Source organism: Lynx canadensis, chromosome B1 (genome assembly GCF_007474595.2).
Source record: "Lynx canadensis isolate LIC74 chromosome B1, mLynCan4.pri.v2, whole genome shotgun sequence".
Taxonomy (NCBI): domain Eukaryota; kingdom Metazoa; phylum Chordata; class Mammalia; order Carnivora; family Felidae; genus Lynx; species Lynx canadensis.
The window spans coordinates 25937652-26007824 of record NC_044306.2 but is presented as its reverse complement, the minus strand read 5'-3'; the positions used below and the strand labels follow the sequence as shown (position 1 = coordinate 26007824).

General features: G+C 45.2%; 4 protein-coding genes and 1 long non-coding RNA gene across 6 annotated transcripts in view; 4 read left to right on the top strand and 1 right to left on the bottom strand.

Moving 5' to 3' along the window:
- LOC116738050 (low-density lipoprotein receptor-related protein 8-like) overlaps window positions 1-9625 on the top strand; it is a 9720-nt gene extending 95 nt beyond the window's left edge. The window contains exons 1-10 of the mRNA XM_032593060.1: window positions 1-64; window positions 1746-1865; window positions 2310-2549; window positions 3374-3487; window positions 4730-4849; window positions 5976-6101; window positions 6679-6882; window positions 7577-7745; window positions 8043-8211; window positions 9377-9625. The exon at window positions 1-64 is cut by the window's left edge and continues 95 nt beyond it. Of these exons, the coding sequence (XP_032448951.1) occupies window positions 1-64; window positions 1746-1865; window positions 2310-2549; window positions 3374-3487; window positions 4730-4849; window positions 5976-6101; window positions 6679-6882; window positions 7577-7745; window positions 8043-8211; window positions 9377-9625 (1575 nt within the window). The remainder of the gene's footprint in view (window positions 65-1745; window positions 1866-2309; window positions 2550-3373; window positions 3488-4729; window positions 4850-5975; window positions 6102-6678; window positions 6883-7576; window positions 7746-8042; window positions 8212-9376) is intronic.
- Window positions 9626-19886: 10261 nt separating this feature from the next.
- LOC115511836 (low-density lipoprotein receptor-related protein 2-like) lies at window positions 19887-40859 on the top strand. Its single transcript, XM_032593058.1, has 18 exons — window positions 19887-20579; window positions 21366-21581; window positions 23340-23632; window positions 25080-25239; window positions 25456-25640; window positions 26890-27076; window positions 27653-27871; window positions 28266-28449; window positions 29879-30080; window positions 30167-30331; window positions 30508-30708; window positions 32166-32715; window positions 33138-33263; window positions 34370-34480; window positions 35771-36007; window positions 37870-38347; window positions 39953-40061; window positions 40782-40859. Exons 1-18 carry the CDS (start codon window positions 20264-20266, stop codon window positions 40806-40808), a joined length of 3966 nt encoding a protein of 1321 aa, XP_032448949.1. The 5' UTR covers window positions 19887-20263; the 3' UTR covers window positions 40809-40859.
- Window positions 40860-48125: 7266 nt separating this feature from the next.
- Window positions 48126-50150, bottom strand: CLDN23 (claudin 23). The gene has a single exon (XM_030312259.1). It carries the CDS (start codon window positions 49845-49847, stop codon window positions 48972-48974), a length of 876 nt encoding a protein of 291 aa, XP_030168119.1. The 5' UTR covers window positions 49848-50150; the 3' UTR covers window positions 48126-48971.
- A 116-nt stretch (window positions 50151-50266) lies between these two features.
- LOC115511838 lies at window positions 50267-63560 on the top strand. Of its 2 annotated transcripts, XR_004343571.1 has the most exons (4): window positions 50267-50534; window positions 50748-50848; window positions 63089-63189; window positions 63326-63560. It is a non-coding gene; the product is annotated as an uncharacterized LOC115511838 (long non-coding RNA). The 2 variants fall into 2 exon arrangements; XR_003968197.1 differs by lacking the exons at window positions 63089-63189; window positions 63326-63560 and adding an exon at window positions 51228-51266.
- Window positions 63561-67652: 4092 nt separating this feature from the next.
- On the top strand, window positions 67653-68942 carry LOC115512924 (V-type proton ATPase subunit E 1-like). Its single transcript, XM_032593057.1, is given in 6 exon segments — window positions 67653-67922; window positions 68043-68211; window positions 68214-68396; window positions 68399-68514; window positions 68516-68653; window positions 68655-68942. Coding segments are annotated over 6 exon segments (1164 nt in total).
- The last annotated feature ends 1231 nt before the right edge of the window (window positions 68943-70173 follow it).

Genomic DNA, 70173 nt, shown 5'->3' with positions numbered 1-70173 from the left:
ATTCCCGTGGCCTGGCTCTGCAACGGAGAGCGAGAGTGCCCCGACGGAACTGATGAGCAGTGTGGTGAGCGGCCTCCCCGTGTCTGGACTCCTAGATGGCCCCTCGGGCTGTGTGCCTGGCTGACGGTGCCAGGTTTGGTGGTTTTCCCTCTTGGGGGTATCCGGAAATGTTGGGCCTTCTGGATTGTTGCGGGCTTTCAGTCGGTAAACCTAGGGATGTAGGTGTTGGTAGCATTATTATCAAAATGAGTGTGGAGGGCCGGTTGGGATAGAAAAACCAGCAAAGGTCTGGCTTCTCGCCTTAAATTCTGGCTGAAGCATGTGGCAGTTCCTGAAACTGCAATCATACAGATTCCTGTATAGGAAACCTTGGCAGACCTCAGCGCACACAATTACTTGTAAATATATACAGTAAGTTAGTTCAGCTTTGCTTAGGGATTTTGTTCAACTAAAAGATATCTTTACAAATTGAGTATAAAGAAAACTACAAAACCAATAGAAGCCAAGTTAGCTACTTGGTAAATGTCTTCCTGAAATAAAGCTCAAACGGCTCCGTGCTAAGAGTGCTCCCAGCCCCAGAAGGGACACCTGAACACCTATAGATGAGGAGAGCCTCTTAACAGATGCCTCTCGTCCTTGTGCGGTAAATATGGAGGGAAAAAATTCCTCATTAAAAGAGGAACTCCCCCCCCCACCCCCCGCAAAGAACTTGGAGAGCACTGTATTCCTTTTCTGTACCCCACATGCACATTCCTGGACTGGTCACTTACTGAAACTAATTTAATGTGAAACCTTTGGTGTGAAAACCTGTAATAGGGCAGGTTAGAATTAAATTTCATACTTGCATCAATGCCTTGTGCTCTGCTCCCCCATATACTTCACCCCACTTCTCCAGGTTTACTTGCCCAAAGGCATACTTCGAAGTATTTGAAGATCTAATTAACCCCCAAACTAACAGTCTCCAGGTTGTCTGAGTTCTTAATATAGTCTCAAACACCAAAGGGGTTTGAAGAAGCAAACTTGTAAAACTGTACTGTCCACTACAGTGGCCATTAGCCACATGTGAAGATTTTTTTTAAGTTTGTTTATTTTGAGAGCGAGAGAGAGCATGAGACAGTGAGTGAGTGCAGGAGGGGAAAAGGGAGAGAGAGAGAGAGAGAGAGAAAGAGAGAGAGAGAGAGAGAGAGAGAGAGAGAGAGAATCCCAAGCAGGTTCCACACTGTCAGTGTGGAGCCCGATGCAGGGCTTGAACTCACGAACTACAAGATCAGGACCTGAGCCAAAATCAAGAGTCGGATGCTTAACTGACTGAGCCACCCAGGTGTCCCCCACATGTGAAGATTTAAATTTATTTAAATAAATACAGTTCCTTTATCATACAAGTCACATTACAGTTGCTCCACAGCTACAGGAGACTGGTGACTACCATTTTGGGCAGCATAGGTCCAAAACACTCTTCTGTAGTCACAACAGGCTTTACCGGACAACTGTGTTCTAGAAGCATGTTGGGGAGCATAAGCTTTATCGGGCTGCTAGGTGATTACCCCTGAGGCCGGGGTACAATGTGTTCTTAAGGATAACCTGAAAAGGACAGGCAAGTTCAGGATTGACTCAGTGGCGAATCAGGAATTAATTATTCTTTTGCCAATGACAAGACTTAATATGAAACCCAAATTTAAAAGCTGCGTGTGCCCTGACAAACCCCTCTTCATTTCTGCCCCCCGGATACCGCCCCTGGCCTGCAGAGGAAGTATGCGGTGGACATCCTCAGGCCTGGCAGTGTGATGACGGGAAATGTATTTCTATTAGCTGGCTCTGTGACGGTACCAGAGACTGCTTGGATGGCTCCGATGAGGTTAACTGTGGTACGTACAACTTCGTGTATCTTCACACGTATTCTCTGTGTCTGCGGCATCGAGGAACCTCCACAGGATTGAGTGTAACACACAAGTCACTAAACAGCCTTATGCCACACGGGCTCACTCCAGATATGGTCTCCGTTATTAGAGGGGACGTTTTATCCACTTCTGCATTTTTGCAAAATTACCTAAAAGATTCTTGCCTCCGTTGCCTTTTTAAGCTCCTCTGGGATGAAATTGAGTATACAAAGTTGGGGCCACACTGCTAATCGCTACCATCCCTTTCAGTTCTGGGTTTTCTATAGACCAAATCCACAAGCAGACCATAAATACCTGAATAAACAAGCAATACCTATGGTCTGTAAGCAGACCATAAATACCTGAATAAACCTGAATGAACAAGCAAGTTCAGGGGCGCTGCCCCCCTGAGCCCACTCCTGCCTTTGACAGAGATACCAATAGCATGTCCTGGCCGAAAAATCCAGTGTCCGGGAAATTCTCGGTGTCGTGATGCTTGGGAGCTCTGTGACGTGCATAAGGACTGCGGCGACGGGCTTGACGAAGCACCGTGCTCCCCGATCCGTTGCCTGGCCGGGCAGTGGCAGTGCAGGAACAAGGTGTGTGTCATGGATAGTTGGAAGTGCAACGGCGTCAATGACTGCGGTGACTCCTCCGATGAGGAAGCCTGTGGTGAGTCCCCTGCCCCGCCCACCTCCCCGCTTTCTGCACGCTGCGTTTCATTCCTGTGACCGAGACTTCCATCCTATATCTAAAAACAGGATGTTTCCTAGCAATAACCGAGATTTAGTTATCCATGGAAACCTAAAGCAGTGCTCAAATAATAGCTCTGTGGTGGACGCTCTGAGCGTTGCCTCAAATGTTTCCACTACTCAACGTGGCCAATGCACAGAACACCCGAGCACCGGCTTATGAAGGCAGTCTCCTAACAGGTGCCTCCCGTCCTGGTGTAGTGAAGACGGGAGAGGAAAATTTCTCATTAAAAGGGGATTCGCCCCCCACTGCCCTGCCTTACGAAGCACTTGATGAGTATTACGTTCCTTTTCTCTACACCCTCCCCCCCACCCCCAACAATGTGGTAGAAACTCCAAATTCTCAGTAAATCCCAATCCTACTTCAATCTTTCCAGAATTAAATCTGCAGTATTGAATATATTCAGATTCTAACATTTTTGTAATGTTTAAACTGGCTTAAGAAGAGTCTTCTTTAGGGCGCGTGTTAACTCACTGTAACACCATTTCAATTGGAACTACTTAATGCTAATTGAATTCAAATTCAATATTCTTTCAGTCCAGTGCCCAAGTGGCAAAACATCCTTGTTATCAAGTCTTAGGTCCCAGTTCCCTGAAAACCCTGCTTCAAATGACACAACGTCCTTTCCTACCTAGACTTGCTTTGGGTTCTAGAAATACTGCGGCCACCTTACTGTAATAAGTGTTTCTATCACCCCTTCCCCCCAAGTGCTGTCAGAAAAGAATGCTTTCCTGCCTCCACAGCTTCCTGTCCAGAAGGCACTGTGAGGTGTGACGAAGGGAAATGCATCCTGGAATCCCTGATGTGTGACGGGGAAGCAGACTGCGCAGATGGTACCGATGAGCCCGCCACATGCGGTGAGGACCCCGTTGCTGGGTTGGCCCGATGCAGGGGTGGGGAGAACTGGACCAAGTAAGCCAATGCTGCTTGGTAGTCATGAGGGTCTACACTCTGGGAACGCGTGGACTAAAACACCTATTAATCCTTCAGTGACGGCTCCATCCCAGGTGACAGGTTCCAAGCCTTGGTTTTGGTCTCCCGAGTTTGAGCCAATGTTACTTGCGCCATGAAACTTTGAGAGTTCTTCTCCTGTTATGGCTTTAGGGAAATAGACTAGCTAAATACCCCAAACCACATGGCTCCTAAAATTCTGGAGTAACGTATACTTTGCTACTGAGAAGCACATCGTGTGTTCAGGACCATATGGTGAATTCTCTAAGGATTTAACTGAAGAAAGACTTAGGAAGACTGTTTCCTGGTGAGGATGGAAAGAACTGAGGGAAGCAACTCAAACTTTTTTTTTTTTTTTTTTGAATGTCTACTTGTTTTTGAAAGAGCAAGAGCGGGGCAGGGGCAAGGAGAGGGGGACAGAGGATCAAAACGGGTTCTACACGGACAGCAGAGAACCTGATGTGGGGCTCAGACTCATGAACTGTGAGATCGTGACCTGAAGTCAGATGCTTAACCGACTGAGCTATTCAGGCGCCTCTCAAACTTTAATACCTTGCAGTTCTCACTATAAAAATCACTGTTGATTCAAGTTGTTGTGGAGGGAGAGGGGGCACCTGACCCCAGGCACTTTGTCATCTGTCTTATTTCCTCCTCAAATCTGGTATTAGATGTGTACAATGAAACCTCTTTAGTGCTGCTAAAGGCTGTGAAAGCAGCTTTCTACTAAAGGAACAAGTAAGATCGTAAAAGCATAAACAGTGGGACAAAGCACAGGCTTCTGGTCCTGTGTAGATAATTCACTGAAATTAATAAATTGCTATAAAGCTTCCTGAGGCAAGGGTCCTGACCACCCACATTTCTGGAGAAATTAAGGAAGAGGTTGCTGGCCGCTCTGTGGGCGGAACAATATGCCAACATTTGAAATTGTCCGGACTGTCCACCTAAAAATTCCTTTCCCCTGCTCCAAGATTCCTAACTTTCCCTGTCTTCTGGTCTTTTCCCAAAGCCTCCACATTCCTAGGTCAGGGAGCAGGGTCAAAACAGTCATATGGCCCTTACACAGTGTGGGGGTTTGTAACACAACGGTTTATGAAATGTTTGATCTGCACCGTGTTAAGCCGTCCTGACCGCTGCCCTGTCTCTACCAGGTAAAAACTGCTCTCTGGCCAACGGGGGCTGTGAGGGGCAGTGCAGGGACACATACTGGGGAGTCCAGTGTTCGTGTGGAGCCGGGTGGCAATTACAGCCGGACGCTCAGAGCTGTGCAGGTCAGCGTTCATTTGGCTCATCTTCAAAGTTTTTATTGCAGGATGATGGATATGATATAAAATACACCATCTTAATCATTAAATGTATACTCCAGTGGCCTCAGCATGTGCAAACATCACCACTGTCCATCTCCAGAACTTTGTCATCCTCCCAACAGCAACTCTCCATACCTGTGACATAATAACTCTGTCCCCAATCCCTGGAAACCTCTATCGACTTCCTGTCTCTATGAATTGGCCTGTTCTAGTCCTGCATCTAAATACGATCATGTGGTAAATGTCCTTGTGTGTCTGGCTTATTTCACTTAGCATGTTGTTAGGGTTCATCCATGTCCTAGCATGTGTCAGAATCTCTTTTTTTTTTAAGTTTATTTTGAGAGCGAACATGAGTGGGGGAGGGGTAGAGAGCGAGAGAGAGAGTAGGGGAGAGAGAGAATCCCAAGCAGGCTCTGTGCTGTCCATGCAGAGCCCGATGTGGGGCCTGATCTCACAAATGGTGAGATCATGACATGAGCTAAAACCAAGAGTCGGGCACTTAACTGAGCCACTCAGGCCCCCCAAAATCTTAAGTCCAAATAATATTTCATTGTGTGTATATGTCTCACTGTGTTTATCCATCTGTTGATGGACACTGCCACGGTTTCTACCTTTTGGCGATTGTGGACAATGCTAAGGACATTGGTGTGCAGATGTCTGAATCCCTGCTTTCAATACTCTTGGGTATATGTCAGAAGTGGAATCGTTGTATCATGTGGTCAAGTCTGTTTAACTTGAGGAACCATCCAACTATTTCCCACAGGGGTGGCCCATTTGATTTTTCCCACCAGCAGTGCACAAGTCTTTGTTTTTCCACATCTTACCATTCATTCTGAATCAGCAACACCCCCAAGAATGTTGTTAGGGCAACCTAGATCCATCTTCTGGGGTCTCTATATTGATGTTTCTGCTGAATTACACTTACGTGGATGGCAGTTCAACAGAGGCAGGGACTGTCTGTCCCAGCACCCAGTGCAGTGGTTTCCACATAATACATGTCCAGTGAGCGTCTGAAAAGTAGCTCAAAGGAACAAAAATACTCAAGGGATTGCTCCTTGGTCATCTCTGACTTACGACTGTCTATCATTAGATCTAGATGAGTGCTCCAAGGCCTACAGTCCTTGTGGCCAGCTGTGTCACAACACACCAGGCTCTTACTCCTGTGAATGTATTCAAGGTCACCAGCTCTACAATGGTACCAGTTGCCGAGTTACAGGTGAGCTCTGAGACCCTAAGTAAAGCCTAGCTCTTGCTGTGCCCTTAGCAGTAATTATAGATAGAAATACTATGGGTGATTCCCTTTAGGGTCTAGTATTAGAGAAGACTTTATTCTTTCCATAAAGAAGCTGCTATGACAACATTCCTTGGCCAATTTGAGTTTCAGTTGCTATTAAGTGTCTTTAAAATGACGTATTCTCTAGGCTATACACCTAGGGGCTCCAGAGACCCCACTGATAAAATCTTAACTGGGCCTGTGTTTCTTTAAGGATGGGACAGTTCATTTATTTGGCTTCTGTGTATGAGGCATAGAGAGGACGTCCGTTTAGGGTTGGGGGAAGGGCTGAATCTGAAATCAAATGGGCCAAGAGATTCCAAAGATTAGTTTGAATGTGTTGGAGTTTAGAGGAGGAATTAAGACTTAAGATGGTCCCCGAGATCTCCTCTGGACACTCCTGAGTCCAGACTTCAGGGTAAGTGCATTTCAGCAGGGACAGCTTCTTTGGTTAAAGAGAATGGCATGAAAGAAAGTTTCAAAGGAATGTGTCACTACTCCTTTTCCAATTCTATTACAGATGATGCTGTTAAAATTCTTATAGCAGCAGATAGAGAACTTGGTGTCCTGGATCAAAGAACAGGCATCTACGAACCTCTTGTACCTATAAAATCGAGGCCTACTTCCGTTGCATATGATCTTGAGAGAAGCATGTACTTTTGGGTGGATGGAATCTTAAATGTGTTTGTCCTTGGGAAGCCAAATTCGGTTCTTCTCTATCCAGGTATATTTCTTGACGTGAAGAACCCTATAGCTTCTTAAAGCCACATCAACAGAGTATAAGCAGCCTGTGTTACTCATCTGGACATCTTCTGTGACTTCCTTGGGAATCATGAGAGTTTATACAGTCCCAATTTGAGATAAGACTGTCTAATTTGGCTCCATGGGAGCTTTGGTAGAGTCTACCTGGAGAATGAAGTCACTATTAAGTAGTCCAGAAAGTTTGGGGATGTGGGCTCAGGCCAAGGTTTGTCTCCACTCTATTACTAGGTATGTAACTTTGAGCAAGTTGCTAACTCCTTTGAACCACCGTCTGTAAGATGAAGGGAATAGCACTTGCTTGATTGGGTAAGTGTGGGGGTTAAACCAGAGTTGGTACATGTGCGGAAGTGCTTAGCATTGTCCCGGGTGCCCAGAAATCCTCTGCGAGCGGTTAAGAGGTACAGTTCCTAACAATGCACCTGAGACTTCCGTAATAGATAGTGCCCTAAACTGAGGTTGCATTCTCTTCGATTTCTTGGTTATGTTTCTGCTAAGATCTTTCTCTTTCCCTGCTGCACACTGCATATTGGACATAGCACATCTCTGGCCCTCCTTCCCTGTGTCCTATTTGCCTCATTGTGCAGCTTGAAATCAAAACATGTAGACAAGTTCGGTCCAAATCTGTGGGAACAGAACACTGTCTCCTGTATCCCCAGAACTTAAAACGGTGAACAGTGTCTCTTTGGACTGGTTCACGGGACAGTTGTATTGGGCGAGCAGCTTCGCAAGGGTCATCTGTGCTGGTTTAAGTGATGGCAGAGGCTACGTCAAAATCTTGGAAAAGGATCTGGTGCCAGAGCAGCTCATCGTGTTTCCCACAAAGAAGTAAGTAGTGTTTCTTTGAGACTATATCCCAAATCATTGGTTATCTTAGAAGTTTAAGTCGATAAGAGAACACTTCAACTTTTTCAACCTATTTGCTCCAAAAAAAAAAAAAAATCTTGAGTTTAAAGCCTAAATCGAATGTTCTGAGGCCCAACTTTTCAGTCTATTGAGTCTGAGGGCAGAAATCTCCTGCATTCTTAGCAGTGTGGTGATCTGGGACCTATACAAGAGAGCTAAGGGGACCTGGCTGTTCAGTGGAGGAGACTGTTAACATCTTGCCCCTTTTACTTTTCTCAGGTCCTTGTATTGGGTAAATCGTGGTGAGAAAGGCATGAGAACTATTGAGACTGCAGGGATGGATGGCTCAGATAGGAAGGTGCTCGCAGCTGTAAACATGGAGGAGCCTGTAGGACTGACACTCGACCGCGTGACCGGCAGGCTCTACTGGATCAGTGACTATAAAGAGGTACTGGAAATGGGTCTGGGAGAGAAGATAAACTGTTAAACCTGGGTCTTGGTATGACTGTGGGTAACTGCGAAGTTCTCTTTGGTCTTGCATCAACACTGTGAAATATTTCTGGCTGTGAAAACGGAGAGAAGCAAGCTAGGATTGCACAGTGTCTTTAGGTAGAGTCTGACGATATCAACATAGGTTGGGAGACTTGGCGTGACTTCCCTTTTTTTTTTTTTTTTTTCCTTAGGTTTATTGAAAAGAGAGAGAGGGAATGGGGAGGGGCAGAGAGAGTGGGGGAGAGAATCCCAAGCAGGCTCCATGCTCAGTGCGGTGTCTGATGCAGGGCTTGGTCCCATGACCGTGAGATCACGATCTGAGCTGAAATCAAGAGTCACTTAACCAACTGAGCCACCCAGGTGCCCCTATTGTGACTTTCTTAAATACTACAGTCAAAATTGGCACTGGTAGTATAGGGCATATTCTATGTCATGCCTAGGATGTAAAACCTTTTAAGATGGCAGACCACCTCCTTGAAATAACATAGTTAAGTACTTAATACTTACTTATATTCCTATTTCGAGGTCTTAATATTACAGTTTGTGTAATCTCATTTTTGGAAGCATCAAACTGACAGACCAATATGACACGGTGGCCAAAAGCATAGGCTTAGGAGTCATTTTTTTTAAAGACATCAATTTTTTTTTTTTTTTAAGTAATCTCAACACCCAGTGTGTGGCCCAATCCTGAGATCAAGAGTTTCATGCTGTACCAACAGAGCCAGCCAGGTGCCCTGGGGAATCATATTTTTAAGCCTATCACATCAGCTGTGATTTTGGCAATTTATGGAACCTCTTTGGGCTCCCGTTGACCTCTCTGAAAACAGCTAAAATGTTTTTCTTCAAAAGACAATTGGAAAATGTAGGGAAAGAACTTGGCACAATGTTTGGATGCAGACAATGTGTTGTACAAGTAACTATTGTAACTTATCTGTGACCCGGTTTGTGCAAGATGCAGTTGCACCACTGGGTTTGGCGTTACCTTCCGTGAATCCTAAGATGATTTCATCTCTGTCAAGTTGATAGCTCATGAAGATGTTAATCAGTGTGCATGAAAGAGGTGCACTGACCTCGGCATCTCTTGCTAACGGTACACTGCTCTCATGACTCTAACCCTTTAGTCCATAGAGACGGTAAACGTGGACGGCAGTGGGAGGCACACCTTTCCTGAGATCTTCTTGGAAGGTGACAATCCAATAGGACTAGCTGTATTTGAGAACTCTTTCTTCTGGGCAAATAAAATACGGCTGTTTCGCACTTCACCCCACACCCCAAAGGAGAGAGTGGTGCTGCTGAATGCTTCCATATCTGCTTTCTCTGTCCTGCACAAATCCCAGCAGCCCAAGGGTATGTCAAGGACTTGCTTTTGAAATGCTAATGCATCAGAATGTACACTAAACAGAAATGGCCTAAATTACTACCTTGGTCTGCTCTTGGAACTTGCTACTTTTTTAGGCAGGGAAAATGTTCTGGGTATTATTCCAGAATTCTATAGGACTTCTAAATAAGAGAAAATGAACAAAATCCTTTTCTGGGAAACTCCTTCCAAGCATGTACCTTGTGCTTTGTCCAAGTCCAATGTAGTAACCAGATTCTTGAAGTCTGAAATACGTGAAACGGGGTAATAAGCTATTCACATAAGGGCTACAATAGCTTACTCACAGACACGTTAATTGTCGTTGACCTTAAAGTTTTATGCTCTTGATAGAAAGTTGAAGAAAGCCCAGTATCCCATTTATAGAAGAGTAGGAGTTAAAAACTTTCATCAATCAGCAATTATATGTCAGATTCAACTCAGATAATGGTTCTTACTGTGTCTGAGAGACTAAGCAAAGTAGAGAACTTAGACTACTATTTACTTCTAAAGGAGTCTTCCTATAAGCGAACTAGGCAGCATTTTGCCTTAACTCTGGGGGGAGAAGATGCTGGTGGTTGAAACTTTATTGGCTTGAGCTCAACATGGATAAGTAATTGCCAATATCTGAAAGGGGATCGTGGGAGTTTAAAGGTCAGCATGCCTAACCTAGAAGGAAACGAGGATACTGGGATTCCTCTTAAGGCAAAACTAATTTAATTCCCTTGAGTCTTCAGTTTTGAACTAGTATATGGAGAATTCTGAAATTGTATCTAACCTATTTCTCTTTTACAACAGGCAGATACCCAGAATGTGCTCCAGGCTCTTGTAGCCACTTATGTCTCCTGTCCCCCATCCATCCCAAGGGCTATAAGTGTGTTTGTCCAGAGGGAATGTTTCTTTTACCTTCTGGTACATGTAGTGGTAAGTCTGCTGGGTGAAATGGGTTTGGCTCTGGGAGTCACATTCCATGGTAGGCCTGGAAATAACGTGGCTTCCATTTTGGGATCAATCACTTTTGCAATGACAACCTTACTTTGGTTAAGTTTCGCTCTCAAAGATCTTGATTAGTTTTTTCAGTTGTGTTAAAAGTCCATAACCTAGAACTTCCTATTTTAACCACTTCTAAGTGTACAGTTCAGTAGCATTAGGCACGTTCATATTTTTGTGCAGCCATCACCACCATCCATTTCCAGAACGTCTTCATCTTCCTACACTGAAATTTTGTACCCATTTAACAATAACTCCCCCTTCCTCTCCTCCTCTGCCTGCCCCTGGACGACCATTCTACCTTCGGTCCATATGAATTTGACTACTTGAGGAACCTCATTAAGTGGAATCATACAGTATTTTCCCTTTCGTTGCTGGCTTATTTCACTTAGCATAATACCTTTGAGGTTCATACATGTTGTAATAGGTGTTAGAATTTAAAAAAAATTTTTTTTAGTGTTTGTTTATTTTTGAAGGAGAAAGCATGAGCAGGGTAGGGGCAGAGAGAGAGATAGAGAGAGAAAGAGTGCGTGAGAGAGGGAGACACAAAATCCCAAGCGGGTTCCAGGCTCGGAGCTGTTAGCACAAAGCCTGATGAGGGCTCAAACTCACGAGCCACGAGATCATGACCTGAACCGAAGTCGGACACTTAGCCACCCAGGTGCCCCCAGAATTTCTTTTTAAGGCTGGATAACAATCCATTTTATCTGTACTACATTTGGTTTATCCATTCATCCATCCGTGGGTATTTGGGTTTGATTGATTTTAAACTAGAAAAACATAGCTTACACCACTCAGTTTTACCAGAAAATTTAAGTTGTATAAGAAAAGTAATCCTCCATAGTCTTATAACTATTATGTGTTCTGGCTTCTGTTTGTGAGCAGAGAGTCTATGTCAATATTGTTAACGTAAAGTCTTCCTGCTGGTTTTTGTCTTTGAAATATTAAGGCTACATGCTCCATTGAACCCCTCTATCCAAGTTACTTTTTCCTAAAGAACATTGAGGCTTTAAGAACACATGGTGGGGGCGCCTGGGTGGCTCAATCGGTTGAGCATCCGACTTCAGCTCCAGGTTATGATCTCACGGTCCGTGAGTTCAGGCCCTGCATCGGGCTCTGTGCTGACAGCTCAGAGCCTGGAGCCTGCTTCGGATTCTGTGTCTCCCTCTCTCCCTGCCCTTCCCCCACTCGCGATCTCTCTCTCTCTCTCTGCCTCTCAAAAATAAAGAAAACTAATAAAAAAAATTAAAAAAAAATGCTATGAGTATGTTCACGTTCTAACTACCTTTAAAGAACACAATTCTCAGGGGTAGCCACTGAATGCACTCGTGGTGTATATAATACACTATTGTGCCAGACTCAGGACTTGAGCTTAAATCGTACCTTGAACATTATATATCCAGTTAAGTTCCCAAGTAACTTTTCTTTAAGTGGGCAATTTAAAATTCTTTCTACTGAGACTTGAGTGCCACGAGCAAGGATTCGAGGACATTACTGAATGAAATGGGGCACCACCCCAGCCCTAATCCTCCTGCTTCTGTGTGGACCTTTCAGCAGAAAATCCAAAGGGTTTGTGCCTTGGGAAAGCTGATCAGCACTTCATTTGCCCAAATGGCTCCCTTCTCTAAGGAAGCTAGGGCATTTGGGTTGTATGTGTGCCTCAGAAGCGAATTTGATAAGACCCCTTTCTAGGTGTACCTCAGCTGGAGGGATTGCTCAAGAAGGGAGCATCTGGGCTTACCTAGCAAATGGCCAAACAGTAAATCTCCTCTTTCCCTTGATAGAGTTAAAGGTGGTGTTTTCTTCTGGCAAACGTCTCTACTTGTTGAAAGTTGGTTTTATGGGAACTGCTATAGAGCGAACCCTGGTTCAAGAGCATCCTAGGAACATCTATTTACTGGATATTGACTGGAAAAGAAACCTCATCTACTGGACAAATGCCCAGGGACGTCTGTTCTTCTCAACTGGCTATTCGGGAGAAAAGCGAGAGATTTGGACAGAGCGTACAGGTAAGTTGGGTGGCTATTTTGGCTTTTTCCCTTTATTTTCTGGCTCTAAAATTAAGTAGAGCCAAAAAAAAAAAAAAAAAAAAAAAGGTACCTATTCCTGATCTGAATCCGTCTTAATGCCAAAGAATTTTTTTATTTTTATTTTTTGTGTTTGTTTTTGAGAGACAGAGCAAGAGCAGGGGAGGGGCAGAGAGAGAGAGGGAGACACAGAATCTGAAGCAGCCTCCAGTCTCTGAGCTGCCAGCACAGAGCCCGATGCGGGGCTCGAACCCACAAACCGTGAGATCATGACCTGAGCAAGTCAACGCTCAACCAACTGAGCCACCCAGGCACCTCTGAAAGAATGGTTTTAAACTAACTTACATATGAAGTATCAGAGTTACCCTTATGCTTAGGCGAGCTGTGCAGACTGTTAAAAGGCTACCATGATTTGGCAAATCCTGGGGTCAGTGGTAAGTTTTTTGAGATTCTATTTTCCTGGCCTTAAGTTTGGGTAGGACAGAAATAGACCTCAAATCCTTCAGTTTTGCAATGCAGATTTTTTTCTTGCACTAATTTAGAAGTGATTTGCAATGCAGATTTCTGAGAGAACTAGCAAGATATTTTCTTACCGTGGTAATATATACTTTCTCTTCTCTCCCACTCCTGGGTGCTACACCCCAAGCTTAGTGCCCTGTGCTCTGCCTAACGGCAAACATCTACTTTATAAAAAGGAACTGAGGCTAGAGCTCTAGGGTGAGTAATTTGATTTCCGGATGTTCCCTGTGTACTGTAAGTACCAACAATAAGCTTTACTACAAGCAGTGCTGTCATGAAAGACGTGCTCCTGGGACGTCCTATAGAGCAGTGGACTCTGCTGAGTCCTGAGGGCAAGCACAGTGCCTGGTGCCTTGCAACTTCCGGTATCTGCCCTGGAGAACTTTCAGGAAAAAGTGAAGCGGGCAGTGATCTTGCAATACAGCTGATGGCTGTCTGAGGAAACTTGTAGCCTTAAATTTCTTCCCATTTAATTAAAAATGCCACCTTTGCTCCACTGGCTAATCTTAGCTAATAGGTTTCAGTGTTATCAATGATTATATCAAGGAATTTTAGGAGACTGGCAGTTTCACTTGAGCTGGGTTCTCGTGTGGAATACTGAGTCCTTGGGGTAGGTGGCTCTGAAATAATAGGAAAAAAATACACATATCTGACCCTGGTTACTGGCACAGAGCTTTGTAACTTCCTGAGTGATAGCTCTGACACAGAGCTCCTAGGTCCTTTGGGGTTTCCTGGGCGAGAGGAATAGCTTTGGCTTGAATGAGCCAAGAATGCAAAATTGAATTTAAGGTCCATTTCCACGACTTAGGGCCAGAAAAACTTTAAAACCCTTATCACTGACCCTGGGAGGCTGTTAACCAGAAAGACCAAGCCATGACCAGAAGCTTAGAACTCTCAGCCCTACTCCCCATTCTCCAGAGAGGGGAGGGGGGGCTGGAAATGGAATCGGTGCTCAGTCATGTCTATGTGATGAAGCCTCCACCTGGTGTGCCGGAAGGGAGGCAAACCTCAGGTCCATGGGAACAGAAGCTCCTGCTTGTGGGCCCTTCGGATGTGGCCCTGTGAATCTCTTCACCTAGCTGTTCATTTGTATCCTGTATGCGCTAAACCAGTAAGTATGTTTCCCTCAGTTCTGTGAGCCATTTGGCAAATGATCAAATTCGAGGGGGTTGTGGGAACCCCGATTTAGGGCCATTGGCTCAGAGTCCGGGGACAACCTGTACTTACGGTTGGCATCAGAAGTGGGGGCAGTATTGGGACGGAACCCTTACCCTGTGGGGTCTGATGCCAACTGCAGGTAGATGGTGTCAGAACTGAATTAAAAACATTTTTTAAGAATGTCCTACAATTTAAGTTTATTTGTATTTTGAGAGAATATGGGTGGGGGAGAGGCAGAGAAAGAGGGAGAGAAAGAGAATCTCAAGCAGGCTTCTCAACACTGTCAGCGCAGAGCCCGACGCAGGACCCGAATCCACAAAACTGTGAGATCATGACCTGAGCCGAAACCGAGAGTCGGACACTCAACCGACTGAGACACCCCCAAGCGCCCCTGAATTGTAGGACGTTCTCGTGTTGCAGATTGCTTGGCGTAGGGAAACCCCACATGTATCTGGAGAACAGGGGTGTGTTTTTCGTGTATGATGGCTGAAAGCTTGACAAAGCCAGGCAGGCCATTCACAGCAGGGAAAGGGCTGGTTACTACATCTCAAGGCCTGTTTACAGATCTCCAGGACTCCTCACGACCCAGCTTCTAGCTTATCCTCACATCAAAGTATACTAACATCAGTATTTTCTCTTGAATGTGTTAATCCTGTCCTACTGAGAAGCGAAGCTGGTAAATACAGTTGAGATTGCTAATAAAAAAATGGGAGGGCTTCAATATCCTCTTTTAGGAAAGAGTGTGTCTTTAAGAACCTATGTAGAATCGCTCAAAGAACATTCCGTGGTCCTGGCAACTGGACACTCAACCTTGAATCTGCACGGCACCACTTGAATCTCATGCCAGAGAGAGCGCATCTTCTGTGCAGACGTCAGAGCCCGATAGAGAAGAGCGAAGCTGAACCGGGTGTGGCCAGTCTGTTCTTGCTAACTGGCCAACCTTAAGTCCCTTCTTTCCTGGAGTGAGACTTAAGGAACATGGGGACAATTCTATGCCAGTTTCTCCTCATGAAAACATGAGGAATAAGGGTGCCTGGGTAGCTTAGTCAGTTAAGTGTCCAACTCTTGATTTTGGCTTAGGTCTTGATCTCACAGTTTGTGACTGGGAGCCCTGAGTCAGACTCTGTGCCGACAGCACAGAGCCTCCTTGGGATATTCTCTCTCTCTCTCTCTCTCTCTGCCCCCTCTCCCTCCCCCCTCTAAATATAAATAAATGAACTTAAGAAAAGAAAATGTGAGGGATATTAAGATATGCTCCTACCCTAACACCCAGGAAGTGGGAAAAACTAACACACGTTAAGCCTGTGGGTACTGGCTTCACCATTCTGGTACCACGCCCCAGTTCCATGCCTTGTCTGTTTCTCAACCTTCTTGGTAGTTAACATTTGAGTTCTTTTTTAAAAAAAATTTTTTAACGTTTGTTCATTTTTGAGAGACAGTGGGTGAGCAGGGAGGGGGAGAGAGAGAGAGGGAGACACAGCATCTGAAGCAGGTTCCAGGCTCTGAACTGTCAGCACAGAGCCTGACGTGGGGCTTGAACTCACGAACCTTGAGATCATGACCAGAGCCAAAGCTGGACGCTTAACTGACTGAGCCACCCAGGAGTCCTAACAATTGAGTTCTTAAATATATCCCAGCATACCACTGGATATTATATTAAGAACCAGCTTTCTGGAGGTTGGGGGATATGTTCATATATACATTATATATGTTTCTAATAAAGCTGGCATAAAGGATGTGACATTATTTACAAATAATAAAATAGACGACATTCTTTACTGTAAATTTCATATAGCCACACAATTTTCAGATTGGCTACAGATTCAAGAACTCAGAAATAAAAAAAGCAGTTTATAGTTGCAATTCAATCAGGATTTAACACAACCCAACTGTGAATAAATGCTTGATTGCTATCTGATTTGGCAAAGATGTCGATGCCATCGTTGAGTGAATATAGTCCTACTGAAGTGTTGTTTGCTATGTGTTTCTGTAAACAAGTGAAAAGTGTAGCAGTGGAGACTAACTGGAATTAGTTTATTGACACAAAGGACTTATGTGTGGAATTGGATAATAGTTTTCAAGGACTAGAAAAATATCTTCCCAATTTTTGTGGTATTTAAAAGGTAATGGCTGTAGATGTGACACATGTAAGTTTAATTTGCAATATTAGCATCTTTCTCCGCTACTTCAGCCCAGACCAGGGGTTTTCAACCTCTTCCTCTGAAAGGACAGTTGTATCTGAAAAGATACAACAGTAGAATGCCCAACCAGCCGAAAACATGTACTGTAGAATGACCATGGTGTGCTCCACCAGATTTTATGAAAACAGATTGCAGGCTGGAATCCGCCCAAGGGCCGTTGTTTGTCAGTCCCTGGACTAGAAAACAAAACCTAACACAAAGTCCTGATGTGCAGCGTTTGCCAATTTATCTGCTTGAAAATACTCCCACGGTGCCAGATTTCAAGCTACCAATGTGATGTCCCTTAACGCCGGTGTGCAGTAACAAAACGCGGGAAAGTAAGTGATGAGTGTTTTAGTTTTGTTTCAAATACAAGTAGGCTTACGTAATTTAGTTTCAATAATGACCGTACGGGACAGCAAATTTGCAGCATCCCTGAATTTAACAACTGGCCGTTACAGGCTCGTGCAAACTAGCTCCGGCACAGCGCTAGAAAATACCCGACACAGTGGGGCACCTGCATGGTCCGGTTGGTTGAGTGTCTGACTTCAACTCAGGTCACGATCTCGCTGTTCTTGGGTTCGAGCCCCACATTTGTCTTGCTGCTGTCAGCCTGTCAGTGCAGAGCCCGCTTCCGATCCTCTGTCTTCCTCTCTCTGCCCCTCACCTGCTTGCCCTCTCCCAAAAATAAATACCTTAAAAAAATAATAAAATACTGGACACTGTCCTAAGCTTTATGCATACTAACTCTAATCCTCAACACTGAGAGAAGCAGTGTCCCTACCATGCATTTGTGGAAACTGAGGCACAAAAATTAACGGGCACCTTATTTTGGAACGTGTTTCAAACAAGGCGATCTGACTCGCGAGCCTGATACTGCTCCTAACTTTTATGCTATACTGCAGCCCAGTAGTAGGAACTATGTAGCTTAGACCCAATTGTCCAGCTGTGGTGAGCGGAATGGGAGCAGGGAGTGCTTCGTAGGGTCGTGCCCAGCTGTCACGCTTAGAAGCTAACGCTTTGTGGCTTTCATATACTTGGTGCCTATCATGTCTGTGTCTTCTGGCTATGGGTCACCTCCCTATGTGTGCATCCCATGAACGACCTTTGATACCACCGTTGTGGTTTCCCTTTACTCAGTCTCTGCTTTCCCGCAGCAATCTCAGTCCTAGGCACTTGACATGTAATCGATTGATTTTCATACTTAACCGATGAAGAGGGATGTGAATCCAAAGTTGCAGACCTGCATTCAAGTGTCAGCGTTGCCACGTAGATCTCCAACTCCTGAAAGGTGGTGAATCTCTCCCTTAGCAGCTGGTTGTAAGGGTCACATGAGCTGGTGCTACAGACAAGGTGCTGGATCCAGGATAGGTATGATGGGACTCAGATGAATGAGCCATGTAGGCTTGTTAGGAACCAGTCTTTGCATCCTAATTGTTTCTAGTTGAGTCCATCCTTAACTCAAAACTTAAGACCATGCATGAGTGTATTTGAGTGTCCTTTCTAATGGAAGTTCCTTCTCCTCCTTACAGTCTGCTCAGCAAATGTGGACGTATCCACTGGGGACTTGTACTGGCTGCCCTGTGACAGAAGTGCTATTCAGAAGACCAACATTACTGGCCCAGACACACATACCCTTTACAGGACAGGCAGCATTATACTGCATCTTCTTCTCAACTGGCCAAAGAGGGTGATCTACTGGGTAGAGAGTGGGAAACATTTGCAAAGTATGACCCTTGATGGCAAAAGCAGACAGGAAGTCTGGATGGGCACCTGGACGGCCGACACCCATATGGCCTTAGACCTTGGCTCGTCTAGCATCCTCTGGACTACCAAAGGGTCAGGTAAGTGAAACACCAAGCAGCACAGTTGGAAGAAGCTTGGGACGGGAGGTGGCGGGAGAATCTTGTCTCAGCACAAGGATTCTGGCCGTTCTTAGAACTGGCTAGACCCAGGCTCAGATTCTGACTCTCGTAGGCAAACCTGGGACCCGTGTCACTTACCTCACACTTGGTTCCATTTGTAAGTCTGGATTCTTGACTTGAAAGGTAGTAAGCTTCAGAGCTAATATGCTTAATAGCTTTTTGTCCAGAATCTGTTTCTGTTCCCGTGAGTGGAAGTAACAGAACCCAACTTCCATTGCAAATGGAGCAGAGATGCTTCAGCTACACTTGACACCAGATACGGCCTCTGCCTCGCGGCTGTTGACGGTCCTCTCACCCAGAACCCATCTCCAACAGCTGGTGCCTGAGCGTGTTCACAGACCGCATGCGAGGCAGTAAAACCACACCTGATGCTTCCACGTGGCAGATCTCACTTTCCTGGAGCTTTGAACACTTTCCTTGGACTTATTTTCAGTTGGGGTCATCGAACCTCAGTTGAGTGGTGCCCATGACCCCCCTTGCCCCTGCCATCACAGGTTGCATGTTCTCCGTCAGCTGGTAAGAACTTGACTCTTCCTTAGGGTTGCAAAGTCTGAGCCTCCTAAAAAATAGAACATACGCTTTGAACAAGGCCTGGAGTGACGGCATTATAGCGGCCCACGAGCCCTACCTGGTGACCGTGCACAGAGGAGCTCTACTGCTGTGGAACAGGAGGATGCCGGAGCCCTTCTCCGTGTCAAAAGAGCCAGACGTAAGGAAAATGATCATCCTGGCAGAGAATCAGCAGGTTTCAGGCGAGTCTTCCTGTGTGGGGTCATTCTCTGAAATCCACTTTACCTGCCTCTTAGTGTGTTTTCAGAGGAATCTTATGTTGGCAGTTGTCCCGACCCACAGGTCAGCAGGCCTTCTCCTAACTTCCCTATCCTGGAAGAGTAAGAAGCTGACACGTTTCTTAAAATTTGCTAAATGACCCAAGACCCCGAGCAAATTCATAATAAACCTCTGGCCATAAAGAGATCCATTTAATTTGTTCTAAACTACTTTCCCAGACAGGTTTTACCAAGGAACCCCCTTCCTCCAGGCAGCAACATCTTGCGGAGCATCGTGTGCAAAGCTGCTCTGGGGCTGTGGGTACGAGGAGAAGCGGTTCTTTCCTGCTGTTGAAGCTGTACCTGTAGTTCAGATTGCCCTGCTTAAGGCTGGCTTACCTTTCTCTTTTCACCTATGCCTTTGGCCTGGAGCCCAAAAATCTGATCCTGGATCTTGCGGCAGAAAAAGAAGAAATCCTATCACAGGATTCAGGGGGCTTTGTCAGCAAGAGTGGCCAGAAGTCCAAAGGAAGGGTAGAAACAAGGAGGGCAGACTCATTCTGTCCTCGATGTGCCCACTCCATAGAGATCTCTCCTCTCCCTCTTCTGTCTGAACTGCCTTACCTTTTGATTCATTGGTTTGTTTAGCCTGATTTTCAAGGCTGAGAAACATGAGGCATAGGAACCTATCTCTTAGGGAATAAAGTGTGCCAAGGAAAGGTTAACGTTTTGGTAAAAATCCAACTTTGATTATCCTACAAACTGATCTGTTAGGTTGCTGTGCTAGTTGTTGAACGTACTAACTGGTAACTTTTAGAAGCGAAACTGAAACATCACAACAAGGGAGTGTCCACATTATGCTGGTCCCTGTCCCAGATCACAAGACGCTATAGCAGGGAGCCAGACAGAACAAGTCTGGCTGAAACTTTATTTTTTATTCCTAGCATATGGCATCAGGCAGTGAAAAAAAGTTGGTAGGCCTGAAAGGAGAGACAGTTTGCCGAAATTTGAAGCCATTAGACGATGGGCCAACGCAGCACATCTAATCTAAGGATCTAGGCTTTGAGTCCATCTCCCTGCTTGTCCCGATGAGGTGGAGAAATGGCACTACCCCACCGTCACGTGGTTTTGGAGGAGGGGGACAATGGGAACACATCTCTGTTGCTGAAACCTTAGGGACTGATTTCCTGAAGCAACTGTTTATTCTAGATCCTGAGTTGGAAGGGGCAGCCACAAACGGCCCCCCCGCCCTTCTTCCGGCGCCCCCTCTGCTTTGCCCCCAATCCTCTGTCCCCTGTCAGAACGGGGAGGAATGCGTCTCTCAGGAGTACCTCTGCGATGGCAAACGGGACTGTCAGGATGGCTCGGATGAAGGGAACTGTTCCCACTTCTGCAACAGACCAGGTTTGTCACCGTCTCCTGTCTAGTCCTTTGTGCCAGGCATATGATGCCACTCTGGCCGGGCACATGCTATGAGGTACCATGTTTATATTCTAATCACACTTTGCTTTCTTAGATAAATTGTCATCAATAAAGGTCAGAGTCTGTCAGAATGTGGATTCTACCAGTATCCGTTTTATCACATTGAAGGCAAATGTTCTACTGGGTGTAATTTAACTGGTGCTTCCTTGCTTCCTCATATTTGCATAAGTTTTCCAGGATTTGCCTTTAGAAAGGCTGAGCCATAAAGTGACCTAAATAGACCACTTGTAACAGATTTGGAGTGTCCCAACAAGTGTTTAAAGTAACCAAACCAATATGAGCGCTTATGAAACAACTTAGTTCAGCTTGTTAATATAATTGGCCTGAGTACTTTACTAAAGCTTGCTCATGGATTAGATAAGCTCTAAAGCTCACACAAATACGATGCAAACTCCAGGATGAGGGGGAGTTCATCTAATTTTATATTATTTATTTTTTGAAATGTTTACTTATTTTGAGAGAGAGAAAGAACAAGAGCAAGGGTGGGGGGCAGAGAGAGGACAGAGAGAACCGCAAGCAGGCTCCATGCTGTCAGCACAGAGACTGATGCCAGGCTCGAACCCGTAAACCGTGAGATCATGATAGGAGCCGAAACTGAGAGTCTGGCGCTTAACCGACTGAGCCACCCAGGCACCCCGAGTTAATCTAATTTTAAGTCTTCAGTATGACTGAGTATATGATGAGAGCCTCCGGTCCTTTCCATTTTAGGAGTCTTCCAGTGTCTGAACAGAAACCAGTGCATTGAGGGCAAGTACCACTGCGACGGGGCTCAGCAGTGCTCTGATGGGTCCGATGAGCTGGACTGCTGGGAGCCCACTGAAGATTGTTCTTTGCGTTGTGACAACAAGACCCGCTGTATCCCTAAGAGCTGGCTGTGTGATGGCAACCCAGACTGTTCTGACAGGAAAGACGAACAAGGATGTAGTAAGTGCCATATGGCTCCCTTGGAGTGTTTGAAAATGCATTACGGTTGATTCTCCTTATCTGTGATAGTTATATTCTATAAAGTTGCCACAAACACTGAATAAGCAGGTGTCACATCATTGCTCGTAGAAAAAAATGCAGGGTGAGGTTTCGGAGAATCTATCGCGATAATATTTTTGTCAACCAGTCCATGTGTAACCTTGTTTTAGGAGTATTGCTGTTTAGAGACCACTAGATAATATATTGTTGACTCATTAACACTGAAGTCAGAGCCAACAGCATTTTAACTCATGCCTGAGCAAAGCTTATCTCATACATATATTTTCTCTGTAAGGCTTCTTGCACTCATGAATGCTAGACAGCCTTTCTGCACTATACTTGGGGGCCTATTTAAACAGCAAAATCACCAAAAATACAAAACTGTGGGAAGTATGGCCCTAAACAGACTGCAGAAAGACACTTGTTTCCAGTATAAGGACCAAAACAAGAAGGCAGAGCGCCACCTTGTTTGATCGCAACTGGAAATGTGCGTTAACAACACAAATGTTTTGCTGCTGTATATGTGCATCTTTTTTTTTTTAAGTTTATTCACGTATTTTTAGAGAAACAGAGACCGTGTGAGTGGGGGAGGGGCGGAGAAGAGGGAGAGAGAAAATCCCAAACAGGCTCTGAGCTGTCAGTGCAGAGCCCGATGCTGGTCTTGAGCCCGTGAAACCGTGAGATCGTGACCTGAGTCGAAACCAAGAGTCGGACATCTAACCGGCTGAACCATCCAGGTGCCCCGTGTATGTGTATCCTCAGATGACCAAAACAGTGTGGGAGCACAGATTTAGGAAGGGTGTTACAAATTTTGGCAAGTAGGCGAATGTGCAAATAATCTGCAAATAACAAAGATGGACTGTACTTACCACAAAGTTAACAGAGTAGGACGGAAGGTTCCAAGTTGGAGGGACAAGATTCCCATTAGTGGGAAACCAGTCTACTTGACAGCACATTTCTTGAGCTAGAATCTCCCTCCTTGAAGATTTTAATTTTGATCCTAGGTCTTCTCATGTGATGGGCTATCCTCATCTATAGGTGTTACCACTTTCCCCTCTTTTTTGTGGGGTACACGATCTTTCTTTTTAGTCTTCCCAATGACTTGTTCCAAAGACCTTGATCATTTTGTGGGAATAGGGTAGAAGAGAGATTTTGGAGAAATTGAAGTGAGCAGAAAAGGGAGCTGGTCGAGGTACCATGATGGATTTAAATGTGGAGGTGACTGGGTAGCCAGATGATATGACTGTATTCGTGCTTATGAGAAGAACATTAGGAGGAAGAACCCAAGGTATCATTTACTTTTCAATACGTATTTGTGGTTTTGCCTGGGATCTGACCTTTTTTCTTGGACCAAGCAACTTCTGTCTGTAGGAATGGAGCCCATGAACAGAACATGTAGGGTATGTTGGATGTTGTGAGAGACTTTCTCTTTTCATGGATGACATTAAGGTCCTGCAGGAGAGTCTTCCTCCCCAGCCTATCCCAGTGTCCTTCCACATGTCTCCGTCCCTGTCCTCTAGCCCATGTTCTCCAAGACAGGATTTTTCCGGGCAAGCTTAGTAGGCCTTTTCTGACCTAACACTGCTCGAACCACCTTTGAGGGCCAGGGTTTAGTTCCCAAGGTGACAGCAGGAGACTGAAGAGTCTTCAGACCATTTCTTTTGCCATCAAACTGCTTCCACCTCTGGCTGAGTTCTTACCTAAAGTTCTGTTTTCCAGTTCATGCAAAATGCAGCACACCTGAATTTCGATGCAAGAGCGGCCAGTGCATATCTAATTTTCTGCGCTGTGATGGCAATCAAGACTGCCTGGACCACTCCGACGAAGAGGGCTGTCCTGTTGATTTGCCTCCGCGGTGCCCGTCAGGGGAGGTGAGGTGCCGGAGGAGTGGAGAGTGTGTGTCAGCAGAGTGGCTATGTGACCGTGACGTAGACTGTGAAGATGGAACCGACGAGAAGGTAGTGTACCCTTCTTCAGAAAAAACAGACTCCTCGGGGCACCTGTGTGGCTCAGTCGGTTAAGCATCAGACTCTTAATTTTGGCTCAGATCATGATCTCACCATTAGTGAGTTTGAACCCCATGCTGGGCTCTGTGCTGACAGCGTGGAGCCTGCTTTGGATTGACTCTCTCTTTCTCTCCCCCCCCCCTACCCTGCCACTTTCTGTCTGCCCCTCACCCACCCCAAATAAATAAACATTAAAAAAAACTTAGGGGTGCCTGGGTGGCTCAGTCGGTTAAGTGTCTGACTTTGGCTCAAGTCAAGATCTCTTGGCTCATGAATCTGAGCCCCTCGTCGGGCTCTGTGCTGACAGCTCAGAGCCTGGAGCCTGCCTCACATTCTGTGTCTCCCTCTCTCACTGCCCCTCCCCTGCTCATGCTCTTTCTCTCTCTCAAAAATAAATAAATGTTAAAAAAGATTTAAAAAAAAAGCAGCTTAGAAGAACAGATTTCTCCTCACAACAGGAATATGTGCTTCCCTCTAGAAAACTTGAGAAAATACAAGAACAGAGAAGGCTCTCCTCCTTACTGCTCAGAAAGTTACTCGTAACTACATTGAAGTGTCCAAAGTGAGAAGATCTCCTGTTGAAACAAAAATGTTTAAGAGGTTTTTATTGTAGGTTTTCAAATGTTCGGTCTTAATGGCTGTGGCTTAAGTGTCCCACTCAGAAGCTCCGCTCACCTGTCACCATGAGGGGCACTGAGGCTGCCACATTGTATGTGAGGTGCAGCCTGGCTAGAATCCTACGGCTTGTGTTGGACCTTAAGAAAGTACTTACTCCTGAGTGTTTTTTCCCTCATCTGTCAAATGTGTGGAAGATGTGGCTGCTGGTACCCGAGGGGCTGAGAATGCATCTGAAGGTTCGGGGCTACAGCAGGCGTACAGATGTCCCCTCCCCTCTTGTCCCAGATCTGAGTGTCCAAGTCAGATTAGGTGCAAATTGGTGCTATAACTTTTAACATGCTAGGGTGTGGGTTTGATATGGTAAAACAATCTAAAGAAAGTTTCTAGAGCACATTCTTATGTTTCTTTCTTTTACTTAAAAATTTTTTTGATGTTTATATTTGAGAGAGAGACAGAGCATGAGCGGGGGAGGGGCAGAGAGAGAGGGAGACACAGAATCCGAAATAGGCTCCAGGCTCCGAGCTGTCAGCACAGAGCTCGACGAGGGGCTCAGATTCATGAACCAAGAGATCTTGACTTGAGCTGAAGTCGGACACTTGACTGGCTGAGCCACCCAGGTGTTCCCATTCTTATGTTTCTTAAACGAAGACCTTTCTTCCCACTTCCACCCAGGTTCAGTTTACCTAGAACTCCTCACCTAAACTCTGGCTACTGAGAGTGTTTCTCTCTGAGTTTTGGGGCTTTCTCTGTCCTCATTGCAGAGGGGACCTGAGCGTTGCCTCGTAACCCAGGCCTGTTCTCCCTCCGAGAACCGCTTCCTGGGCTCTGAATGCAGGTGTCGCTGACGGAGCCACTGTCTCCGCAGGACTGTGACCCCGAGGAGCTTCGCTGTGGCTCCAGGCAGTGGTCCTGTGCCAGCGGGGAGCGGTGCGTGCCTGACGCGTGGCGCTGTGACGGGCAGAGAGACTGCGGGGACGGCAGTGACGAGGCTGGGTGTAAGTGCAGGGGCTCCGGTTGAGCGGGGGAGGCCTCAGGGGCACCGGCTGCCGGCCTCCTCTTGGCGTGAGAAGCCAGCTCCACAAGCAAGCGGTGCGGGCACTGACATCTACCCCCTTACCAGAATGGAGGCGTCTTGATGGCACGTCGTTGCTGCAGGAGGGGTGTTCGGGGGTCGGGGGCGGACTATAAAAGTAGAAAGTCCTCCTCTCCAGGCCCCCCCGAGAAGTGCCAGAGTTCTGAGTTCCAGTGCGGCTCCCGTGCCTGCCTCGACCTCCGCCTGGTGTGTGACGGGAAGGAGCACTGTCCCGATGGCTCCGACGAAGGCGGACAGTGCGCGTGGCCAGCATGCAGCCGAGCGCGGTGTTCCCACGCCTGCTACCAGTCCCCGCACGGGCCTGTGAGTTCGTCCAGCTACTCTTCTCCAGCAGCCATAGACTTGGTTTAGCGAAAGGGGGCTACGTCCTCACTCAGGCTGTCCCTGACTGCTCCGGAGGCTCTAAGTCTCATGTGGCAGAGCCGCCCCGACCCATCCTCTGATGTCCCCTGAGTCCTTGCCAGCTCCTAGGGAATCCCGTTGAGCTCCTTCCCCATGTCGTGTCTCCTGGAACCGTAGCACCCAGCCTGCAGAAACTCCACTGCCTGCGAGCTGTGAGCTCAGGGGGACACGTGGGACTGAGCCAGAAGTTTTGAAGGAAGTCCCTTCCATGTGTGTATTTGGATGTGACCTGCCCTTAAACTGAGGAGAGCCACAGCCTGTGCACTGGTCTGGCATTAGTAGTTGGCCGAACATCATGAACTTGCCTGACTCTGATGGGCAAGTAGAAGAAAACGGTATTCTGATGTCCCATCATAGTAATGTCTCTCTCTGTTGGCAGACTGCCGGTCTGCCAGTTAAGTCTCCATGCCTCTTACTGATTCTACTGGGGTTCTGGGGTGTCATGGACTGAACTTGGACCCCTTTGTTGATTCAGGAACCATGGTGGTGGCAAGGGTGTGAGGTGTGCAGCAAGGTTGATAAGACAGAGAATGACTATATTAAAAAAATTTTTTTTTACACTTATTGTTTGAGAGACAGAGAGACAGAACACAAGTTGGGGAGGGGCAGAGAGAGAAGGAGACACAGAATCCGAAGCAGGCTCCAGGCTCCGAGCTGTCAGCACAGAGCCTGATGCAGGGCTCGAACTCACAAACCGTGAGATCATGACCTGAGCAGAAGTCGGATGCTCAACCAACTGAGCCACCCAGGCGCCCCGAGAATGACTATATTTAAAATGAAGTTGGTTCTGGGGCACCTGGGTGACTCAGTTAATTAAGCGTCGGGCTCTTGATCTCAGCTCTGGTCACGATCTCACAGTTTGTAAGATCGAGCCCTGCTCTGGGCTCTGTACTGATAGTGTGGAGCCTGCGTGAGATTCCCTCACTCTCTGTCCCTCCCCAGCTCATATTCTCCCTCTCCCTCCCTCTCTCTCTCTCAAGAATACATAAACATTAAAATTTTAAACGAAGCTGGTTCTAAGAACTTTTTTGTTTTCAGCTGTTGAAATTGAGTGTATCACCATGTGCTTTTAATAGCAAGGTGAGGCCTTTTCATCAATGTTATGTATCGATGTCTCCAGGAAGTCTTCATGTTTTTGAAACTCATTCAGGTGTGTGCTTGTGAGCGAGGCTTTGAGCTGGAGAGCAGCGGCCAAGTCTGCAAGGACGTGGATGAGTGCCAGAAGCCAGGTGGTCAGCCTTGCAGTCAGACCTGTGTCAACACCGAGGGCTCCTATGGCTGCACCTGTCACCCTGGCTACTCCCTGGAGCCTGATGGCCATACCTGTAAAGCAGCAGGTAAACCGGAGCCCGGATGTCTCCTCAGCCCCGGATCAGGAGCTTTGAGCTTCTAAATTTTCCAGGAATAACAAGTGCAAATCTCCTTTCTCAAGTCCTAAATGCCCCTGCCTGCTTTCTGTCTGCAGAGCAGGACTAGCACGGTCCCCAAGCCCCCTTTTTATATGTAGCCATTTAGGTTGGGTTAGAGTCTGAAGGTGTCTACAGATAAGGCATCCTTATAACAGAACCACAACTCCGGCTTCTGTCGCCACCGGTCAGCCTTACCTGAAGTTAGAATGAGTGTCAAAAGTTCCAATAGGCACTTTGTTCCTGCCCACCATGCACAAATCCTTAGTTAGAAATATTGTTTTCAGTTTACGCTAGCCATGCCTTTCTTCTGAGTATCTTTGAACTGTGGGTATTAGCTCAAGTTTAATAACATCGAGGGGAGAACTACTTACATACCAGCTGGCTGGTGTCCCAGCCCTGGCAGTGAGAAGGCAAAGACGACTTTGTTCTCTTATTCCTTAGCCCATGCTGGGTTCAGCAATCAAACTCCTTAAGGCCGTGCTGAAAGCGGTTCTAATTTGGCAGGTACCGAACCAATCCTGCTTGTGGCAATTCAGTTCAGCCTACTCCTCTATGGCTTGAGGAGCTTGAAGGAAGATATTCTGGCAACCGTAGACAAGAACATGATGATTTTCTCTATTGACTATGACTTAGTGGGGCAGAAGGTCTTCTGGACGGATGTCGGTACGGAAAGTATTAAGTGGATAAGTATGGACACCAAGAAGAAAGGGACCATGGTGAAAGGTATGTCCCTTTGCGCAGACTTCATGCTGCCCTTGTGAATTACATATAGCATGAAAAATAAAATGAGTGGCCATTAACATTCTAAACACTGATTTCATTAAATCTTCTTCACTAAAAGAGATCAAAGCCTGCTAATTGGCTGGAAATGGAAAGATGCGTTGTCACCCCAGAAGACAGTGGGGGCCAAACTGTCAGCCAGAGGCCATTATTTCTAATGGCCGTCTTCCTCTAGGAATAGAACTTGGGAGTATTTTAAAGATTGCTCTGATGGGGATGCAGGTACTCGTAGGAAAATGAATTAACATGACATTCAAGCCTGAAGCCTAGGAGCCAAAACCCAGTAAAGGTTGTAATTTAACCTCGATTCACATGTTGAATAGCTTCCTCTCTTCAGGGATAAGGTCAGACTGTATAGTGGTCGACTGGATCGGAAGGAATCTGTACTGGGTGGATGGGACGGCTGGCCAGATTTTGGCAATTCGGCTGACTGCCGTCTGGAGAGGAAAATCTGAGCACACGATTGTCCTGGATGATGACGTGACTCAACCACAGTCTTTGGCTTTAGATCCCCTAAACGGGTGAGTCCGGGGATCACAACGCCAGTGAGGTCCTTTAGGTTTGTCATTCCTCCTTAGTTCTACCTTGGTTGTGTTCACCCAACACAGAATGAGTGAGTAAAAACCTATCTGACTTGACTTTAGATCTTATGGTGATGTGGGTCAACCATACACATGGTAATTGTAAAAGTTTCTGGTAAAAGTCCTTTATTTCAGTGAAGTGAGGTATAGGTATGCTCACTTGCTGGCCCACCTACACTTTCTTCTGCTAAAATAATGCTCCATTCAGAGGTATATTATTTTATGGCTTTAAATGGCAGGAGGAAGGAGAATGGAACTAGGGATAGTGTTTAATTTATACTGATGTGCTTGGTATTAGTGGAGGAAATAATTATGTGTTGGGCTTGAATCTAGGTTCTTCCATCCAGAGTCCTTTCTCTGTGGAAAGGGCCAAGAACTTAGAGACCATGTTTTGTATCTGTCAGAGCCAAACCTTCACTGGGATGGCCATGTGTGTATCAAATGTAAGAACAAGATAGAGCAAAACTTAGGATCCAAAGGTGACCCGTATCAGGGACCCTCTGCTTTTCTCACCCTTTCAACACCTTCAACCAGGAATCTGTTAACATGGTCCTCAGGAAATTGGCAATAGTTCCTGATGCATCTAATGGCTTCAATTGTGACTAAGAATAAGGTCTAAGGCACACATCTTCCCATAGAACTAGCCTACTTTCTCGCCCAGAGAAGATCGGCAGGTTCCCTGGCTGTTTTCCAGGCCCAGAACTAAGGTATTCCTTGGCTGCTTCTATAGCTGTTATGATATTTTATCTCCAAGTAATGAATAAACAAGCACTGTAAAATTTCAAGGGAAACTTTCTTTTACCACTTCATAATTTTTTTTTAATTTTTTAAAATGTTTTTATTTATTTTTGAAGGAGAGACAGAGCATGAGGGGGGGAGGAGCAGACAGAGAGGGAGACACAGAATCTGAAGCAGGCTCCAGGCTCTGAGCTGTCAGCACAGAGCCCGACGCAGAGCTTGAACCCACAAACTGTGAGATCATGACCTGAGCTGAAGTTGGACACTTAATCGACTGAGCCACCCAGGCGCCCCAACATTTGTTCATTTTTGAGAGACAGAGAGAGGCAGAGCGTGAGCTGGGGAGGGGCAGAGAGAGAGGGAGACAGAATCCGAAGGAGGCTCCAGGCTCTGAACTGTCAGCACAGAACCCTATGCGGGCTCGAGCCCACAAACTGAGATCGTGACCTGAGCCGACGCCGGACGCTCAACCGACTGAGCCACCCAGGCGCCCCAACCACTTCACAATTTCACATAAGGAATAGACCAAGTTTGAGGAAAAAAAAATAATTGGGCTGGAGATCAGTGTTTTAAGGAATGAATCAATATTTTCTGTGAGGTAATACTTTAAAGCTGACTTTCATCTGTATAGGTTAATGTACTGGTCTGAAATCGGAGGAGAACCTCAAATAGAACAAGCCGGGATGGATGGTAGCAGCAGAAAAGTACTCATCGATCAAGGTCTTGGCTCGCCAACCAGCATAGCGCTTGACCAGTTTAGCTGGAAGATATTCTGGTCTGATGACAAATTTCACTGTATTGGCTCTGCTAATCTAGATGGCACTGGTATTACTGTAAGTGTCCCTTGGTGTTAGGCTGTATGTAATGTCTTATGCCTTGTATAAAACTCATCCCAGAAACTTCATCACCACCATTTTAGATGCTGCAGCTAACTCGAATCAAGAGCCCCTTTTCAGTCGCTGTGTTTGAAGATGAAGTCTTCTGGTCTGAGATGAAGACGAGAACTGTACAACGCATGAAGAAGACAACAGGCAAGGACAGGGCTGTCCTCATCAAGCGTTCTGAACAGCCGTATGGACTCAAGGTCTACAGTGTACTCTTCAAAGTTTGCCCCTCAGTCTCCCTAAAAAGGCCATATGTATGAACTTCCCAAGTGCAAACTAGTGACATCCTTCTGTCATGATTAGAAAGCAAGATTTACTCATTAGCTATTTGTCAGGATTCGGTGATGCGTAGTAACATCTGGCTGCTTTCTTCCAGATCATGCATGAAGTGCTCCAGCCCAAGTCTACCAATCCTTGTCTGGACGCTGGATGTTCTCACTTGTGCCTTCTGAGCCCACGCCCCAAGGGAAGCTGTCGTTGCCCAGTTGGACTCCTGCTCGCAGACGATGGCACCACCTGCGTTCCACTCGAGGAGTCTGCATTTATGTTCCTTGTGTTGCCCACAGTTATCATGCAGGTACTGTTCCACAGCCTTACGTGTCTGGGCCTGGGCCACAGTCCATTTCAGACCGAGTAATTTGCATTCCCCACGCACAGTTATACATAGTAGGGGCCCTTGCCCTTGGAATGTTCTTTTTTTTTTTTCTAATTTTTTCTCTTTTTATTTAGTGTTTGTTTATTTCTGAGAGAGAGCAAGAGAGAGAGAGTACAAGCAGGGGAGGGGGAGAGAGAGAGGGAGACACAGAATCGAAGCAGGCTCCAGGCTCTGAGCTGTCAGCACAGAGCCCCATTGTGGGACTCGAACTCATGAACTGCGAGATCATATCCTGAGCCAAAGTTGGATGCTTAACCGACTGAGTCATCCAGGCTCCCCTAAATTTTTTATTCTTTAGTCTCTGCACTTCATCTGGGGCTCAAACTCACAACCCTGAGATCAAGAGTCACATGCTCTACCAACCAAGCCAGTCAGGCATGACCCCCACCCCCTTGGGATATTCTTCAAATACAATTTAAATTCTAGCATTCACTGTGTGTTGGGAGCTATCATGACCAAAATAAAGACCAAAATAAAGAGGCTATGAAATGAAGACCACTTCTTAAGAAATAGCACATCAGAACACAGGTGAGGGATCTGAGAGTGGGATTAATCTCGTTTAGTTGTCCAAGCATCTCACTGGTGGTGTGGAATAATTCTAAATACAAGCAGCTCAGCTGGGTTCTAGCCTGGTGGGGGAGGGTGAGTGGGTGGGGGAGTACATTTTGTGAGGGAACTTTTCTTAAATCATAGGAGGTACCAACAAACAAGTCACTTCTAACTTCTGTCCTATAGAGACGATTTGTCAACTTTGGTACTTTAAAGTGACAAATGTTGAGGGGTGCCTGAGTGGCTCAGTTGGTTAAGCATCGGATTCTTGATTTCGGCTCAGGTCATGATCTCACAGTTTGTAACAAGATCGAGCCCCACAAGAAGCTCTACACTGGTAGCATGGAGCCTGCTTGGGATTCTCTCTGTCTCTCTCTGCCCCTTGTGTGTGTGCACACACATACTCTTTGTCTCTCTCGCAAAGAAAGCTGATGAAAATGAAAAATGTTGGGGTGAAAGATTGACTTCAGTTTCAGTAAGATATTAATAGTGGAGTCTCATTTAACGGAGAGGGCCTTTCATATGTAAATGTATCAAATCAACACCTTGGACACCTTAAACTTACACAAATGTCATAGGTCAATTATAGTTCCAAAATTTACAAAATAAAGGGGAGGGCATTTAATGAAGGAGTACCTCTTTAAAACCCATGGATTCAAGGACTTTTAAGTGCTTAAAGCTCCATGAAGGGAGAAAAATAACTGCTATCGGTTTTTAGAAGATAAGTTCAAACTCTCATATATTCCAAGCAGCGTGACGTTAATGCAAAATCAAAGTGAAGAATGACACTAGATTCAGCTGGTGCCATCCACCTAATTTTTTCCCCACAGATTTATCTGAAAAATCTAGAAGCGTTACTAGGACAGCCAACTTTACCAGAACATAGGATACTTCCCTTTGCCACTGTGAACCAGCTTGCATCCTTGGACTACCTAGTCCAAGAAAAGGCTCTCTACCTTTCAGAGTTGGATAATGGTGATATCAGGCTACTGAGGCTCAAAGAATCTGGAAAACTCTCTTGGAGGAAAATCCTATCCGTGGAGGGGACCGTGATCGACTTTGCTGTGGACTGGTTGAGTGGAAACATATATTGGATTGACAGTGAGAATCCCCACATCAATGTAGCTTCCTCAGAAGGTCAGTGTCCCACTGTCCTGTTCAGTGAAAACCTCTACCATCCTGCCTCTGTTGTGCTCCACCCACCCTCTGCAGTCATGTGCTTTGTGGACCTGGGTTCCCAGGAGGATGGTGGGCGTGGGTCCAGGATTGAATGTGCCTCCATGGACGGCAGCAGGAGGAAGATTCTGTGGCAGAAATCCCAGGTCCCTGCAGGCCTGACCTTTTCGGATTCGGGGACCCGAGTGTACTGGGCTGACACTGGTAAGCAATTATAACATATGCCCTAAATGTGAGTCCGAAGGACTCTTTGGCCAGAGTGAAATAGTGATGTCCTGCTTTCTGGTCTTCAGCCATGAAGACCTTCAAATAGCATTTAGGTCTGAGTTTATATATTCTGTACCACCTTCCAAACAAACACAATGATTCCCCATTCTGAGTAGAAAGTAATAGGCCCCAGAATCATGCAGTTGCCCCTTTGTGAAGGAATAAAATCAAGAACTTAACAAATGTGCACGAGCAAATCGTGGTGTATCTCTGTTGGAGTGAATGAAGGAGAGCTGTCCTTCAGAAAATGCATGGTAGATCATATCCTCCTGGAGGGGAGGCAGGACAAGACCCGAAGAGCTACAGGATAGAGTATGGTTGTTCAGGCTAAGTGAGATTAACTAAGCCTCTCTTTCTAGGGAGAGGACTCATAGAAAGTATTCAACAAGATGGCTCTAGATACAGAGTAGACCGCAGAGGAATCGAGGGCCTTAACCTCTTTACATATGGCCAAGGCATGATGTTCTGGACAACAGTTGATGATGGTGGGTGTCTTTGTGATCTGAATTTACTCCTGGATCTCTAAAGCAAATCTGTTAATGCTTAGCATTGATCTTTGGTAGGGTCTTTCTTCTGGAAGAATAGTTAAGCAACTTCTCTAATCTAACATGTATATGTAACAGAGATTCTATGACTTGGGGAAGCTTTTATGTGAAAAAATATTATTCTTTATATACGAACAGGCTTAATCCTGTTCTACCTGAAATTTCTGGCTTTCATTAAAAGCTCTCTGTCTTAGAGGACATTGTGATATGGTACAGAGAGAACTGGGCCAGGAATTGGAACCAGGTAGTATAACTGCTATGCTGCTTGGTAGCTATAACACCTTACCTGTAAAATGAGGACAGTACATGACTCACTTGACTAAATATGCATGGAGGTACTAAGCGAATTACAGAACATTCTGTACTTGCAGGGAATTTCTCGAATTTAAAGCGATTGTCCTAAACCACAGTGTTCTAGTATGTCGTTTCTGGCTAGCATCCAGATTTGGTAAAACTGGAAAACGCTATTTAAAAGCTGTCTCTTTTATAATTTCCAAATGCTGGTCCATTGACCACTTGGGCTGGCCACATCACAACTGCAAAAACAAGTTTTCAGATCCTACCCCAGAGATGCTAATTTATTAGGTATGTAGTGAGATCTTTGCTTTCTGTTGTAAGATCCCCTGGTGATGCTTATCGCAGAAAACCATTTTCAGAAATGTTTTAGAACAGTGTTTAAAATCATTACCCATTATTTGCATGGGCTATATTTAAATGTCTCATGTCCTAATTTTCTGTCTTTGTATATCAGGATGTGTACGAATGTGCTCAACATAATTTACACCTGACTTTATTTTGGAGGAAGGCATAGAACTGTTTTTATTTATCTTAAATTTCTTCCCAGAAACAAGATTTAGAAAAACACCTGTCTCTCTGGTAAAACTCTTGTTACTCAACTGGAGTTGATGCAGATAGGGTGACAGTTTCCATACTGAGCAATTTCTTTTGCACAGGAAGTTGTCTTAGAAGTAGAATGTGCTTTTCTTAAAAAAAAAAAAATTTAAAATTTACTTTTCTTCATGATATTTCACTGGCTTTTGTTTCAGCCCAAATCACTAAGGTTTGGTACAGCAAGGCAGAACTTTCTGAAAACCGGTGGTTCCAAACAGACCAGAAGATTGTGGATTTAAAAGTTTCCAGCAAACTTAGTCAACAGGGTAAGCAAAAATTATGACAACACTGAAGCCTGCTGTGCTTCCCCCACGAAGGGGACCTTCCACCCCACAATATCTCCTTGAAATAACTCTGTTTCCCATTAAATTACTTTGGCAAATTCTTGTGGATCTGCATAACTCTCTTGTCTTTATGAAGTTCTATGCAGTATAGTTCTGGTATATAACTAGTCCTGTTACTTACTGAGGAGATAAAACACAGTGGTAAGTATATTGGGCTGGGGTTTGATATACTTGGGTTCTATTGTGGATGGAATTACATCTGTGGTATAATGGGAATTGTCTTTTATCTCTGCAGTGGAACTGGTCTTTATTCTACTTGTTGTCACTTGTATCTACTTGTGGTGTTAACTAATCCTTGGAATACCAACCTGGGGGCGCCCAGATGTTTTCTTTTCTCCAGTGTTTGGGTAGAGTGATGATGGGCTTAGTTAAAATAGTAATAGATAAAAGTCTTTTCCTAGTTGAGATTAACACCAACAATGTGAGCTCAAATAGTTAACCACATCTACCACTGCCGTGTATATTGAGTATTTTGGTCTTAAGTGATTGCTGCCCCATTGCTTTGTTTTGGAAAGCTAAACATGACTAAAACTGGTGTTAGTCATGCTTAAACTTCTGAAGGCTTTCCAGAGAGAACCTTTTCAGAATTCTTCAGTGTGGATTAATGGTCACCCAAGTGATAATAATCTGTGGCTTAGGTCTGAGAAGCAGCAGAAGGGTCCCTGTCACTCCTGAAGCAAGTTTTATCTGCACTATATACATACCTAGTCTACTATTCCTGGAATATCTCAAAATAAAACCTTACTAGAGGTTAAAGCTTAAGATCTAAGCCTTGCAAAACCATGATCAGCTATAAATGGCTGACTTCTACTCAGAATCTTACAGAGGGAGAATAGACACCACAGCCTTCATGTTTTCATCTAAAGACAGCTTTATTTCTAAGGCCCTTCTAGTGTTATTGTTGGGTGCTTGATGTGAGAGAAAAAGGAGAACTCACAAGGGGGTCTTGGATGGGCCAGAGTTCAGAGCGATTTTTCTTAAGCTTCTCACTTGTCTGAACTCTTAGCCTTCTGAAGTCATCATTATCCATGAAGAAGAATCACCAAACACTCAGCACCTGGTTGACCAAAAGGAGTTAAACTAAAAAGCTATCTACTCTGGAAAAACACATCTGGGTCCCATAACTCTGATAGTCTGTTTGTAGAACGTCTGCAGAAGACCCTTCTGAAACCATCTAAATCAATGTTTTTTTTGGGGGGGGGGTATCTACAGGTAGTAACAGCTGCTCAAAGGACAACGGAGGGTGCAGCCATATCTGTTTGCCAAACCCTGAAGGACCGACTTGTAAATGTCCCAGTGGGTACTACTTGGCTAACATAAGCAGATGTGTTAAAGCTGTTCAGTGCTCTGAGCCATCACAATCCTGTCAGGATGGTCAGAAGTGCATTTCCATGAAGCAAGTTTGTGACGGTCATGTTGACTGTCTGGATGGATCTGATGAAATGGGCTGTGAGTAATTCCTATCCAGGACCCCACTGTTCATCACCATGCATGACATACTTTCAATATTTAATAAAATAATTCTTAATATCTCAATCTAATTCTTAATATCTAATTCTGTAGTATCCCTCAAGCTTTTATTCTCTAGACCATAGCCTTGTTATTACAGGCACTTTTAAACCGAACAGCAACATAAAACTTCTATGGGAAATTGGATATCAAATTATATAGACACCTTCTGGAAAGCTAATGTGTCCTCCCATTCAGTTTTAGAACAGGTATTATGGTAGCTGCAAGGAGTCCGACAGTTTGTATGTTGTCTGAAAGAACATTCATTCAATTTAGATTTGATTCTGTGCATTTAAATTGATCACATAGTGAGATAGCCCAGGAGGAGGAGGTTGGGCAAACGATTTGACCTGTCTTGGTTCAGCTCCCCGCTGTTAATGTGGAAAAAGCACTTTTCTATGTCAAAGAGTTAAGGAATACAAGAGCATGCAAATAAAGCCGCCATCTTAGTACATACTGTTGTCATGTTACTTCTTAAATGCTAGCTGGTAGATGGTCGTTACAGAAATGCTGCTGCCACATAGGGCCTTCATGGAAAGTTGTTGTCCTGGCCAGTCAGCTAAGCGACTGTGATGTCTAATGCTGTGGCAGTCACTATCCTCAAATCTACAGCTTTGGCTCCAATGGTATTCAAGTCACGTGAGCTGTAGAATTGAAGAAACAGTGGGCTCAGCACTGAAACCCGTCATAACTAGTAAGAAAACAAACTGGAAAAGGAGTCTTATAGCCAAGGGTTCTTATTGCTCAATTTAAACCTTCATCTTCCTGAAAGCTGACTAGATGGAATACCAGTTGTTATCCCTAATCAATTCATCTTAAATTGGAAAATTAATAGGTTTTGACTCCCAGAGTTGATTCTATGGTCTAGTGAATGAGAGTGGTTTTACAAAACGCCTTGTGTTACAGTGACTCAAGCACACACGTCAGTGAGTGAGAAATGCATTGCCCTCACCATCTGGTTTTAAAACTAAACCAGAAACCTAACATACACTCTCCTGTCTCCCGTCCTGATGACAAAGCGTTGGCTCTACTCCTCAATCAGTATTTCACCCTGACTTTCACATGAAGCTTCTTTGGAGGGGATGGTATTGGGCACATAAAGCTAGACTGGCTTCCTCTGGATATACCCAACTGTCAAAGACCCTAAACTGCCCAGGAGTGGAAACACGCCTGTAACACCAGCTAAGGCAGAGACAGCAGGTGCTGCTGTCTTCCCTCCCAGGAGTCTGGTCTTTAGCAGTTTCGTGTGGAATAATGCTTGTGCCAACAGGGATGGAGAGTATGGTGAAACGTCTTCAACGCAAACCCAACTTTCAGACTGTTGGTGAGAAGCGCCCTGTTGCCCACCCTCTCGCGCCCACCACTGCCACCAAGTCCAGTCCAATATTTGCAGCTAGTAGATCTCGCTAAGCCAACAGTTTACTTGGGCTCAAAAAAAAAAAAAAATCATGTTTACAGATAAACTTACATCTTAAAAATCTTTCTAGAGATTTACCATTTAGATCCACCACACTATTCCTTATAGAATAAAACATTTTGGTAATGGAGGTGGTCTACCTTGGCTAAAAATGGGCACACCGTCATTTATAAATAGATTGGTATGATAGGCTGCTCCTGAAACCAAACATTTTAAGTGCCTTACCATATGCAGGTTTTTGTATGTTTTTAATTTTCTGTCCAAAGGTTATGGTAATGATAAGTTCAGACTTCTCTGGTTAAGTCTTCTGGAATTCTTGCTCTTCTGAAATAGTTCTCAACTGACACATATGTGTATATACCCACACTCCTACCTGTTTTTGTAGGTACCTATCCAGATAAAACCCATTCAGCACCAACATCGAAAAATGCAGAGGCCGGTAAAAGGTGGACCCTAAAAGCTGAGCTACCTCTCCAAGCTACTGAGTCTCCCAAGGCTAGATATCCGGGGCCAGAAGGGATGAATTATCCTCTCAGAAAAACACCCATCCCTCCAATTTCTGCTAGAGAAAGCAAGACCTCAGAGACCAAGGGAAGAGGCGAGCCTGTTCATCCCAAGGACTCACAGAGGGCAAAACATCTGCCGTGTAGCACCGACTACTGTAATGGGCGGGGAGTCTGTACGGTGGTAGGAGAGCTGAGAAAGTGCAGCTGTCTGATGGAATATGGTGGAGAGTTCTGTGAAGAGCCAGCACGTGGACCCGCCCCTGGCCACATCGCCCTCGGCGTAACCATTGCCTTATCAGTTGTCCTGGTAGCTCTGGGAGCATTTGTTTATTTCAGAAGAGAACACAAATTAAAAAGGTGAGCAGTTATTAATGTCCTCACGGGAGAGTTTATTCCCAAGAAGGCTTATAAAATAAGATTAATGGGGTCGGAGGTATGGCTCCATCCTAGAAGCCTGTCCTCTGAGAAAGGATTTGGGTGATGAAGCAGCCCTCACCTGTTAGATGACCTACAGAAAAACAACAGAGGCGACGTCTTTGAGTCAGACCTGGGGCAAATGAGATTGTAAGGGATTTATGAGGCACTGATGGAGGTAAGACTGCCCTCAACAGCCATTAGTGGCATAATAATCTCAGGGATGAAGTGATGAGATTCTTTACCAACGAGGCAGAGTTAGTGCCAATGATTGTTTGGAGGCAAATTCAGAGGTGTGTTAGTTTGCCAGACTGGGTGTCTTAACAAATTTACTTTCTCAGTTCTGGAGGCTGGAAGTGTGAGATCCATGTGTCCGTGGAGTTGGTTTCTCCTTGAATTATGGATGCAGACTTCTCCCTGTGTCTTCACATGGTCTTCCCTCTACATGTCTGTGTTCTAATCTCTTCTTATCAGGACACCAGTCATATTGCATTGGGGCCGAAACTAATGACCTCACTTTAGCATAATTACCTCTTTGGGGGTGCTTGGGGATTAGGACTTCAACATTTGAATTTAGACAGGACGCAACTCAGTCCCTAACAGGAGGTGAAATCAACTCCAGAAAGATTTAAAGCAAACAAAAAGTTTTGCGTAAAAGCAAGAGAGTCACAGGATTAAAGAAACAAATGAGGATAACAAATTGCTGGCTAAGGGTAGAAAGGATGACGAAATTGGCTTAAGTATAGGAAGTTATAGAAACTGAAGAAACTGATTAGGTTACACATACTGGGCCAAGACATTAAGCAGCCTGTGTATCAAGAAATATGGAGAGAAGGAAAGTTTTAAAAGTTATGTCTCTGTCCAGCGTTCACACAATGAAGAGAAGGCCAGGAGAAATGGTGTATCTTTGCCCAAGGTAACACTGGTTAATAGCTTACTAATGTTAAAACAGACTGAAATTCTACCTTTGGGATACTGATGGTCACCTCAGGTCTTTCTACCACATTAATTGGCTTTTTTAAAAAAATGTTTACTTAAAAAAATTTTTTTTAATGTTTATTTTTGAGAGAGATAGGGCATGAGTGGGGGAGGGTCAGAGAGAGAGGGAGACAGAATCTGAAGCAGGCTCCAGGCTCTGAGCCATCAGCACAGAGCCCAGTGCAGGGCCACAGGCTTTGAACCCACAAGCCGTGAGATCATGACCTGAGCCAAAGTTGGATGCTTAACCCACTGAGCTACCCAGATGCTCCATTAATCTCCTTTCTTAAGTCACCTATGTCCGATCTCTCATTGACCCCAATTACCTAGTTTCCCCCAGTTGAGAAGATGTATTATTTTGGAAATTAAGTGAATGCCTGGTAACAAATCATAATTGACTCAAGTATTGCCCATTCTAGATCATTTAATTCATTCAAAAGACAAAATAGAACATCATTTCCATAATGATAGCCTTTGTTTGATAGGGGATGAGTTGGCCTTTCTAATCATAGCCCGATCCCAGCTTCAATCTCCAGGAACAACTCTGATGACTGTTTCTTTGATTTTTAGAAATAGTGCAGCAGCATCAAGAAATATGACCCACCATAATGAAAATGGCCAAGAAGAGGAAAATCTAATGAATAGTGAGACTTTTGTCAATGAAGCCTATGACGAGCAGGTATGCCTGGGAAGTGTCTTTGGGGAAAACAGATTGTGGGGGTACAGTGAAAGAAGGTCCCTTCTGAAAAATCCGAGCTGGGCAAAACTAGGCAGTGGTAAGTTACAGAGCTTTTTGTAATTGGTGAATGATGCCATTATGTGTGTGAAATGGATGTCCAGTCCCTTGTTTATGTTTAGACTCTGTTCAATCTCTAGTTCAAACTGAAGTGAAATATGCATGAAACAGTAACCTAGACGTTCAGCTTTTGGTGAACTTCCACAAGGAGCTCAGTCATATGGTGGGGTGGGATGTCATTAGAGTTAGCTGGAGTTACCCCTACAATTTACATCCCTCTGTGAGCTGTGCTAACATCTTTGTTGTTTGACCACCTCTGTGTTTTGCTTTGTTTTAACATAGTGAGTATTCTTGGGCACCTGGCTGGCTCAGTCAGTAAAGCACGTGACTCCTAATCTCAAGGTCATGAGTTCAAGCCCCACATTGGGTGTAGAACTTACTTAAAAATAATTAATTAAAAAAAATATATATATTAAGGGACACCTGGCTGGCTCAATCAGTGGGGCATATGACTCTTGATCTCGGGGATGTGAGTTTGAGTCCCATGTTGGGTGCAGAGATTACTTACAAATAAAATCTTAACCCCCCCGTCCCCCCCAACCCCTGCCACAAAATAACTATAGTTATAGGGTATTCTCTAACCTCAAGTCTCTTTTCCAACAGGAACTGTTAACTTTACAAACTGACTAACCTGATGAATACAGGAGCTGGAACATCTCAATAAAAATGGTTTATACATTGTATTGTGTGCTGTTTTAACATCTGCAACTTACTGTAACTGCATGTGCTAAAATGGTAATTTATTAAAATAACTGCTCTTTAAAATTGGGAGAGTTCATCTGGTTTTGTTAGTGGGTGTTGGCAGACTCATCACCAGCGGGGGTGGACGTCAGTACAGGCCCCAAGTGATTTAGGTCGTGGCTTGTTCACAGAAACTTTCTAATCCCCGCGTGCGTGGCCCCAGTTCTAGTCAGAGGTTCTGAATTTGAATCTTCTCTCTGTCACTAACTTTGAGGTGTAGTTAATTGCTCCAAACCTGTTTCTCAGTCTTGCAAACGGGAATGATCTCTCTCGAATCTTTACCTTTCAGGTAAAGGTCAAGTTTCTGCAGTGTAGCAAGCGTTCAAGTATTAGTTCTTTACCACTCTCTGATACCTACAAACTTAGCACTCGCTTTTGTTGAAAATTTATAAAAACCGTTAATGCTCTCATCTGACTCTAAAACCAAGTACAGTTGACTCTTGAACAACACAGGTTTGAACTGCACTTATGCGTCCACTTAGGTGCAGATTTTTCCAATAAGTACAATATTGTGAAGGTGTTTTCTCTTATGATTTTCTTAGTAACTTTTTTCTAGCTTATTTTGTCAGGTTACAGCATATAAAACATACAATGTACAAAATATGTTAATTGACTGTTATGGGTAAGGCTTCTGGTCAACAAGAGGCTGTTAAGTCTTGAGGGAGCCCAGTTATATGTGGATTCTCTACTGCCGGGGGAGGGCACCCCAACCTCTGTTTGCTCAAGAATCAACTGTACAGGTGAATCTACTTCACAGATGTAGAAACTCGACCAGACGATTTGTCTAAGGCTTCCTGAAGTAAAGTGGGTGGACACTGTTCTCAACACAGAGTTAGAGGTGTGGACCAGGATGCATTTCAAATAGCTCTTGCCTGCCGGGGAAACATGTGATGCTACTTAGATCCCAAAGTCCCTTTGGCCACTAATACTTCCGCTTGCCTTCGAGATGACATCTTCCTTCACACTTATGTAAGGAATCAAGGGCACTGTATCAGTGATGGGAGACGGGTAACTGCAGTATTGTCTAAAATTGTCTAAAATAGCAACCTTGGGCAAATCACTTAATCATGAAACTGTTTCCCCAGTGATAACAAGGGGGCTAACAGAACCTCTCTCAGGCCAATCGAACATCCCATGAAAATACAAAAATGCCTGCACACTAGAGACTGAGAACATGTTTAGTTTACTTTCTTACAAAATGGGTTTGTATAGGCCACCGAGCATAAAGAGAAGTCCTGGGCTTCTTACTGTGAGTGTGGTACGCAAAACAGACTGTGCTTTGCAGTCAAGTATAAAAATTCCCAAGTACTTGACCAAATAAACAACCACTGTGGGCTCCGCCTTTCCTGATCCTGGGAGATGCACAGAGCAGCATTAAGTTGATCGGGTGCTTAGCTGTATTTGGCAAAAACCATTTCAGCACCAAAGTGCCTAAGACCTCTCTCATCCACAGAGGGAATCTTAGATTTCTCTTGCTACCTCTCCCGAGAACCATCTCACTGCCAAGTTGGCCATTGGCAAGGCTCTGCCTCTCTGTGCAAAAGTGAGTAAAAATGCCACACAAGAATCTGGCTTGAAACCATGCACGGATGACCTGTGGCAGTATTAACACTTTGCCTGGACACACTTCAGCCGTCGCCTTCACCTCCTGTGGACCTCAAGCCTCCATGGGACTTCCAAGTCTCGTGTCCTGGCCAGCTCCGTCTACTTCCTACTTCTGCAAGCTGTCCACTAGAGTGCAACTCCTGGCTGCACCTTCTAACCTGCGGGCCTCGCTTCCAGGTTAGATCCCAGATAGGACCTCCGTTTCCTCTTCCTGGGGAAAAGGGTTGCTGACTGCAGCCAAATCTGTGTGTCTGTGGATGCACCCCTTCCCTCCACCTTCTGCCCTGGCTCAGTTATGTCTTTTCTCTTTGTTCCCCTATGAATGTGTGTCTAAGTATTATGCCACTTGAATCTAGTTCAACACATCCTGTTACGCTTTCCTTATAGTTAAGAGTTTACAAGACACATCTGAATGTCCTTTTCACCGGAAAGACTTAAGTATAAATGTTAAGCACCCATTCATAAGGTGAACAATTCCTAACCATCCCTATCCCCAGAATTGGGTTTAATTATATCAGTTTCATAATCTTACCTGTTTGGAGCAATGGCATATTAACTCTAAGAGCTGCCTTTTGTGATGATCTCTGTATTAGGTGTTAATTTCTTAATTTTTTCTCCACGTAAAGAGCTGGAGTAGTAAACCCCGTGGCAGATATAAAATTTGAATTTCCTTATAGGAATTCAGCATCTATAGTCTGTTGGGAGGTTTGGGTTCTCTTCTGGAGAGACCAAGGAGCTTTACCAAAGTTAACTGGTTCATGCTTTAGAGTCAAGGAGCCCTATGCAAAACTTGACCTTTTATGTTTATAGCCAGCAGTTAAATACTGTATACTCTCTTTAGGAAATAAATGGGGGATCATTGATAATGGGAGGGATCCATCAAGTTCCTACTATTTTAACTGCTGAAAGCCTTCTGAAATTCAAGAGAAACCAAGAGCCAGAACATGGAGTTAGTTGCCATCAGGCAATTTACAGGTCAATGAGCTTCCTAAACCTTCACTGTTTACTTATTTTTCTCCTCTTCACTGCACCTAACTCTTACCTTTCACTCTCAAGATACTAAATTTAGAAAGGCCCTCTGATCACATTGAATCCATTCTTCCCCGTTGTACAGACAAGAAAGCCAAAGTCCAGCAAGGGCAGGTTGCTTACGTTATTAGGAAGTCCAGCAAGGGCAGGTTCCTTACGTTATTAGGAAGCATATGCCAGCCGCAACCCCCCCCCCAAATTCTAGTAAAACCGTGGGGACCCTCAGCCCTGTGATGAGTGGCAGCTCTTTGGGGGGCACTGGCACGATTGGAAGCCAAGGTGTTTGGGGGAGAGTGGTGGTGGCCATGTTGAATGGCAGAGGTGCTCCTCACCGGTGAGTTGGCCTGCCCTGCCTGGCTCTGTGCCTGGACCTCACGCTGGTTTATGAATGTGGCTATGATGAGGGAGCATAAGACAAGCGGAGGGCCAAGCACAAGCTAGCACACCCATCCCCCAGGTGGGTTACGTGGGATATTCCTCAGGGACCCCTGCCTGCCCAAGAACAAAGGAAAGGAAAGAAAGCCAATGGTTACCTGATAGAGATCACAGTCGTGCAGGATCTGAGTCTCCATCAGTTCACAAATATCTTAGTAAATTATAAGAAAAAGGCAATCTTATCCATAGCCTAATCTTCAGAAACCTACAGACTCAGCTTCCTGGAGCCCCAACATCACCCTCCCCTCCATAGTGATGGGGGGAAAAAAGGCAAGAAGGAACTGGAAGGTTAAGTTAAATTTCCTCATAACCTGCAGCCCATTGACAAATACTTGAGGCAAATACAGACTATACCATTTCTTAGGTCTTAATCATAATGCTTTGCTAGAGGGAAAAAAAAAACTGACCTTAGCTTGACAATAGCAAGGCCTCCAGTAATGTGAGTCTTTAGCATATGGAAATCCCTCTAAGAAACTTCCTCTTGACTTTATCTCCCAACTCCATAGCATATAACCAGTCACTCTTCACAACCCCCATGTAGCTCTGTCACAGGCCCTGTCCCCGTGCTTTAATAAAATCACCTTTTTTGCACCAAAGACATGTTCAAAAATTCTTTCCTGGCCATCAGCTCCAAACCCCACCGTTACCCCAAAACCCCCCAGCGGCGACCGCCTCCCTGTCAGACGTGTTGGGCAGGCTGGTGGGACAAGAGTGCTGTAGAACTGTGTCTACCTCAAGGTTTAAGCCCTCCTCTCCACACACCAACACGGGAGAATAAACCTCCTAGTCAGTGCTGCCTCTCCCAGGCCCTACGCCCACCCCCACTCCAAAACGCCTTGTCTGTATTTTCCTTGATTTGGACCAAAGCCCTTGTTTTCCTGTGTTCAGTCCTGTGTAATGGAGATTTACTGGAGGGGCTTATTTCACAGCTTGCAGTGTGGGGAGAGAGGAATGTGGGTGGAGGTCATTGGGAAGACTGGATGAGAATTGCACACACATTGTGTTTTTGTTTTTTCCTCCCTGGCCCCTCACACAAGCTTTTATTTGGAATAATGATGGCGAGATTGTGAGCAAGGGAGGAACAGAGAGGGAGACACAGAATCCAAAGCAGGCTCCAGGCTCTGAGCTGTCAGGACAGAGCCCAATGCAGGGCTCGAACTCATGCACTGCAAGATAATGACCTGAGCTAATGTGAGACGCTCAACCAACTGAGCCACCCAGGCGCCCCTAACTTAATAAATTGCTAACAGGCCCTGAACAAGTGTTAGTACCCATTCTGGGACTATAAAAATGCATAGAAACCACGCCCTTACCTTCAATTTAGAGGTGAAACAGGAAAGTACCCCAAGAAAACGGCACACTTGAACATGTGGATGATGTGTTCAAATAGGACACCTTGAAGCTGATGGGGGAGAGCAGCCATTTAGGGTGCGATGGCACAGGGGAAAACTGTGAAAAAACACAGGCCTTGGCCAAGCCATGAATGGCATTTAAGCTAAGAGTGGATGACACACAAGGAACATCCTGAGGCTTTTAAAGACATGATTGACAGGTCCTCATTTTAAGATACGGGGGTAAGATCCAGAACCCTGGGGATGTGATGTGGCCCTGAGATTCAAATGTCTTTCTCTGCCTGCTGCATTGTGGGCTATCTATATACATCAACAGAACAGGATGTTTCTCACCAGTTAGTCACAAACCAAATCGTATTCGATTCTGAACACATTCTGTGAGTGCAGAGCCCGACGCAGGGCTTGAGCTCACTAAACATGAGTTCTTGATTTGAGCTGAAACCAAGTGAGCCGCTTAACCGACGGAACCTCCCAGGTGCCCCTTGATTCGGACAACGTTCTGTAAAAGACTGCATTTGTTCCAGACAGTATTCCCTCCTAGAGAAGCGGTTAACCTGACAACAGGGAGAGGGCAGGATTTCCCAAGGCTTGCTCAAAGGTACCTCCTACTTCTTCCTGTCCTTAGCAGATTGTTCTAGAGTGAGACAGAAGCAAACCACCCTGGTGCCTGGACTGCTGCGCCATCACTGTTCTCTCAGCCAACAATGTTCCCCTCTCCCTTCTTTCCATTCTCGGGTCAAGCCATCACCCCCTTCCTGGCTGCCTTTCCTAAAATCCCACTCTTTTTTTCCCCCAGCCCTTGGCTCTGGTCTGTTATTCATTTTCCTTGTACACAGCTCTCCTGCTAGAGTGTGTAAGTTCCACAAACGCAGAGCCTGGAACGGTGGTTTTCCAAAGTGTCCACAAAGGTGCTGACGAGATGACAGTCATCCCCAAAACTATCAGTTGGACGATCTGTGCAGTGGAGGGTGGTTTGCAAAGCATCGCTGACGGCCCTCCTACAGCCTCCACAAAGGCTTGTGTGCTAAAACCTCACCCCTCCTTAGTGAGGGCATGCTCCCAGAAGAGCCTCACTGCAGAACAGGTAGAGCCGGAAGCCTGTTAACACAGTATCTCCTCCACTTCCACGTGTTTCCCCGCCCTCCAGGCATAATTGGAGTAATCTTGAGAAGACTTCAGCCAGTAACTGGGGACACATACTTTGTATGTGATTGGGATTATTCAGAATAAGCTGTGTTGGTACATGATGGTGGGGGAGGGGGAGGCTTGAGGCAGAGCGGCTGTGCTGTTCCCCATTAGTGTCTTCCCTGCGGGGAGATCGCCTGGCCAGTCCATAGGAAGTTCCGGAGAAGTTCAGGCCCACAACAGCCACTCCTGAGGCTCCAGCCTGGTCCAGCGTCTTGTGTGTCAAAGCCATTGTCCGTTTATCCTGCTGTGGCACAGAATGACCCGTGTGTCTCCAAACAGATCCCAGCCTGATGCAGGAGTGCCTTTCCAGGCTTTCTTGAATATTTTTATAGCAAAAGCCAGTTTGCATTTTTAAAAGCAGTTTTGGTTTCATTTCTGTGCTAGGGCAAAAATGGAGCTCTAATTCTTGAAAACAAAGTCTTAATCACCAGAAGGGAACTGTTTTGAATATAAGCCACAGGAGAATAATTGGGCAGGGAGGAAAAGTGAAAACATACAAAACACTAGTTTTGTTTCCACTCAGGCTTCTCTAAGAAATATTTGGAATTATTACGCAGGCAGGATTCAGTGAATTCAATACTTGCTAGAAACCCAGTATCTTTGTGTTTGTTGTCTGCTAGGTCCTGATTTCCCAGGCCCTTAATCCCTGCCTTTTGAGGTGTTAGCTGAGAAAGCAGTGTTGCCTTTTCTCCATCTGGGCCCCGTTCCCTGGAGCAAGTGCCCTAGCTCTCCTAGGGGGCAAGCTCTCAAAGGTCTGATTCTGTGCTGTCGGTTGGGAAGGATTGCAATTTGAGCCAGGCACAGTCCCAACGAAAGCCTTTGCAGCCCCAAGTGGGGGCCTCCCATCAGCTCTAGCACCTCCTGGGAGCTCCTTAGGAAATCAGTTCCAGGCCTCACTCCAGGCCTACTCAATGAGAATTTGCATTTGAAAGAGGTCACCAAATGATATGCCTGCACTTTAAGGTTTGATCTCAAAAAACAGGTGATTCTGGTACAAAATGGCAAAGGAAGCGAATTTATATTATCCTTTCCACTGCTAATAAGCAGCAGGTGACGTTTAGTTACTTACGGTACAGCTCTCTGTTACCAGTTCACTACTGAACTGAACATTCCTACCTCTGAATTGGATGCCAAGGGTAAGTTTTAAAGATGAGATTCGGCTCAGTAAAAGGCACCCTTAAATCAACAGCTTGAAATGAGAGCCGGCCCTGTTGGAGATTTAGTCTCCCTCATGGAACACTTAGCAGCCTACCTGTGATTTTAGGCACCGCTGTTACAAGAGGAAAAGATTTCTAGGCTCACTTTGTGTCGGAAACTGGTGCTTCTAGTTTTTTCAACAATAGACCTGGCTTTGCCCAGAAACCAGCCCAAACCTGAAAATAAAGCAACCAGGGATTTAGTGTGTGTGTGGTGGTGGTGGTGGTGGGGGGGGGGGGTGGCTCCTTTTAGCAATCCTATGCTAAGAGGGGCAAAGATCTGAGTGCTAGATTTCAGAAACAGTGCTTAAGCAGCCAGGAAATTGTTAGCAATGAATGATTAAACTCCTAAAGGTTGTACTGGAGACAAAACAGCTTGAGGGAATATACTGAAACTCGTTTTCAGCTTTTATTCATAAATAAGAGATCTATGCCCATGTTCCTTAATCTGATGTGATTAACAGGTTCCACTTGGTACCAAATATTTAATTTATGGTCCTCTAAGTCCAGGGTGAGGTAGCCAAGGAATAGAGCAATATAAGGTTAGTCTGTTCAATCCCACCTGGCTTCTAATACAGAAACTCTGCAGTGACCACCAAAAAAAAAAAAAAAGTAATAAAGACAAATCCTATGCATACTTGAAGAAATGTAAATATGAGTTAAACAAGTTATTCCATGAAAGCCACAAAAACTGCGGGTATTTGCATGGCTCTACATTTATTTTAAGAGCTTCGTTCAAACATAGCCAGTATATTGGTCTCTTGAGAGTTTGCATAAGAATAAATTATATACAGCAGAAAAAAAAATTATATTGATGTAAGGTTGACTGGTATTTCCGGATACTGTTTCGAGGTGTTAAAACAGGGTTTTGGGGCCTCTGTTTGCTGATTTTGACGTTTTGTTATTGTCCCACGTCAACACGAGGCAAAAGCACCCTTTCTATATCTCCTTCAGCTTAAAGTATGAAAAACGCGTCACTCCATATGAGGACCCTGATCCCTCGGAGAGGAAGACTAAACTCTACAAAAAGAAAACCAAACAAACCCTGAACTAATTGTCCAAGGAGTCTAGTTTGGCCACAAGAAAGGAACATCACCCTCCAAACCGGTTACAGGAACGTGTCCGGGTTCAGACCCTGAGCCAGGTGTTTCCTGCTACAAGGTAACAGACAAGTTCAAGGCTGGACGTGGTGGAGCGAGTCCTCTGTCCGGGCAGAGCCTGGCCAGGGCAGGTAGGGGGGCCGCCGTCTACAGGTCGGAGTCGCAGGGCAGCGAGCCTTGGCAGCACCCGGTGCTCGGCAAGGAGGCGTCGGGGGTGTCGGCCCTCTCCCCGCGGAGCACGTCCACCGGGTTGGTGTAGGCGCTGGGCCGAGGCCGCGGCATGGGGAAGCCGACCCTGGGCTTGCGGGCGGCGCCGAGGTCGGCGGGCCGCGGCAGGTGCTGGCCGTCGCTGTAGTACTTGATGGCGGGCGCGAGCGCGGGCTCGGGCCAGTCGACGTGCACGGTGCTGATGCTGCCGCGGCGCGGGCTGCCAGGGGGCGCCTTGCGGCAGCCGCGGCAGCGCTCCTCGCACCAGGGCGCGAAGCTGAGCGCCAGCGAGAAGCCGCCCAGCAGCAGCAGGCAGCTGCCCAGGTAGCCCAGCACCAGGCTGTAGCTGACGTGCACCGTGACCGGGCTGGCGTCGGCGGGCAGGACGGTGCGGTCCTCCAAGAAGTGGTTGTACCAGGAGACCGGGATGAGGCTGAGGAGGCCGGCGGCGAAGAGCACCACGCCCGAGAGGCCGGCCAGCGCGAAGCGCGGCCGCTCCTGCCAGCAGCGCACGCCGAGCGACGCCAGCAGCAGCCCCAGGGCCGTGGCGGCCAGCGACGTGACCATGAGTCCCCGCGCCGCGAGCACGAGCTCGGCCTCGAAGTAGCCCCACACGTCGGGCTGGCCACACTGGCGCTCGCGGCTGGTCTGCTCGCGGCATATGTCCCACAGGCCCTGGTACAGCTCCAAGTCCACGGGCTGGTTGAGGAAGCCCTTCACCAGCCTCCAGCCGGGCGCCAGCGTGGCCGTCAGGTTGAGCAGCAGCCCGCAGGGCGCGAGCACCATGCCCAGCGTCATCACCACCGGCGTCCGCATCCCGGGGCCCGCACGTGCCTCCTTGGCCGCCCCTGCGCCCCCGGCTCCGGCCCCCGAAGTGAGCGCGGGCGCCCCGCTCCTTCCCGTGCGCCCTTTGTCTCCGGCGCCGGACCGTCCCCACTCCGCGGCTCGCTTCTGCTTCCCTCCGCGCGTCCCGGCCGCTCCGGCCTCCCGTCCCCAATCGAAACCAGCTGGCGGGCGGGTCTGACCGAAACCGAGGGCCGAGGTGCGGACGCCCGGAGGCGGCCGCCGCGGCCAAGCAGGTCCCGGTGGGAGGGGCGGAGGGGGTGCGAGCGGGAGGCGGTGGGGAACCTCGCGCGCGGCCGGCTCCGGGCGGCGCCGACACCCCGCCCCGCAGTCTCCGGGGACGGAGCAAAGGTCGCCCCGCCCCTGCTCCTCGCGCGGCTCCGCGGCCCCGCCGGCCTAGCGCGGGGGAGGGAAGAGGCGGCGCCGCCCGGACGGCCCCACCAGGCTCGGTGGCCGCGCCGCTGCCCTCGTTCGCGGCCGATCTGGGTTCGCCAGAGTCTCTCCCGTTCCCGCCCGAGGGCCCTGCGCAGCCAGCCTCTCCCCGCTCCGCTCCCGGCGGGGTCCGGTGTCAGCTCCAAGTTTTGAGCCGTTGCCTTTCGGGCGCTCGAGGCTGAGTGGGCGGCGCCATCGCTCCCTGCCTTTCGCGAGATGCGCCGGCAGGTGCGCACGGAGGGTCGGGTCGAGTAGGGCGTCCGGGAAGGCACTTCATTTGCTTTATAACACTTGCTCAGTGTGCTTCGTAAAAGCTTCATGCTCCGGTTTAAGTTTGACTCAAAAGAATCAAAGGGAGTGTTTTCCTGGGATGAGGGTTTCCAAAGGATGATGATGATGATGATGATGATGATGATGATGATGATGTTGTTGTTGTTTTAGCCCCGTGGAAGATTTTGAAGAGACCAAACAAGGGAAGGGTGCTACTGGGTGTCCTGTCTAGCACACTTTTCAGTTGTATCTACCACAGGATCCTAATGCAAGTAAGTTTGTGTCAGTAGAACCTAAGTGATTATTGCCTAGTCGATACTGACCAATTTGTAAATTCATGTTAGCTGTTTACCTGTCAATGTAACATACTTCTTCTCTTACTAATAATAAAGTAAACAACATCTTTGACACCTGTTCATTTTATATTTGTGTGAGAGTCATGATCTTACATTTTACTAAAAATTCTTAATATTTTTCTCAGTTCCCCTATTTCTTACAATGGAAGTGCACTACCTTTACACTTGGTTAAAATTAAAACCACATACTTCTAAAAATCAAAGTTAAGTGTTGATTTGAAACAATTTTGAGCATTCTAGAGTGGATAATTCCAGGGAAAGGAATCACATCTCATGTCTTAAAAAAATTTTTTAGGGGCACCTGGATGGCTCTGTCGGTTAAGCAGCTGATGCTTGTTTGGCTCAGGTCGTGATCTCCTGGTTCATGAGATTGAGCCCCGTGTCAGGCTCTGCACTGACAGCGAGGAGCCTGCGTGGGGTTCTCTCTCTCCCTTTGCTCCCCTCTGATCTCTCTCTCTCAAAATAAATAAACTTAAAGTATTTTTTAAGTTGTGGTAAAATACACATGGCATGGAATTTACCATCTTAACCATTTTTAAGTACACGGCCCGTCGGCATTAAGCTCATTCAGACTGTTATGTTGCTCTCACCACCAACCATCTCTTGAACTTTTTCATCTTCCCACACTGAAACTCTACACATCGGCCGAAAACTCCCCGTCCCACCACTGGTCCTCAGGCTTCCAGCCCCGGCAACCACCATCCTACTTTCTGTCCCTGTGAATTTGAGTACGAGAGACACTTCATATGAGTGAAATCATATAGTATTTATGATTGGTCCATTTCACTTAGGATAATGTCCTTACGATTCATCCATGTTGTAGCGCGTACCAGAATTTCCTTCCTTTGTATGGCTAAATAATATCGCACTGTATCCATATGCCCCATTTGGTTTATCCATTCATCCTTTGATGCACAGTTTGATTGCTCCCACCTTCTAAGTTGCTCTAATGGTGATTAGATGACATTAGAGAGCCTTGAGTCAAAGTCACACTCCAGAATATACACACTTCAGCTGTCTTCAGCTATTTACCTATGTTTGTCTCCAGTCTCCAATCAGAGACTTTGATGATGAACATAGTTCCTGTTACTAATACTCTTTCACTGGTAAAATCATTCCTGTCTGAGATTTGTGGGTCGGCTAGATATACCAACAAGGCATCCTTGCCCCTCCAGATACAGGTGTTGGAATCAGGACACCCAATACCTGCAAGAATATTGCCCCAGCCTTGATTTCAACATGTACACACACCTGTGAAACCATCACCCTAATCAAGATGGCAAACCTATCCACTACCTACAGAAGTTTCTTTCTGCCCTTGGTACTCCTCCCTCGCATCTCCGCCTGCCACCCCTATTTCCAGGCAACCACTTATCCGCTTTCTGTCTCTATAGATTGGTTTGCATTTTCTAGAGTTTTGTGTAAGTGGAGTCCAATAATAAAGACCACATACAAGAGAATATCAGCATGTCTCCCATGGCCCAGCAGCTCCCTAATTTGTCTGAACTAAAGATCACCTGGGGCCATCGCTTAGGGAAAACAGATTCCCACTGAATGGGACTCCTCTGGGTAATGCGATGACATTTGTGTTTACAAGCCCCACGGAGTTCTTAGGCTTAGGGAAGTATAGGGCACAAAGCCAGTGCAGCCAAAAAGAAAACAAAAAACAAAAACCACAATTGAAATCCTTTTCAGCTCTGAGAGGATATTTTTTCTTTTGAATGCATTTCACAGTTTGCCTTTACCTTGGAACCTAACTTTTTGTTGTATAGGACAGCAAAGAGACTTCATAAAGACTTTATGGGATCTGAATCACCTTCTCATGTAGATTCCTGTGTGGATTGAATGAAGCCCAGGCTGTGTGACCTGGGAAGGCCAGAGTCGGTATGTTCTGCCTCCTATATCTGTCTCCTGCCCTTCCATTCCTCCGCCTTCCCCACTGCCTCTACCTAAGCCTGTGACGTTCTTCCATCTTCCCTTAAACTGGCTTCTAACTCGTTTCCTACACCCGTGCTTCCTCTCTCCCTTTCTCTTAGCCACACCGGCCTTCAAAGCTGAATCTTGTGCCTAAATTAACCCCTTTTAATGCCATCTACAATGCAGCCCCAGCTACCCACTCCTACCCATCTCCCTTCTCCCTATCTCCTTCTCACACCATTACCCCCCAAAACTGGATTTTTACCCCATTCTTTTCCAAAGCATTGTGTTCCCTTTTGTCCCAAGATCTTTGCCTCTTCTGTTTTCTTTTCCTAGAGTCCTGCCTGCCCTTTCCCAACCCCAAGGTACCCTTCAGACCTTTGCTTAAATGCTATTTTTCCTGGGAGGGCTTCTCAGTCTCCTGGATTGAGTTAACTTTTCCTATTGGGTCCTGCCATACACCCTTTTCTATTATAGCACCTGCCACAATTCCTCATTACTTGAATCACCTGGTTGTCTAGCTAGGTTGTAAATTCTTTGAGGGCAGGGGTCATTTTCCTCTTGTTCTGTTCTGCCCTGAAATCCATGTTAGAGCCTGGCTACTGTATCCACTTCACAAATCAATTGTATCTCCTTCTGTCCTGCATTCTTAGACATCGTATCCACAGACTGCTCTTACAGATGACTGTCTGGCCAAAACAGGTTGTCAACGCATCTCCGTAAAGAAATTTGCTGGTTTGTTGCTTGAATGCTTACTAATCCTCAGCATAGAAAACAAGGAAATATAGGATAGCTCCAGATATTTAGGATGATGAAGTGGAGCCCTGTGGGGGTAACTCTCTATGATAATAAGAAAAAGAAATGATAGCACTTAGTGTAGTATCTGATTATAGACCTGAGCTCTTTGTTCTGTGGGCTCCAAAGTTCACTGTAAGGCTGAGTGAGACACAAAGCATGAATCGTGGCATGGAATGAATTATTGCTAAGATTAGTACCTGTCAGTGTAAGCTGATCCCCAGACCCTATAATAGCTTTCTTTTCTGAAGACGGGCCCTATGGTAAGACAAGACTCTATTTACAGTGCCCTAGGTTTCCAGATGAATAGTGAGTTCCCAGCCATTAATTCTAAAGGGACTAAGGCTAGGTGTTCTGTCGGCCTTCACAGAGTGGCTCACAGATAACACCTAGTACAAAATCCTAGTCTTCCGCAGTGCCTTATCTTGGAAGTCACGTTACAGACTTCAGCAGGCCAAGAGGTTCCCAGAGGTGTCCTCAGAGTCTCTATACAAGGTCCTTATACTTTACTCCCACAGACGAAGGCCCTAAACACTGTCACTAGTCTTTCAACGGCCAATCCACTTCAGTAGGTTATAGAATAAAAAATAACTGATCAAAAATTAAATTAGAATCATTCTGTATTGTAAAACAGCATTAAAACAGCCTGAGCTGAACTGGGTCCCTTTGATATTAGCATCAGCTTACCTTGTTGGCAACTAGCCCGACAGTGATTTTTCTAGTCTTTGTGCCCAAAGTTGTAAAAAATATATAACTTTTGGTGTCTAATTTAAAGTGGTGCCCAGTCAGCTCAGTATCACATTACCCAGATTTGTTTTCTTTGTGGAACTTATCACTACCAAAACTTTTCAAATTAATTATGTATTGACCCGTTTATAGTCTGTGTTTCTCCCATCGCATTGGAGGATCCAAACACTAGGAACCTCGCTACACTTGTCCGTGGCTGTATCTCAGCACCTAGGATACTGCCTAGCTCACAGTAGGTACTCAATAAATGTGTACTACATAGATGAAAGAAGTTTCATAAAATTCCCACACTATAACACATATGGAGGTTACAGCATTCATCACTTAAAAAAAAAATCTGTGAATTTGACTACTCTGTGAACCTTAGGAATTCTACACTATTTGTCTTTTCATAACTGACTTATTTCTCTTAGCATAATGTCCTCAAGGTTCATCCATCAGGATTTTCTTTCTTTTTGTTGATTTTTAAAACTTTATTTATTTATTTGGGGGGGGCAGAGAGAGTGTGAGTGAGCGTGAGTGGGGGAGGGGCAGAGAGAGAGAATCCCAAGCAGGGCTTGATTTGGGGCTCGATCTCATGAACCGCCAGATCACAAGGAGAGTGGAAATAAAGAGACAGATGCTTAACTGATGGAGTCACCCAGGTGCCTGCAGAGTTTTCTTTCTTTTTAAAAGCTGAGTTAATATTTCATTGTATGTGTATGCCACCTTTTGTGTATCTAGTCACCTGTCAGTAGACATTTGGGTTGTGTCCACATTTTGGCTTTTGTGAATAAGGCTCCTATGATGGTATATCACTTCTAATCTATCATATTTCACTCTGTATGGTGACTGCCTACCTAAAGCAAGAATTGGAGGCCCTGAGTGGCTCAGATGGTTAAGTGTCTGACTTTTGATTTTGGCTCAGGTCATGATCTCATGGTCATAAGATCAAGCCCCACGTTTGCACCCCTGCTGGGCGTGGAGTCTGCTTGGGATTCTGTCTCTCCCTCTCTCTCTGCCCCTCCCCTACTCATGCTCTCGCTCACAAAAACAAACAAAAGCATGAATCTATTTTCCATCCCTCTCATATGTATCAGAAGGCATTCTGGGGTATCATGCCACATAGGAAAAAAAGCTTGCTTAAGTTTTATCTTCTGAGGGCTCCAAACCTTTCTTGGCTTAGCATTAGGATGCTGCTTTACAAAGATAAGGCTGCATGGTATGGGTGGGGTGTTCCCAGGACCCAGTTGCCATTCGCTATCTTACACAGCCTGCTTCTCTTCAACCCTGTCCATTCCTGTCTACTGCAGAGCAAACATATTTGCCATGCCATGGACTAGATTCCTGTAGGTCTTTGACATAGTTTTCATTTTGAGATTGGGTATTTTCTTATTTACAAGTTCATGCATGTGTGCACACATGTGTGTGTGCATGTGCAAAAATTTATGCTGCATCACAACCATGGCAAACTCCTAAATGGAAAAACCGAGAACTGTAATGATAGTAATGCTTTCCACATTCATGTAAAGATTCTGTGCAAATCCAATAAAAAGTCATGCTAAGACTGAATAGGTAATTGCAAAGCTCATTTGGAAATATACATGAATGAAATACATTAAGACATTTCTGAAAGAGCAAAATGTAAAGTGCATGCATGCTGGCTGTTAAATGTGCTATAAAGGTCTAATTAATAATTCAAGTGTGAATGTAGTACTAGAATAGGAAGACGGATTAATAAAAATAGTCAAGGGGTGCCTGTGTGGTTCAGTCCGTTAAGTGTCTGACTTTAGCTCGGGTCATGATCGCACAGTCTGTGAGTTCGAGCCCCGCGTCGGGCTCTGTGCTGACATCTCGGAGCCTAGAGCCTGCTTTGGATTCTGTGTCTCCTTCTCTCTCTGCCCCTCACCCACTTTCACTCCATGTCTCTCTCAAAATAAAGAAGCATTAAAAATTTTTTTAAATAAAGTATAAAATATAGTAAAAACACAGATCCTACTTATATATAAACTTATAATTTGATAAGGTGGAATTTCAACTTATAGAGAAAGGCATGAAAATTCAGTTGTGTTGTGGCAACCCCTGAATTTTGGGAGAAGAAAAAAAACATATGTCTCCATCACAAAATACATAGAGAACCAAGGAAAACAAGTTTAGGTGGACGATATTGTTACATACAAAAAGGAATTCTGAAAGAAGTGGAAGGAAGTAGAGAGGGGGTTAAATGTATAGGCTGTGCAAAGCCTTTCTAAGCAAAACATCAAAGATGGCAATTATAGAGAAAAGGCTTGGCAGACTTAACTGTATGGAAGCTTAACATTTTAACTTTAGTAATGCCTCAAAATTTGGACACATTTTTTTTCAGTTTTTGTAGCAGAAGAGTAGTCGATATTTTACATCTATATGGCAAGTCAATAGGAACACTTAATACCCCTGTGAAAACTGGGCAAAGAAAATGCACAGTCATAGAAGTAAATAAACACCTATAAGTATAGTCAAAAGTGTTCAGTTAGGGGCACCTGAATGGCTCAGTCGTTTGGGCGTCTGACTCTTGATTTCGACTCCAGGTCATGATCTCATGGTTGTGGCATCGGTCTCTGCGCTGAGTGTGGAGTGCTCAGGATTCTCTCTCTCTGCCCCTCTCCCCCATTCACACTTTCTGTCATTCTCTAAAAAATAAAATAAAATAAGAATTAAAAAGTGATCAATTAAATGACTCTTTTATTCACATAAATCCAAAACCAAACATGGGTAAGCCAGTTTTCTCTTCTTTTTTTAAAAAAATTTTTTAATGTTTATTTTGAAGGAGAGAGAGACAGAGAATGAGCAGGAGAGGGGCAGAGAGAGAGAAGGAGACACAGAATCTGAAGCAGGCTCCAGGCTCTGAGCTGTTGGCACAGAGCCTGACGTGGGGCTCGAACTCAAGAACCTTGAGACCATGACCTGAGCTGAAGTCAGATGCTTAACCAACTGAGCCACCCAGGTGTCCCCAGTTTTCTCTTCTTGAACTGGAAATGTTAAGGGGAAAAATACTACCCAATCTTGGCTAGAGTTGGGGAAAAAGTCATTACCGGAGGGAAAGTAAACAGTGAATTTTTGCAGAGGTGATGTTGCAGTTTGTTTTTTTAAAGACTTAGATATGTGCTGTCTCAATGATTTATCAATTAACATTCTAGGTATTTGCTTCAAGGAAATAAACTAAGGATGTGGGAAGATGTAGCTATAAGGATGTCCACTGTAGTACCCTTTATAATAAACACATTATAAAATCAAATTGCAATATGAAACCAATTAGGTTAAAAAGATATATATGTGTATTGGAAAACAGTAGAAGGAGATACACTAAAATATTAACTGTTCTTGAAGAGGTGTGATTTACTATTGCTTTTTATTTTCTTTGGGATTTTATACATTTTCAATTTTTCCTTTCTGTAGAATTTATTTATTTTATTTTTTAGAGTTTAAAAAAGTTTACTTATTTATTTTGAGAGAGGGCACAAGCAGGAGAGAGGCAGAGCAAGGGAGAGAAAGGACCCCAGGCAGGCTCCAACTGCCAGCACAAAGCCCAACAAGAGGCTAGAACCCATGAACCATGAGGTCATGACCTAAGCAGAAACCAAAAGTTGGATGCTCAACCAACTGAGCCACCCAGGCACCCCAACCCAACTTGAAAAACTCAACTTTCGCAAGTTTACAGTCAGTTAAGTTTCTCCATTTTTCGGACTTTGAAAGTCAAGTTGTGTATTCTTCTGACACACACCTCTTCCATAATTGTGAATGCGCCACCGTTTAAAATGGCCACAACTAGACCTACTCTTAGATGAAAAATAAAGCTGAATTCTATTGTGACGTGATGTTCAGTAGTTCCCAGAAATGCACACACAAGAAATGATATGCACTTATTTCAGGAAGAAAATTGGGTGCTATTTTTCTATATTTCCAAGTGTTTTTCATGTTTATGCATGATATAGAAGCACTCTTTACATAGTGACAAACAGCAAGGGCAAAATTCAACACTTAAATCAGTCATGAGCCTCAAAATTTACATTCGAACTTCACTTTGAACTTCCAGAATATATTTGGTAACTATAGTGTAGATTGGTAAACAGATGACCTTATACCCTATTTTCCTACTTTTACATTATTTCTTCTTTTGGAAGGTCATTTTTAATAATATCATGGCTGTAACTGTAGTCAATGTTGTATGCTTACAAATAGTAAGAAACACATTCTCTCTTTTTCTTCCTGGATCTCTGAATACACTTTCTTATGGTTGCTAAGCAGATAGTACAAGTCTATGAATGACTCAATGTTTTGTTTACCATATTATTTTATGTCTAAATACGTGTGGGAAATCCCTTAAACCCAGTAACAGGCAAAAACTGTATACTGCTAGGCATTAAGCTTCAATTAGGAAGTTTAAATTAAAGGGGAAGTTTTTAAAAATTTTTTTTTAAAATCTTTTTTTTAACATTTATTCATTTTTTTTTTTTTTTAATTTTTTAACGTTTATTTACTACATTATTTTGAGAGACAGAGAGGCAGACTGTGAGCAGGGGAGGGGCAGAGAGAGAAGGAGACACAGAATCTGAAGCAAGCTCCAGGCTCCGAAGTGTCAGCACAGAGCCCGACGTGGGGCTTAGACCCACAAACCGTGAGATCATGACCTGAGCCGAAGTCGGAAGCTCAACCGACCGAGCCACCCAGGCGCCCCTAGATTCAAGGGGAAGTTTTAGCCTAGAGATATCAAAGCTATAGTGCTTTAAAAGGAACTGTTGCCCCATTCCATAGGATTCAATTTATATGCATAAAGTAAAAGTTAATAAATTTGGCAAACTCTCTTGTCTGTATTTCTGTTCTCTGCCACTCATTGCTAAAAGGAGAAAACACTCTAGACCGCCCTGGAAAGTTCTGTGTCCTATCTTGCTCCTTTTCACAGTTATGTTTCACATCAACAGACGGAGATGGGGTGAATTTCATTGAGGCAACTTGAGTATGAGGAACTGAGAGGTTATGTATCACTGACATGTGGATAGTGATTTCACATGCACATCGTTGAGAAAGGTGCAGAAATGTGTATTGTTCACCTCTGGGTTGCACGGGATTTGGTTAGCCCAGGAGCTAGAAAATGAATGCCGTAACACAGAACAATTTCTGAGCATGAGCTTTTGAGAAAAAGTTCATTTTCCCATCAGGCCAACATTCTCCTCCACCTCCATTTGGTAGAAGCCATTCAAAACAGAACCTGTTAAACTTGTAAAACTTGTCAGTTGTCTGTGAAGTTGGATGCCATCGGTCAGGCATTTTAATCAGCTTTTCGGTTCACCTGGATCAATAACAACATATCATGTTAACAACAGAGCAGGTACACTTCAGTTCTTGACCCGGACAAAACCCAACAAGGGGGAAATGGACGAGCCTACCATGGTGTGTCCAAAGAAACACTTGTTGGGGCTGGAAGGGCCATGAGAAGGTGGGCTCCAATCTTCTTATTTTCCTGATGTGGATTCAGAGGTGTGGAGAGGAGAAGCGACTTTCAGACCTATACAGTGAAGACAGTCAGTGCCAGCTCTGACACTGAACAGACGTGAGTGTAAGCCTGGCTTGGCCATGCTTTGTTTGCCTTTGGGCACATTCGGCTCTCAGGGTCTTAACTTTTTTCTCCAAGTATAAAATGGAGCGATTAGCTCCTACTCAACCGGAGTGTTATAAAGATGAATGAGTTAACAAACCTTCATAATATATGTAACATATACTAGGCAGTTTAAAATAATATTTTTTATTAACATCGATGAGACTAGATTCATCTGTATCTGGGTGATCGTAGAGATTGAACCCCATGATACTCCTTCCCTAGCATTTCGAAAATATAATAAAGAAGGGAACCTGTAAGTCTCCAGAGCGTAACAGAGAGGAAGTAGTGTGCTCACAGTGATGACGTGGTAGTGACTCGAAACAAAAGGCGGCATTTAGGTGCATCTAGTTCTCTAGGTATATCTATCTCTCTAATTCCAGCTACGGAATATAAGGTCAAGAGCCAACACATGAGGCAGTGGCATTAAAACAAGTGTGTTTAGGGGCTCCTGGGTGGCTCAGTCGGCTGAGCGTCCGACTTCAGTTGGGGTCATGATCTTGCAGCTCGTGAGTTCGAGCCCCGCGTCGGGCTCCGTGCTGACAGCTCAGAGTCTGGAGCCTGCTTCGGATTCTGTGTCTCCTTCTCTCTCTGCCCCTCCCCTGCTCATACTCTCTCTCTCTCTCTCTCTCTCTCAAAAATAAATAAACATTTTTAAAAAAGTGTGTCCAGTCCACAAACCAATGTAGCATTAATGATAACCCAAATCCTTAGCCCCTGCTCCATTTGTCTTTAGACTTGAGTTAGTCATTCTGTAAGTCAAATGCAAGTGTTGAAAACCTAGACACTTTTAAAATTCAGTTAGTTTTGCAGAAGGAGTTACATAAAAAATCTTAGAAGTTGCTTCAGGCTAATTTTGATACAGAACTCTAAAGCTGATTAAAAATATTTTTTCTCAGGGCACCTGGGTGGCTCACTAGGTTAAGTGTCTGACTTTGGCTCAGGTCACGATCTCATGGCTCGAAGGTTTGAGCCCCACGTTGGGCTCTGTGTTGACAGCTCAGAGCCTACAGCCTGCTTCAGATTCTGTGTCTCCTTCTGTCTCTGCCTCTCCCTGCCAATATCTCTCTAAAATGAATAAATGTTTTTTTTAAAAATTTAAAAATAATAAAAACATTTTTTCTTGGTCACTGAAAATGTAATAGAGCATTTCTAAAGTAGAATGTTGCTATATAATTGGAGGCTACAAATGTAAATTCTAAATTGGAATAGCACTTTGTTGAGGATACATAAGATACAGTCGGTAGAATGAGGAAGGCAGTGAATCAAAAGAAAATGACCCCATCAGAATTGGAATCTTTCTGCATGATCGTTAGAAAGATGGTCAGTTGATGCCCTATGCTATTATCAAACCCCAGCCACATGTTGTTTGTGTTTTGATTTAAATGTATTTAAAATTTCTTGGGCATTTGATTTTACTAGAGTGCAATTCATGAACAATACTCATCACGATATTCCGAATGGCTTCTGGCTGTGTGGTAAATAACAATCTTAATTAACTGGAAAAGGTGCCCCCACTTTGGCTGGGGGAACACGCACTGATCCCTTTGAGAGCGGGCTGACTGGGGGATTGGTCAGCTGGAAGATTTCCAGGGGAAGCAATGACACAGGATTTAGAAGCCCCGGCTGTGCCACTTGTTAGTCACATCGCCTGTAAAACGTTATTTATTGCTTATCGTGGGGGCAATAAAACTCACCTCCTGGAGGCAAGAGTTCTTATCTATAAATGGTTAGGAGAAGAGGGAGTTCCTTAAGGGATACCTATAAAGTATTTGAATTTTGAACTGCATGATAAGGCAGGTAAAAGTAAAGGAGGACATTGGTAAGAAATGACATCCTGGTGAGAAATTTGGCTACTTTAAAATCCATTTGTAGACTTTAGAGAATCTGACAATGTGTTTTCCATTCACGTATAATTGAATTATGACTAATCCGCACTTACGTACAGCATGATTTCTATCTTCAAGCCTGAAAGTACTGAATCAGTGGGCCTTAGCTGCATAAAGAGTATATCAAGAATCCATGGCTTACAACAATAACTTATTATTTCTCTTCATTCTGTGGCTTGGCTGGGTGACGCTTCTGCTGGCCTTACCCTCTGACATGGGGGCTGGGGGCTGCTGGGGCAGCTGAGGTGTCCACACAGCCTGGCCTGGCCTTAGGGTCTCTCGGCATCTTGGAGGCTGCCGGCGGCACTTTGTGTGTGGTTCTGGGGTTCCGGCAGCAAGAGGGGGCCGCTCTAATGCACCAGTACTCTGCAAGTCTCTGCTCGCTTTTGTCAAGTCACACGGCCAAGGCCAGAGTGAGTGTGGGAAGGGATTGCCCAGGGCATGGATAGAGAGAGATGAGAACAAACTGGGGCTATTACCTGCTTGTTGCGGGCCTCGTTCTTCCAACCCACTTTGGATTGACTTCCCCCAAAGAATCCTACTTGCAGCTACCTCTTCACCATCCCTTTGGCAAAAAGTTCCAGCCAGGGCCTGTAAAGTTAAAAGGACAACTCTTATAATATTTTGTTAGGGGTTCAGGATTTACAGTTGGTCTCTTTTCTGCTGTTCTCTCTTCAATAAGACATAAATTTCACTGCTGATTAACTTTGTCCTAAGGGACAGGTGAACATAATTCCCAGCATGACTTTTGGAGATGATGTGCCCTTGGGAAATGAACAGATGGATTTCCTTCCGGGCAGAAGAGGAGAACCTTATAAATTCGCCCCCTATCTGCTTCAGCACATTCCTCTTTGTCATCAAAGCATGCCCTTGAACTTCCTTGCAGTGCGTCTGAACATCACTGTTTGGAATGTGGCCCAGTGTCAAGGGTTTCTCATTGTCTAGATATGTAACTAAGGAAATGTGTTTCCTGGGAGTTTTAAAATTCCAATCTATAGTCTAGCTAATCTGTTTATTCCTGCAGATAAAAAGGAAAAAATGTATCAAACATTGTTTTTATTTTTACTCAACCCACATCCTTATTCAGAAGTTGAACTGTTGGTGGTATCAAGGGAATCAGGTTCTTTTCTGAGCACTGGACCAATTACCAGTTCCTGGTGAATATGGAAATAAATGGCTCTCTCTTTTTTTTTAAAGGATATGTTGTACTATTCCAGTGCTTAAAGTCAAATTGGACAGAATGTCGTGTCAAGCCACTTGAAAACAACGAAGGACGTGACATCATCTCGTCTCATTTGGTGAGCTGAACGTATGTGCCCATTGTCCCACATACTTTTTTCTTCTCATTTCAGTGACTCTTTCCTTACTCATTTAGTTTGCTTCCATGCTTGTCACTTGAAAACGATGTTCTCTTGTTTCTTGGACTTTCTCTAGTGGCATAATCCACCCCAGGCCACTGCCATCCCAAGGCGCACACACTGATTCTGTCTGGTACCGCGTGGGGTCCTCAGGAGGAACAATGCCTACCTGTCACGCAGGGCCGTGAGCCCCCTTCCTAGAGGGGAGGGGGCAGGGGGTGGCCTGAGGGAAGCCAGTGAGAGGACACACGGTGAACCGGTCCTTGGAAGATGAGACTTTGGGCAGGTAAAGGGGAAAGGGTGTCAGGCAGAGGAACAGGCAGGCCCAAGACCACGGAGTGGTTCTTAAGAATCAGTGAATGTGTGTTGATGTGAATGTGTGCACGTGTGATCTCATGAGCAGCAGCAGCTAAGATGTCTTCTGGAAGAAGCTGCCATCTGAGGGGCGTAGTCTTCATTCTGCAGGCAAGAAAAGTACCGTGGCTGGAAAGGGAATGCCTGACTTGGTTTTGAGCCATCTCTCCAGCAGGACCGAGGGAACACGGCAGGGAGACTGGCTAGGAGGCTGATTTTGTAATGCTGCAGGTGATAGGTGTCAGACTTGGGACAGAAGCGATCGTACTGGAGAAGAGAAAAGCAAAATTAACGTGGTGGGGGAAGGGTGAGGTTGATGCTTAGCCTGGTGTCTGGGTGAATGGTGAAAGCCACGTCCAAGAGTTAAGATGGGGACTCGACGCTGGGGTGTTGGTGAAGGAAGACGGCCAGGGCTTGAGATGTGGGTGTGGGTAAATTTGCCTTTGGAGACTTTGGAGGTTAAAGAAAAAAAAGATTCTATATGCTCAACATCATTCATCATTAGGGAAACGCAAGCCAAACTACCGTGAGCTATCACCTCACACCTGTCAGAATGGCTAAAATAAAAAAATATGAGGGCGCCTGGGTGGCTCAGTCGGTTAAGCGTCCAACAGCAACTCAGGTCACGATCTCGAGGTTGGTGGGTTCGAGCCCCGTGTTGGGCTCTGTGCTGACAGCTCAGAGCCTGGAGCCTGCTTCAGATTCTGTGTTTCCCTCTCTCTCTGCCCCTTCCCTGCTCTCTCGCTCTCTCTCTCTCTCTCTCTCTCTCTCAAAAATAAACATTAAAAAAATAATAAAATAAAAAACACAAAGAAAAACCAAGTGTTGGTGAGGATGTGGAGAAAAAAGAACCCTCTTGCACTCTTGTTGGGAATGCAAACTGGTGCAGCTGCTGTGGAAAATGGTATGGAGATTTCTCAAAAATGTTAAAAAATAGAGGTACCCAATAATCCAGTATTGCATTGCTGGGTATTGAGCAAAAAATACAAAAACACTAATTCAAAAGACTACACACACCCCTATGTTTATAGCAACATTATTTACAAGACCCAAATTACGGAAGCAGCCCAAGTGACCACTGATAAATGAATGGATAAAGACGAGGTGGCATATATATGTAAGGGAATATTATTCAACCATAAAAAAGAATGAAACCTTGCCACTTGCAATAACGTGGATGGAGCCAGAGAGTAAAATGCTAGGTGAAATAATCAGTCAGAGAAAGACAAATACCATATGACTTCACTCACAGGCAGAATTTAAGAAACAAAACAAGCAAAGAAAAAAGAGACGAAGTAAGTGAAAGGGATTCAGGGTACACCTCCCAGATGAGCAGAGAGTCACGTAGAGAATTCTTGGAGCCTGCATTTTACACCTGAAACTAATATAACACTGTAGGTTAAGTGTATTGGAGTTAAAATTTTTAAAAAATGAATTAAAAAAGAAAAAGATTCCACAGATGACTCAGAGATCTGACAAGGGTCAGGCTGAGGTGTGATGCCTTTGGTTCCAGCCAGCTCAGTACCCCTTAGGTCTGCCAACCTCTTCAGACTTTCCTTTACCCGTTTGGGTGATCTCGCTGTCAACTTATAGTCCTCTAGATTTTTAGTGTTGCTTTCTGTATACAACAATAAAATTACACAGTTTTTTTAACGTTTATTTTTGAGACAGACAGAGACAGAATGTGAGTGGGTTAGGGGCAGAAAGAGAGGGAGACACAGAATCAGAAGCAGACTCTGGGCTCTGAGCTGTCAGCACAGAGCCCGGCACACGGCTCGAACTCACGAGCTGTGAGATCGTGACCTGAGCTGAAGTCGGTCGCCCAACCGACTGAGCCCCCCAGGCGCCCCTAAAATTTAAAGTGAAATGGAACAAAATATCAGGTCAATTCACTTGAAAATAAAAGTGACTAACTATATATATATATATATATATATATATATATATATATTAACTATATATATATATTTTTTTTGAAGAGTATAGAGCTGTCAGTTTTCCTATCTCCCTTGCTCTGTTTTTACCTTTACACCCATAGCTCGTATGTATCCACTTCTTTTCCCTCTCTCGATATTCTTTTCCAATCTTCCATTTAGAGGGTAAGAGTATGGGACATCTTTCCCATCTGTGTTCTACAGGGTTGGTCAACTACCACCTCTGGGAGGCAGTGGGACAGAAAAACTTAACTCCCCTCTTCTTTAGGTGTCTCCTTGAAGCATTGGGAGCTCAGATTGATAGCATTTTCATCCCCATTCGTTGATCCCTGAAACAAAAAGATACACCAAAACTTTATTATTCAGGCAGAATTGCAGATTATAGGCACGGTTGAAGAGTTTGGTGAATTTTGGCAACGATTCTGCCTCTTATAAAATTGAGATTATATATCTTTCATGAAGAAAGAACAATGGCTCCCATTTTCTGGGTGCCTACCCGTGTGCCAGTCCGGCGCAAAATCCTCAGCTCACACCCACTCGTTCTACGCCTTTGTAACAGGATGTTAAATGTGACATCTCTATGTATTTGGCAGAGGCTTCAAAGCTTGGGAACAAGGGATGCCAGACATTTCTGTAGAACCTGTTCTGCCACCATCACCCATCACCCACCTGCAAGACAAAGTGAAAAAATCCACTGAGAAAAATCACGGCTTGAGTTTGTCATTCAGCAATTTTATGCCGTGATAGAGAGCCATGTTCTTTATAAGCGTGTCAGACTTGATCTGTTGTATGGTTCGGTTTAGCTCAAGTTTTATTTCTTAGGAAAACCAAAGCCCCTCAGACTCTACACGAGTCCTTTTCGGTTCTCAGAGTTTGGAGCAAAGGCTCAGGTGACCCCACAACTGCAAAAGTCCATTTTCCCATCTGAATTGGTAAATAGGCCCAGTGAAGAAAAGTGGCAAAGTAGTATATTCTTAACAGTTCCCTAGAATAAGAAATACAAGGATAGCGTGACGCTAGCTTATGAACACCCCCTACCCCCCAGATTTTTTTTAAAATTATTTTTAAGGTTTATTCATTTTTCAGAGACAGAGAGAGACACAGCGTGAGTGGGGGAGGAGCAGAGAGTGAGGGAGACACAGAATCTAAAACAGGCTCGAGGCTCTGAGCTGTCAGCACAGAGCCCTGGGACTCGAACTCATGAGCCATGAAATCATGACCTGAGCTGAAGTTGGACGCTTAATCTACTGAGCCATGCAGGTCTCCCCGCTGTCCCCACAGCTTTTTTATTTCTTGTAGTGCTCTTGTGTAATGTTGGCATTTGGAGTTTGTTAATTTTCAGTTAACTCTTACATTAGTTTCCTACGGCTGCCGTGACAAAGTAACACAAACTGCGCGGCTTAAAACAACAGAAATCTATTCTCTCACAGTTCTGGAGGCCAGAAGTCTGCAGTCAATGTGTTGGCAGGGCTGTGCCTTCTCTGAAGCAGAGGGAAGGATCCTTCCTTGCATCTTCCAGCTTCTGGTGGCCCCGGGTGTTCCTCGGCTTCTGACAGCATGACTCCAGTCTCTATGTCCATCATCACGTGGCTTTCTCCCTGTGTGTCTGTGCATAAATTTCCCACCTTTTATAAGGACACCGGTCATATTGCATTAAGGGCCAATCCTTCTCCGGTATGACTTCATCTTAACGCAGTTAATTACACCTGCAAGGACCCTATTTTTAAAGAAGGTTACATTTTGAGATACTGAGGGTTAAGACTTCAACATACCTTTTTTTGTCGGGCGAGGAGGGGACACAATTCAACCCATAGCAATAATCAATCACGTTTCCAGTCCACTTGGAAGCAGAATTTCTTCTTTGCGAAGAAATCTAAGGTTGCCTCTGAAGCCTGTCTTCTCCTGGGGGCCCGTTCTGTCTGCTCTACCGCTGGGCATCAGATCCCCCACCAAGACACAAGGGATTTCATCCACTGCTGGCCCTGAATTATGTAGGGTATCCCTCCTAGAATCTTTACTTTATAAATGTCAACCATTTGACTTGAGCTGGAAGAAAAACGCTTCAGGATAGAGCAGAGGCAGAGAAAGGAGCAGGGGAGTGAGAAAGTCCCCAGGATGCCACAGCAGCACGGGAATGCCTCAGAAACACATTGCCAACCAACCCGGCCCTCTGTATGCTGCTTTGGACGGAGTTGGCAAAATGGACGTGGGTTGAAATCGGTCTCTGAATGGCAGTTGTGGAAAGTCACTCCTGGCAATCACACCCTATCTCTGCTGAGTATGACCGAGACGCATGCTAGCGGGTTGAATGGAGCAATCGGGGCTGTGCACCGACCAGAGGACGGACAGCAGCAGAGAGGGACCCCATCTGGGAGCCACGGTCAGGTGGCATTCCAGCACTGACAGTTTGTGGCATTTTCCCAAGAAGGACCGATTATGTTTGTTATCCAAAATTAAAACCATTTATCCCTTCCTTCCACCGCCTCCTTCTAACCTCTTCTCCAGCCAGTGGCCCTCAGCGATACTGATGTGCAGAAGCAGATTAAGCATGTGATGGCTTTTATTGAACAAGAAGCTGATGAGAAAGCAGAAGAAATTGATGCAAAGGAAGAGCTCAACATTGAGAAAGGTCGTCTTGCACAAACCCAAAGACTGAAAAGGATGGACTACTATGAGAAGAAAAGCAGATTGAGCAGCAGACAAAAATTCAGATGTCTAATTTAATGAATCAAGCTAGGCTCAAAGTCCTCAGAGTGAGAGGTGACCTAATTACAGACCTGCTGAATGGAGCAAAACAGAGACTCGGCAAAGTGGTAAAGGATACAACCAGGCACCGGGTGATCCTGGATGGCCCGGTCCTCCAGGTTTGTACCAATTGTCGGCGCTCCGAATGATCGTTCGCTGCAGGAAACAGGATTTCCCTCCGGTAAAGGCCGCAGTGCAGAAAGCGATTCCTATGTACAGAAGCGCTGCCAGAAAGAGATGTTGATGTCCACATTGATCAGGAGGCTGCCCTGCCTGAGGAAATAGCTGGTGGAGTTGAGATCTACAAAGGGGATCGTAAAATAAAAGTTTCCAGTCCCCTAGAAAGCCAGCTGGATCTCATAGCCCAGCAAGCAGATGATGCCAGAAGTACCGGGTGCTTTATGTGGTGCAAATGCCAACAGGAAGTTTTTGGGCTTAGCCTTTGGGAGCGGTGGACGTGATCCACGGCTCTCTGGGAAGAAGGTGTTCCGATCTGTGCCACTGACGCCTTGGCAGACTCTCTGGCTCGTTCTCAGAGGTGCTCCTGAGCCACCTCCTTCCCACTTCTGCAGGAGCACCGTGAACTTGTGTCTACCTCCCGCTGCATCTAACACCGTGCCTGCTATACAGAGGCTGCTATATAAACACACGAATAAATAACTCTTTTTTTTTTTAATTTTTTTTTTCAACGTTTATTTATTTTTGGGACAGAGAGAGACAGAGCATGAACGGGGGAGGGGCAGAGAGAGAGAGGGAGACACAGAATCGGAAACAGGCTCCAGGCTCTGAGCCATCAGCCCAGAGCCCGACGCGGGGCTCGAACTCACGGCGCGAGATCATGACCTGGCTGAAGTCGGACGCTTAACCGACTGCGCCACCCAGGCGCCCCACGAATAAATAACTCTTAAGGCAACATTTGACTGTGTGAGCCTTGAAATCTGGAGTGGAATGAAGATCACTACTTTTACGAATTAAAACAGCAATGGAGCCCAGTGTGGGGCCTGAACTCATGACCCTGAGATCAAGACCTGAGCTGAGATCAAGAGTCAGATGCGTAACAGGCTGAGCCACCCAGGCAGACTTCAACAAGAAATTTCTGATGCCTTAAAAACTTATGTTGTTTCCTATAAAAGATTTGAGAGGTAGGCTAGAGGTGGGGGGGGTGGTGGGGACTGCCAGCTTGTAAACCAAACACGGGGTAGTGATTAAAATGTTAAAATGTGACAAAAACCTTTCTGTATTTAATGAATGGTTCCACGTCAACAAATAACAGGAATATAAAAAATACAGCCATTTACACTGCTTGGCATTCAACCGTGTCATTGTGCTAAACAGGAAAACAAAGGTACTTAACCTTTGGTTTTTTTTTTTTGTATTTTGATGGGAGGTGACTGGGTCTAGTGGAAATAATTTGGGTCTTGTATAATATTAGCATTTGCTGTTTGTTCATTTAAAAATTTTGGCGGGTAGGGGAGCCTGGGTGGCTCAGTTGGTTGAGTGTCCGACTTCGGCTCAGGTCATGATCTCGCGATCTGTGAGTTCGAGCCCCGCGTTGGGCTCTGTGCTGACAGCTCAGAGCCTGGAGCCTGCTTTGGATTCTGTGTCTCCCTGTCTCTCTGCCCCTCCTGGGGCATGAGCCCGCTCATGCTCTCTCTCTCTCTGTGTCAAAAATAAATAAACAATTAAAAAAAAATTTTGGCGGGTGGGAAATAAACTTTCCTGCTTTGAGTTTTCTCGTGCATTAAGCGAAGACAATGACATTGGCATTACGGATATATGCACTATGCGATGGCAACTGTGCTAGAACGGTACACACCGCCATCTTTTTCTCGTCCTCTGATCCCACCCACCTCTCCTTTCAGAGACTGGCCCAGGACTTGGCCTCCTACCA

What these genes read in the sequence shown, in the direction of transcription:
- CLDN23 (XM_030312259.1), bottom strand. Translation starts at nt 49,847, where the DNA reads ATGCGGACGCCGGTGGTGATGACGCTGGGCATGGTGCTCGCGCCCTGC.
- LOC115511836 (XM_032593058.1), top strand. Translation starts at nt 20,264, where the DNA reads ATGAGGTGGAGAAATGGCACTACCCCACCGTCACGTGGTTTTGGAGGA. An exon ending in ACCAGTCCCCGCACGGGCCT is followed by an intron (nt 25,641 to 26,889) that starts GTGAGTTCGTCC and finishes AAACTCATTCAG; the next exon opens with GTGTGTGCTTGTGAGCGAGG. An exon ending in TGCCCACAGTTATCATGCAG is followed by an intron (nt 30,709 to 32,165) that starts GTACTGTTCCAC and finishes TTTTCCCCACAG; the next exon opens with ATTTATCTGAAAAATCTAGA.